Source organism: Ruditapes philippinarum, unplaced genomic scaffold, assembly GCF_026571515.1.
Source record: "Ruditapes philippinarum isolate M1 unplaced genomic scaffold, ASM2657151v2 ctg5979_1_1_1_1, whole genome shotgun sequence".
NCBI classification, from domain to species: domain Eukaryota; kingdom Metazoa; phylum Mollusca; class Bivalvia; order Venerida; family Veneridae; genus Ruditapes; species Ruditapes philippinarum.
The window spans coordinates 1-55,516 of NW_026865104.1; the positions used below are offsets into that span (position 1 = coordinate 1).

General features: G+C 31.9%; 2 protein-coding genes across 2 annotated transcripts; both read right to left on the reverse strand.

The window, feature by feature from the left end:
* Positions 1 to 21,403: 21,403 nt before the first annotated feature.
* Positions 21,404 to 34,220, reverse strand: LOC132727826 (uncharacterized). The gene is made up of 6 exons (XM_060713412.1): positions 33,881 to 34,220; positions 23,752 to 23,877; positions 23,087 to 23,147; positions 22,702 to 22,769; positions 22,374 to 22,398; positions 21,404 to 22,055 (listed from the first exon to the last, which is right to left on the reverse strand). The coding sequence occupies exons 1-6, from the start codon at positions 34,209 to 34,211 to the stop codon at positions 21,980 to 21,982; spliced, it is 687 nt and encodes a 228-aa protein (XP_060569395.1). The 5' UTR covers positions 34,212 to 34,220; the 3' UTR covers positions 21,404 to 21,979.
* A 343-nt stretch (positions 34,221 to 34,563) lies between these two features.
* On the reverse strand, positions 34,564 to 50,337 carry LOC132727825 (uncharacterized). The gene is made up of 6 exons (XM_060713411.1): positions 50,325 to 50,337; positions 48,406 to 48,636; positions 40,236 to 40,550; positions 37,172 to 37,483; positions 35,064 to 35,363; positions 34,564 to 34,886 (listed from the first exon to the last, which is right to left on the reverse strand). The coding sequence occupies exons 1-6, from the start codon at positions 50,335 to 50,337 to the stop codon at positions 34,564 to 34,566; spliced, it is 1,494 nt and encodes a 497-aa protein (XP_060569394.1).
* Between the last annotated feature and the right edge of the window lie 5,179 nt (positions 50,338 to 55,516).

Here is a 55,516-nt window from a genome sequence, read left to right on the forward strand (position 1 = left end):
CTCCCATTTTGACTAAAAACGATTGTTGAATTCAGTTACTTTCCGTATTCAATGGATGATTCTAAAGTTGTCTTTCCTAAATAATTGAACCGTTCCTGGACGGTGGTATATATATACAACTATCAAGATTTGATCATTTATATATGGTGTGTGCTAAGCTAATCAGAATTGGGAATTTGATACCCTATGATAACAAAATGGATGACAAAAGACCTCCAACAATTGCGCCGTTGGAACAGCAGTCTGCCATGTTTTTTGCTGTTTTTTTTGGCAGGTTACCTGTATATATAATTGAATAATTACCTTCATGTACGAGGCTCAAAACCTGTTTGTAGACTCCTGTAGGGTAAACAGTAACCGGAGTACATCTGTTAAAGGAAGAACATTTACTCTATTGTTCAGGAAGAAGTCAATTTGACGACAAAATTTGGAATACCTGGCTGAATTCTAGCATTTATTTAAGGAAATGCTAATACTTGTGTAATAGCAACGTTTGATAACCTATACAAGACACTGCAAATGACGTCGTTTTTCATAGATGATATAAAGTAAATCTTACCTGTAGAATTTAGGCGTTTTTCCCTGATGACAACAAACAAAACCGCTAAGACAATGATACCGACCACAAGTACACATGCACTAAGTAGGACTTTTCCGAAGCTTGGCCAGTATTTTTCTGTTTATCATTGTATTTATTGCCTTTATCGGCTTTTTCTTTATAGATATGAAAATTTTCCTTATGATTAGCTAATGCCTTACTGAGAATATTTAGCATGAATTTCATTTTTCTGTTTATCATTGTATTTATTGTCTTTATCGGTTTTTTTCTATAGACCCTTTTGGGGGATACGGTGGACATTTCCGATACGATGAAGTATATTTATAAAGGGATATAATTATCTTAATCCTTTGTCTTGTAAGATAGATAGATTGAAATTGCCAACATTTTGTTTAATTTAATAAGATATTATATAAAAAAGTATGGTAAAATGAATAATAAGTATTATTGTTGACCATAATAAGGTAAACGATTTGTTTTATTACTAGACCATATGGATGTGTAACTTACTGATCAAGTTTACAATTTCGTTTGATTCTAAAAAATGAAAATTGCTGCACCGTGTTTTACTAGGCAATTAAATCGTACTAACTTGACAATACCAAATATCAATGTCTCTGCTAATATACAGTACCCAAGAGATATTTTGAGTTTCAAAAATGTAAGTATTCTGTAGTTTCGACAAACGGCTGCGTAATAATAAATTGCAAGATATTGATTGATTAATATTATTTTGATTTAAGCATAACTAAGACAAGGAAAAACAATCATATAAATCTTATTTAGTTTCAAAGAAATAATCAGGCATACAAAGTTAAAATTCTTTTGAATATACATAACTATAAGAGTACTATTTGTGTCGGCTGAAATAGGTCTCAATTTTTCTTGAAATGTACAACAACGCAGAGCCTACCTGGCCTATTAATTGTATAACTACGCATTTTGAACTGAAATCGTGCATTATTCGATAACAATACACTCATACTAATTATCTATTTCCTTAAATGTTAAGTATTACACTTCCTTCTTTTATCATCTTCAAACATATTTATAATGAAATTGAATTGATTTAAGATTTAGAGATAACTATATATTTAGTTCAATTGTGTAGGAAGCTACAATTTTATAGACATGATATCGAATCTGTTTGTAATACCTCAAAGTAATGAACAATGAGTACAAAGATTCTTGCCCAAGGAAACAACGCCTTGCAGTTGACATGGTTTGAACCAACATGACTAGCAATCATTTAAGTCACTTAATATTATAGTGTTTGTTAGTACGTCAGTTTTCATAGGGACAATAATTTCAAGCAAATAACCGACTGAACTTCTGAAATGAACTTGATCAGCTTCCAAAATAGGAGCTGATCATTATAAAAGGAACTCAACTGAGGTAAAAAGAAAACAAACTGGAAAACATTAAATTTGAAAATCTTACCTAGATAAACTGTGGCACTAAAAATAGAAAGTTATGCTTAAGATAATAAAGAACAATACTTAGAAATTCATTGAAAATCGTTTGATAAGTTTTTTGCAGTCCTGCAAAGCTTTTCAATTTTGGGTCAGTCCTTATAATAAGAATAATTATTCCAAAAAAATGTAGTGAGTTAATGAATTGAAATTTTGCAAACATGTTATTGGGTTAGTCTCACACCACATGGTACATGTTGAAAATTTCTTTTCCAGTTCAGTCGTATGAAAAACCTCAATAAAGTCCCTTTAACATCAAATATATCGAGGTGAAAATTTGAAGTTGGTAGAGTCTATCTCAATACAAGTGCAACAGGTTATTTCTCTTGGTTACAGTTGGTTAAGGATGAAATGTCAAGTTTGAATTTAAATGATAAAAACAGTTTTATCATTTAAGTAGTAACATGTTTTTTAGGGTCTGGATGTCTAGCTTTGTGGGAAACCTATAACTGACATAGGGGATAATTTAATTTCCATTATGTGAATACTAGTAGATCCCGAGGATCAATGAAAATAAAACTTGCTCATACATGTAAAATACAGAAAACCTCGAACGGCTCAGTTTGTAACTTGATTGAATAAAAATAAATTGAATATATCTTAATTTTAAGAATATAAATTAAGTTAAATAAATGAAATCTCTTAACAAATTGATGATCTCAAACAATGATAATTTGTAAACCTTAATAAGGAAGTTCAATTTGCAGATGTTTTTTAGATTGCATTCTTTTTTGCCCTCGGCAAATTTTATGTTCAAATAACCATTTGATACAAAAAGATCAAAACAATCTGCTCAGTGTTCAACAAACAACCTTTATTAATTATGTTTAGTTAATTAAATAGTTTAAAGGGTATAAAACACAATATGGAACTTTTTAGATGTTAAGTCAGTTGTGATTAGGAACATCTTTTATAGGCCCTTGATAAAACATATTCCTTTTTTTTGTTTTGTTTTATGTTGAAACAGCACTATCAAGATCAATATGACAGCTTCCTGCTTTACTGGTTGATGGAAACTCAAATGCCCTTCTGTGTATTATTTCAGGTATAAGCTGGCATCTGAGAAGAGCCATCAATGTTCCGTAAGGTAGCTGGATAGCTTTTTCACATGAAATAATCATTTGTTCTTGGCAGAATTCGAACGGGCAAATACTTTGTCAAGTTTAAGTCAACAACCATAATCAATTTGCCACGGACATCCAATGAAATATTTTAAACATTGACATAACAATAAAACATTGCTACTACTTAAGATAACTTAAGTACATCATATGTTAAATTAAAATAATATATATATAAATTCTTAACATGTCTTCTGTACAAGTATTAGCATTTACCTTGCAAGTGATAATGGAACATTAAAATATATTATTCAATATTTGTTAACTGAAATTCATTATTGAAAATTGTGAAATCATTGTGCAATAATGTTTTTATTATTATTGAATAGGTAACAGACCAATTTTCAAGAATTTCTTTTCTGAGTTAGTTATGAAGACTTCCCTTATTATTCTATTTTTGCCTAAAAGGTGTTGCACTTTACATTATAATTATCTAAATGGCCATTTCACAGCCAATCAGTATAGACTGAGCACTTAAGATAATGCACAAAAGATGGAAATAAATATTTACATGTCATATATAACATAAAGATATTACATCAATAAAACAAATAACGTCATGGAAACGATGCGTTTCTGCAATCTTTATTCAAATATACTTTATTGATTCTCATTTCATGAGCATATTAGACCTGAAATAGATATCATTTTCTCATACGAAAACTAAAGGAGATATCAATTTTTCATATAAGAACTGAGATAGATCTCAATTGTTCTTGAATTCTAGTACAACAACGCAGAGCCTACCTGGCCTATTAATTGTATAACTACGTATTTTGAACTGAAATCATGCATTATTCTATAACAATGCACTCATACTAATTATCTATTTCCTTAAATTTCAAGTATAGTTACACTTCTTTCTGTTATCAACTACAAACATATTTACAATGAAATTGAATTAATCTAAGATTTAGAGATAACTATATATTTAGTTCAATTGTGTAGGAAGCTACAACTTTATATACATGATATCGAATCTGTTTGTAATATCTCACAGTACTGAACAATAAGTACAAAGATTCTTGCCCAAGGAAACAACAGCTTGCAGTCGACAGGGTTTGAACCCACATGACTAGCAATCATTCAAACCGCTTAATATTATACTGTTTGTCAATGCGTCAGTTTTCATAGGGACAAAAATGTTAAAGCTTCTACTCTCAAGAAAACAACCTATGAACTTCTGAAATGAACTTCCAATTTAGGAGCTGATCATTATTAAAGGAACTCCCCTGAACTGAGGTCCAAAAAACTGGGAACATAAAATTTGAAGATCAGCTGTGGCACATAAAACAAAAATTATGCCTAAGATGATTAAGAAATATACTCAGAAATACATTGAAAATCATTTGATGAGTTATTCTTAGTCCTGTTTGAGTGGAAAGCGTTGCAAAGTTTTTCAATTTTGTTCATTCGTAATAGTAAGAATAATTATTCCGAAAAAATGTAGAGAGTTAATGAATTGATATTTTGCCCACATGTTTTTGGTCTAGTCCTTCACTAAATGAAACATCTTGAAAAAACATTTTCCAGTTCCGTCGTGTGGAAAAACCTCAATGAAGTCCCTTAAATGTTAGATATATCGAGGTGAACATATGAAGCTGGTAGAATCTATCATAATACAAGTGCAACAGGTTATCACTTTTGGTTACAGTTGGTTAAGGATAAAATGTCAAGTTTTAATGTCAATGATGAAACAGTTTTACCCTTTAAGAAGTAAAAATGTTTAGGTTCTGAATGTCCAGCTTTGTCGGAAACCTGAAACTGACATAGGGGATAATTGAATTTCCAGTTTGTGAATACTAGTAGATCCCGACGATCAATGAAAATTAAACTTGCTTATACATATAAAATACAGAAAACCCCGAACGGCTCAGTTTGTAACTTGATTGAATAAAATAATATGTTCAATATATCTAGATTTTAAGAAACTTAATTGAGTTTTATAAAATAAGTTCTGAACAAATACATGATTTAAAACAATGATAATTTGTAAACCTCAAAAAGAAAGTTCAATTTGCAGCTTTTTTATTGCAATCTATGTTGCCCTCGCCAAAGTTTATGTTCAAATCACCACTTGATACAAAAAGATATTCCATATTGTTTTAACTGATATTCATTATTGGAGAATGTGAAATCATTGTGCAATAATTTTGTTTTTTTCTTGATTATTGAATAGGTAACATACCTATTTTCAAGAATTTGTTTCTGAGTTACTTATGAAGTCTTCACTAATTATTTAGTCAAATATAATAACAAAGAATGTGATGAAATGGAGCAAAAATATTGCTTAGTCTGAACAATAATACAAAACATAATTATGACATTAAGAAAAAATGCTCGCAATAGAAGTGTGAGGTAATAGATAAAAATCAATATATGCAACGCACAATATTTTGTGATAAGGTCAAAATTCTGCAAAATCTTCACTCCTGACTTACAAACAAGATATCAGCTGTCAATATAAATGACCAATTTCGATACAGAAGTCATTTGAAATGATAAAAGTATATCCACAAGAAATTAGTCATGATGAAAGATAATACATGTATTTTCATTTCCCTTTGAAACTTGATTGAAACAGGATCTGCCACTTAAAATAATCAACAAATCTTCAATAATCAACAGTTACTGCACGTAAAGTAAAATGACTCACAAATAGATTAGAAATGAAATATTGAGACACATTAAATATTATCCAGATTCTGTTATAATATACTTTGGAAATAAAAAATTGTTGGGTTTTCCACCCAAGCTAAATCTGGGGGACAAACAAACTTTTATTACAGTTACTTTCTTCGCAAATAGGCACAGCAAACTGACTTATCTTTAAATTGTACTACTTGTGCCCGTAAAGCTATTACAGTAAACTTATGTTTCCTACCGGCTGACTGGCTTGGAAAAACCAACATTTGCCCATACTGGATATAGTCCGATTAAAGTAAAATTTAACGTCAAACAAATTGCAACACAAGCTTTTTTTACATTTTAGTTTGTTATACACATCATAAAAAACAGGTAAAAACCCTAAAAAAATCTAACCTTGGCAAACCAGTAAAAAAAGCAATTCAAATTTTGCATTTGTTTCGAGTTTTTATATGGCTCTGCATGTACACCATACACAGAGTTTTATACTGTAACCGGTGTCGAGGTAAACAAAAGTTATGAGGCCGCGCGATTTAAATACATCAAAATTAACACATTTACTACTTGGAGTTGGATTTAGAAGCTGTTGTGCAAAGTATGTATACATTTTCATATTATATTTACTTGTTTTTACAACTTTTAGCCTCGTACATGCCCAAATATCAAATCCAATGAATGAATTGTAATAGGTTTTCGCGTGTATAGAAATCAGCGTTTGTCGTTTAAAACAGTAAAGATTTTTCAATTTTCATGAGATATAAATAATCATTATCCTATATATTAACATTCCCTTTGATAAAAAGATGTTTATAAAGTAGGAAAAATAAAAATAAACAAATTTAAATTTATCCTGGGTAGCTTCAAAATGTAACTACGGAAACGTGTTTGGGTAAACAATGCACGAAATCTAGAATAAATTGTTATTAATTTTAGAATCATAAATGCATGATATTTATTAACAGATTATTAGTTTTTAGTATAAAAATGTCATTGTGTATGATAGCTACTATGTTTTCATTTAAATAACATTTGGAAGATAAGAATTGAAACGTAATACTGAGCGTGATACGAGTATATTATTTTTTTTACATACTAGTGATATATGAGATGTCAGGGGAGTAAAAAAACAGATACAGAATTTACAATGATTATGTAATTTCAAAATTGTGATTCCAAAAAAGGGAGAAAAATTATTTTACAGTCACAGTAAGCCGTTCAAATTGTTGTTGAGCTTCAAGGTTTAACCAGAGACATAGACAACATGCTATCTGTGTCTCTGGTTTAACTTAATTGTGCTACAAATATTGATGAGGAGCTATATTCGGAGTTAACTGTTGCTTTGCCAGTGGTAATAGATCCCCATTTTGTTGATTTTGATCTAAAAATAACTTAATTATCAGGTGGAATGAATTGACCTTTACAAAACATCTTTTCATTGGTCTAAATTTATTTATGCGTCATATTGACATGAGAACAATTTTTTATTGGTCGTTTATATCATTGGCGGTAAAATAGTTTCTTTCTTTTCTCCTTGACAATATTTGTCATTCTGTATAAGTTGACCATTAGGATCACATGTTGTTTAAAATTGAAAATTTGATCTGATTTACAGAACTTTGTTCAGTTGTTACTGAGTTTTTATTTTATTTATGGACTGGTGTGGTTTCATTCACCAGAAACAGTTTATACATTAACTGAGAGGATTTTACTTTTGTTCGTCTTCGTAATATCACGAAAATATTTTTGTGGACTTTTGTGGGTTTTTTTTACAAACTTTTACAAAGTTATTAGCCATAACTTTGATTGTAATGGCGTCCAAGGAGCCAGACCAGGTTAAAAAGAAGCATCAGAGAGGTAAGAGAGTTGACTACCGCCAATTACATGAGTTCGGAGCCGACTTACAGGAGTCCTTCTGGACTCAAGAGCATATAGACGACATGCAGTTGTTTTCAGAAGCGGCCAGAGAAGATTCTGTACAGAAGGAAGAGAAAGATGAGGACTACAAAGACGAAGAAAACATTCTTCAGATGAAGAAGGAATTGTCACTTTTACAGCAGGAAGAGAAGAAATTGAAAGGACAGATGTCAGAGACTGAGGTATTGAAACGGCAAATAGCAATTAAGAAAAAAGACGTTGAAAAATTGAGAGGTGAGGTTCGTTCTAAACGTGATGTTAAACCAGACACTGATGTTGAAACTAAGCAAGTTTCAATGAATGATTTAAGGAAAAATAAAAAATTACGTCAAAGAGTGAAATCCAAAATTCACAAAATTGGTCTAGATGAATTTAATACGGATTCTGATTCGGAGTCCAATTCTGAATTTTTTGATCAGGTTATGTCAAAAAATTGTTTAAACTCTTCAGACAGTTCTGATGATGTTAAAAGTTCTAAAAACAAAGCAAAATCTGGAATTTTAGCTAAAGCCGGAGATAAAGTTGTAAACAGACAACAATATCTTCAGTCAGGTCTCCGTTTTGAGTATGTTACAGGTTCTGTAAATTTTGAGCAGTTAGGATTAAATTTGTTTCTTGCTGGAGAGCTGGAAACTATTTCCAGTTCATCCATTGACAATTCTGAGCGTGTAGCCAGAATCGCTTTATTAAAAAAGTTAATGTATTTATGTTCTTCTTATGACTTTGTTGTTGTCAAAAGTTTGTACGCTGCCGTTTTAAGAGAAATAGAATTAGGTCACATTGAATGGGATGATTCTTTTCAGTATGTTGAAACTTCTGTTCTCTGTAGTCATATTGTTAAAAAAGGAATTGTCAAGCATAATATTAGTAGAGTGGAAAAGAGTAAATCAGACAATGTTGAAAAAGTATGGTTTTGTAGCCATTATCAGAGAAATAATGGCATGCAAAAGTCACCACACATAAATGTTATCAAAGGAATAGCTAGATTGTCCCAACATATTTGTGCTTCTTGTTGGGTTCAAGATAGAGTTAAATTAGAGCATCCTGAATGTTCTATCTCTTGTCCACATGCTTCCAATTGACTTGTGGATAAATATGAGCAGTTAAAAAGAAATCTGAATTCTAATGAGAATGTTGTGAATTTGTTTCTTCCAAAATTTTGTATGAAACAGCATAATGATGACTTTCTCTGTAAGAACATAAACAGTTGTATTTGTAGTCATTCTTTAAAATGTAATATTTGTGCTGTAACAAAAAAGAGCAATTTGTCTATTATTGATAAAGTTGTTATTCATGAAAAAGTTTGTCAATCAGGGTTGTTTAATTATGAAGGTTGCAAAATACCGGTTAATGATAAAATAAATACAGATTTTATAAAGCGTATGTAAGGTTCAGATAATAAAGATTTAAATGTGTGTGAATTTTTGAAATACGGTTTTCCTATTGGTACTGAAAATAAAAGTTTAAATTTTGAACAACTTGATATTTGGAAATACCAAAATCATTCAGGAGCTAATGATTATAGTAATGAAATAAATAAATATTTGGAGAAGGAAAGTACTTCTTCATGTATTCTAGGTCTTTTTAAAAAGAATCCATTTTCTTCTAGATTAAAAATTTCTCCATTGAATTCAGTACCCCAAAAAGATAATGATGAAAGGAGGTTTATTTTAGATTTAAGTATGCCTAAAGTTCAAGCTGTTAATGATTTTATTGATAAAAATATGTATTTAGGTGATAATGTTAATTTAGTATTTCCAAAAATAGATGATTTAGTTCACTTAGTTAAAGTCAAAGGTCAAGGATGTTTATTATTTAAGAAAGATTTACGTAAGGCTTATAGACAAATTAGTATTTGTCCTAGTAATTATAACTTAGTTGCTTTTTGTTGGAAAAAACATATTTTTTAGACACAGTTTTGAGTATGGGGTTAAGATCTGCTGCTCATATATGTCAAAGAGTGACCAATGCTATTGCCTTTATTATGTACAAATTAGGTGTATGTGTGCTTAACTATCTTGATGATTTAGCTGGCGTTGAAGCTAGGGCTAAAGCTCCTTTTGCTTATAATTGTTTGGGCCAATTTTTAAAAGAATGTGGCTTAGTTGAGTCTTTTGACAAAGCTTGTCCACATTCAGAGATTATGATATTTTTAGGTGTTCTTTTTAATACTAAAACTATGACTATTGAAGTAACTCCAGAACGTTTAATTGAAATTAAAAATTTGATTCATTTATGGCTTGATAAAAAGGAAGCAAATTTAAGGGAGATACAATCTCTTATTGGTAAGTTAAATTTTGTGGCTTCTTGTGTAAGATCTAGCAGGATTTTTGTTAGCAGACTAATAAACTGGCTTAAAGAATTATATAATTATCAACCACATGTTTATGTTACTATTCCGTCTGAAGTTAAAAAAGATATTCTCTGGTGGAATAATTTTTTACAATTATATAATGGAGTTTCCATTATGTTATATGAAGACTGGCCGAATCCCGACGCCATTTTATCTACTGACTCGTGTTTTGTCGGTTTAGGTGGATTTTTTAAAGGAAATATTTCCATTCTGTTTTTCCTGAAATCATTTTGAATAGAAACCTTTCTATATCTGTTTTAGAACTATTTGGTATTATAATTGCATTAAAACTTTGGTCGTCAGAATTTTAAGGTAACAGAATTGTTGTTAATTGTGACAATGAAGCAGTCTGTACAATACTTAATTCTGGTAGAGCTAAATGTTCTTTGTTACACGAAGGGTTAAGAGAGATCTGTTTTCTAACTGCTAGTGCTCAATGTGAACAAAGAGCTGTTCATTTATCTAGCAAAGAGAATCGTATATCAGATTGTTTGTCAGGTTGGTATCAAAATGATAAATTTCGAGAAGAATTTCTTGATTTGACAAAGGAATTTCACTTAGAACATTATGAAGTAAAAAATCAAGACTTCAATTTTGTTAATACCTGGTGAATTCATTGTTATTTTGTTTTATTTGCAGACCTTCAATTGAAGTCTCTCAAGTCTGATTTGAGGTTATCAAATATTTCAGCATATGCTGAAGGCAGTAGAAAAAACTTAAAGATTCAGTGGGATCTTTCATGTTATTTTGCTTGTACTTTGATTTTGTGGTATTTACCTGCTTCTACACACACAATTCAGTTGTATTCACAATTTCTTAGTCGTTCATTCAAATATGTAGCTAGTATTCGTAATTACCTTAGTGGTGTTAGAACTATTCATCAGTTATTGGGATATGATTTAACGGAAATGAATAATTTTTTGATTAATTTCACTCTTCGTGGAATTTCACGACTGAAATGTCATTCTGTTAGGCAAGCTGAACCAATAACTCCTTTGATACTGTATAGAATGCATGATTCTTTAGATTTCAATGATCCAGAAAATTCTGTTTATTGGTGCTTATTTCTTTTTGCCTTTTTTCTTTTAGCACGTAAATCAAACTTAGTTCCCACAACTCTTAAGGATTTAAGTAATAATAAATGTTTGTTACGATCTGATGTTTCCCACTTTAATGATAATCTGATTGTTACTTTGAATTGGACTAAAACTATTCAGTTTGGAGAACATGTGTTACAAACTCCTTTATTAAGATTGCCTGGCTCTTGTTTATGTAGAGTTTCCGCTTATAATAATATGTTAAAAGTTGTGCCTGGAACATCATCAGATGCTTTATTTATTTTACAAAATGGTAAACCTATTACTTATTATATATAACATAATAAGCTACGGTTAATTTTGAACAATCTTGGAATGGATTCATCTTTATATTATTCTCATTCATTTAAACGTGGTTTAGCTACTTTAGCTTTTAAAAATAATGTCTCATCAGATGAGATTCAAATTCTTGGCGATTGGCGTTCTGATAATTATAAACGTTATATTTCTCTTTCAATTCATGATAAAGTGAAGATTATCGAAGATGTTTCTCATGCCTTTTATATATGATTTAGATCTGCGATATATCGACTTTATAGATTGTTTTTATGTGTTTCAGAAAATGTAAAGCATCCACCACTTCGTAAATGCACTATCGTGTCGGATTCTATGGCCAAAAATGTTTTCGGTATTTGGGACACGCATGTTATAGCCTTTCCGGGAATTAACATTTCTAGATTAAGTTATAGAATATCACAGGGTCATGTTGACTTGAGGTCCGATTACATTTTATAACATGTTGGTACTAATGACGTGACTGGTTCACATACTGTAGGTGAAATTTTATCTTATTTCAATGATCTAATTTCTAATGTAGGCGCTTAAGAGAATTTTTTATTAATACAATTTCACATTTAAAATAAAAGATTGTGGTAGTGCTTTACATTGTGTTGAAAACCTGTTTATGTAATTTAAAGAATAACTTGCAACAAGAGATTTTTGTTTATTTTAGTATTTCAAATATAATAATTGTATATTTATCTCTTCAAAGACAGTATTTTAAAAGTCTATTGTCTTGGGTTTTCATTGATAATAGCTTTATAATGTTATTGTTCTTGTCTTTGCCTTGGACATATTATTTTCCAGGATAGGCTTCTTCTTACAAAATGGCTATGGCCACTTTGAAGATTGTTCTATTAAGGAGATGATAAAGTTAGTCTCTTAGTGAAATGTTTTTTGTTGTATTTTGTGTTACATATGCTTTGTTTCTTTGTATGGCCTTGGGTTTGGCTTAATGGAGAATATTATATTTGAATGATTATAATTGTATTTGCAAGTTGAATAACAGAGCATTTTGATTTGATGACTTATGAAAGTCACACATTGATAATTTGATTATATGTGCTTTGTGAATTTGATATGTGATTCAAGTGATCCATGGTACACGTATACATAAATACATTCTTTAACCTGAACTTTGCTTTTGTCTTTTATAAATGAAAACTGATAATTTTGTTTATTTTGATCTAAAAATAACTTAATTATCAGGTGGAATGATTTGACCTTTACAAACATCTTTTCATTGGTCTAAATTTATTTATGCATCATATTGGCATAACAATTTTTTATTGGTCATTTATATTATTGGCGGTAAAATATTTTCTTTCTTTTCTCCTTGACAATATTTGTCATTCTGTATAAATTGACCATTAGGATCACATGTTGTTTAAAATTGAAATTTCCCACCCTACAGTACCCACCCTTTAAACATTTAGATACTTTTTTTATATGAATGAATAAAAGAATTTGGATATTGGTTTATTCATTGACGTATTTCAGTGTTTAAACTGCAACATGTGTTGTATGTACTGTAAGTTGAGTGACATTTATGTTGTTATGGTAGAGCTCTATTATGTTGTTGATGTCTTTGCCTGAGACTCATTGAATCTCAGGAAAGGCTAAATCTTGCAAGCTGGTAACGGCCAGTCTTGAAGATTATACTACTAAGGAGATGTTATGACAATCTCTTAGTAGGTCTTTATGGAGAATATTATATTTGAATGATTATAATTGTATTTGCAAGTTGAATAACAGAGCATTTTGATTTGATGACTTATGAAAGTCACACATTGATAATTTGATTATATGTGCTTTGTGAATTTGATATGTGATTCAAGTGATCCATGGTACACGTATACATAAATACATTCTTTAACCTGAACTTTGCTTTTGTCTTTTATAAATAAAAAATTTATAATTTTGAGTGTTAAATTCGTTGTACAATTTTACAAACACATGAGATAAGATACTTTCAATACAAACGTAATAAATCAGAGATGTTTGTGCTAATATGGATATCTGTATGTCCATCTACACCGACTGTCTTTCTGTTTAAAAACATGTCTATCTGCCTTTCTGTCCGTCTGGCTCTGTTTTTTGTCTTTACCAAAAAATAAAATTTGATAGTTGTAAAACTTGATTCTGAGATACGGTTAACATCTGCCTATCTTTAATAGGGTTTGTCTATCTGTTTATTTTCCTTTCCTTATGCTGTCCGTCCTATATTTATGAAAACTACAGCATATGGTCTGTGAATCATATTGAAAGTATTGGCCTAAACGAACAGATAACTCATTTATATGAAGTGATTGATAAATAGTTCGAGAGCTTTTTTTGATAAGCCAAAAATGAAAGCCCTGTCATACCTACCAGAACGTGTTCACAGGGGAAATGCCTCCTTTTATTTAATTCTGTTTCCCTCGTCAATTACAGTTACAGATGTAATTTAAATATCTGGTAAAAAAAGTGATCCCTCAGATGCATTTAAAAGCAAATTTACATGAAAATTGCAGAGCCTGTTTGAGTCTGTATATGACGGATAATGAAAAAGTGCAACATCCCTCATGCCCCCTAGCACCGGATTGAGCAGTACTAAATTCTCAACACTTAAAAGTGCTGGATTTAATGATCCCAAAAGACCAGAAAAATATAACAAGTATGGGGCAACTTTTTACGGCTGCCACACAGCACTTCACATCTGCTGTTGTGATGTATAAATATCTGGTAAAAAAAGTGATCCCTCGGAAGCATAAAAAACGGCAAATTTACTGAAAATTGCTGGCAAGGTTTGATTGAGTCTGTGATCATGAAAGCTGTATTTGACATTGAACATACCTTCCGATTTATAGTGCATCCAATTTTATGAATTTTTCTGAAGAGGACTCCACTTTTTGGGTAAAATTTATTTCTTTATTTTTATATGATGAATAGCATTATTCTTTTAAGACCAGACAATGTTTTTTTGTAATCTATTTTTTTAATTCCATTTTAGATGACTGGATGTAAAGCCGAAATTATAGAAAAGAGTATTGTTATCATTACGACGAGAAGAGAAAACTGCAAGAGACCATAATATGAATAGAAGTTCAGAAACAAGAAAAAAATGTTGCACGTATATTTATTTAAGACAATAACTGTCTAAGTTGCAGAAAGAACATAAACTTCGTGGCGATGTTGTCAGTTAAGTTGAAACCTTCGCATTTCATGTTTAAATCAAGTCTTTGTGTAAAACAAGACACTTTAAGCGTGAAGTAAGGTCCTAGGAAGAATCAAAGGCGTAAATGGCCTCCTGACAGCTAAAATATGTTACCACCATTGTTGTAACAGTAACAATCATTTCAAGACGTTCTTTTCATGAAAAGTGCAAAAACACGACTTGGAAATCTAGTGAAAAGACCATCGAAAACAGCAGGATAAGACTTTTTAACCACTATGCAAAGTTATTGAAAGGATAACATTTTTTTATAAATGTGCCTAGGTGTAGTCGAACTAATGAGCATTATGAGAGACACAGAGATATGGAGATCACTTTTAAATATCTCATTATATAATAAGGAAGAAAACATAAATAGGTTAAACAAGATGTGATGGCATTCAATTTCAAAGGTGAAATATTTTTTAAAGCAACCTAAATGATACATGACATAAAATTTACATTTTGTACATATAAAATTCTAATTTTGAACCATTACTAAAGACATAACTACAGCTCATTTTAAGCATTATTCTTCACTAACTTAGTTGGACAATACTGGCGATGATAAATGAAGTTATTTCTACTAAATCATGTTAAAAGTGATAGTTTGCATAACATTTATGGGTAATATTTGAATGGCTGAGACTTTTGTAACGTACAAATATGTTAAATGGCACAGCAAAAGACTAAATAACGAGTTACTTTCAGAAATTGAGTATATTACCAGGTGCATTGTTTGTTCCAGACCTACAGATTTTAGGAAAAATAACTAAGTTTGTTTTCTTTATTTTCATAAATTTTTCAAAAATAGTTAAAAAATGCTAGAATAATGTCAATGTAATTGATGAAACTTATGTTACATCCTGCTTTTAAAATGTCTTACGTGATTATGTTTCTTTATTTATATAAGCTTATGTGATATAAATATAATTTGAACCTCTTTTCAATTGTAAATATTAGGTATTTTTAAGATAATGCAATTTGAACGTTTTGCATTATTATTATGGGTGGGTGGGGTAATAATCTTGTGTGTCATAAGTGAATAGATAATAAAAAAAGAGGCCAAACCTGTTATTATTCAGTGCAAATTCTATTTTTATGAACACCAAATACATGATGGCTAAAAAACTACCAATCTATAACAGAGAAAGACAAGACAGTCGCCACATATTAAACATATTTCAATATTATATTACGATTTTTATCCCTGGACAGGTACTCGTAATTTACCTGCCATAAGTCAAGTTTCCGAAGGGATATTTTTTTAGGGTTTTACTACAAGGTCCATGCATATATATTGATTGCAAAATACTAAAGAAAGCTTCTGTTGCAATTTGTTTGATGTGAAGCTGCATATACTCATAACTTTAGTGGCCTAATAAGATAAAAACTATTGAGAGATCAATACTGTTATTAAAAGAATAATTGATTTAACTGTGAACATTATCATATTTTCTTTTATTAATAGACATTGTCACACAGTTCGGATATTCATTTTGTAATCAAATAATCTGATAACTAAAATCAGACAGATTAGGATCATGTAACGATCAATGCATGTTTCTACTTCTTTAGGTATAGTGTTTAAAACACTGGAAAAATGAGCTGCAGACATCGTTGCAGGACTCAAAGCGGTTACCTATTTGTTTAAGATTAAAGTGAACTGCCGACAGTGTTACCGGATTCGAAGCGGCGACCTCTCATTTATTTTGTAATATATGGGTTGCGTCACTTAACACATGGAGCTAAATCAGAGCTGTATGAGGAATGAAGTTCATGTATAGTTTCAATAGTTCTGTCCCAAAGATAAGAAAGAACCGCAACTGTTTACATGGTTTATCGATAGATGTGCGGCCATGAAGGAGCTTAATTCCACGCACGCAGATACGTCGATGGACTCTAGTATAGTAACCAGCAACTTCTGATAACAATTTTGTGCCAATGAACAGGAATCTAGCAATCTATACCTGGGAATCAGCAATAGTGCTGTACTTCGAAGTACGTGTTTAACGGGCTATTTTGAAACTTCTATCGTTTCCACTGATCCCCACCTTGTTTTTAATCTATAGCCCATTGAAATAAGACCACGGAAGATTGATGCGTTTTTGTTAAGCATTTATGTCAATTTTTCGCTTAACTGACATTAATGACTATGTGTTAATATCACCGGTCTAATAGATATATTAATGACAACGAAAAAAATAAAATCAAAGAAATTAGATTTTATATAGAAAGGACTGACAAACTATTATTGTAGCATCAACTTATTATCATATACATGTGTAACAATATCACATATAAAATCACAGAGCTATATTATAATGTAGAGGAAGCAATGACGTCATTCATTAAACAAAATATCAAAATAATATAATAATAAAATCTTTATTTATAGAAGGTAACATACAAAGTTTAAATAGTAAAGAGTATTCTTGCTTTCTGTACGGCCTTCTAATTTAATAATAAAAAAGAATAAAATGTAGATCAATACAAAATCTAAAATACAATTTGTGTACAAACATAAAAGTAATATATTCTTGAATGTAAAGGTTAGACATTTTCATTCATTCATCTGTCTGACACTAATATTTTAATCATGGTTATCATAGATGATTTCAAAATAATTAAGATAATAAGCAATAGGTTATTTGTTCCAAACTTTGATACTGAAATAAGAAAAAGAAACATTTAAATAATAATTATAAAGTATACTTTTCAGAACAAGATCCTAATGAACGATTGAGCGTAAATAATGTAATTTATTGACAAGGATTTAAAATCGTGCTAGATCACATGTTTGCGAGATTTTCCGAGACAGAGATTTTACCGAGACTTATATAATTTTGTATACATGTTATATAAATATTCTTATGATAATAAAAAAGAAGTTTCCAAAAGGTATTAAAACGTAATACAGATTAGGAAGATGTAAATTATTCTTTGTATTGGATTAAATGTTTACAGATTCTGTTATGTAAAACAAGATGGCGGAAATTAATCAACTCCAAGTGAAATTCAAACAAAGGATTGTGGGTCAAAATTTGAAAATTTCCTATTTTTAGAGCTTCTTAACCTTCTGTTATAAAAGTCTCTGTTAAAACATATATTACATGTAAATAAGAATAACACAATGACATAATTAACAAAATCAAGTAAAAGGTTAAAAAAAGGGTTACAAATACAAATTGTGAGCAAGCAATTATGTTCACATAAATATTCAATGAAGAAACAAGTAGAACTATCGTGTTGATTCCCTGTTAGAATTTAAGTAGTTTTGCTTAATATATATAAATAAAATCATATAATCACATAATGAACAATTAAACTTCTATATATACTTTAACTGAATTTGCCTTAAAATTTTTGGACAGCTTATTTAATCTTAAATGGTTTAATTTTGCCAGACTCAAGGCAAGCCAAACTGTCCGGATGTATAAGCTTGCTTGGATCTAGGCGAGCCAGAATGCCGGATGAACATGCTTGCTTGGCTTTAAGCAAGTCAGAATGCGAGGATGTTCAGCATTGCCAGGCTCTAGGCATGTCAGACTGTCTCGAAGTACAAGCTTGCTTGGTTCTAGGCAAGTTAGACTGCCTGGATGTACAAGCTTGCTTGGCTCTATGCAAATCTGGAAACAAATCTGATCCCTCGGAATCATTAATCACAACAAAATTACAAGAGAACTGCAGACTCGGTTTGATTGAAGCTGTACATGAGGGATAATGAATATGTGCAACATCCCTCCCGCCCCCTAGCACTGGTTTGAGCGGTACTCAATTCGCAACAATTAATAGTGCTGGCATCAATGATCCCGAAAGACCAGAAAAATATAACAACACTGAAGTGAAGTACGGGGCAACTTTTTACAGCTGCCACACAGCACTTGACACCTGCTGTTGTGAAGCAAGTCAGATTGGCCGGATGCACAAGCTTGTCTGGCTCTAGGCATTTCAGACTGGCCGGATGTACAAGCTTGTCAGGCCCTTGGCAAGTCAGTCTATCCGGATGTACGAGCTTGCTTGGCTCTAAGCAAGTCAGAGTGCTCGAATGTACAAGATTGCCTGACTCAAGACATGTCAGACTGCCCGGATGTACCAGCTTGCTTGGCTCTATGCAAGTCAGACTGCACGGATGTACAAGCTTTCATGGCTCTAGGCAAGTCAGAATGTCCGGATGCACTAGCTTGCTTGGCTCAAATCAAGTAAGTCTGTTCGGATGTACAAACTTGCTTGGCTCTAGGCAAGTCAGACTGCCGGAATGTACAAGCTTGCCTGGTACTATGCATGTAAGACTGCCCGGTTGTACAAGCTTTCATGGCTTAAGGCATGTCCGAATGTCCAGATGAACAAGCTTGCCAGGCTCTAGGCAAGTCAGAATGCCCGGATGTACAAGTTTGTCAGGCGTTATGCAAGTCACATTGCCCGGATGTACAAGCTTGCCAGGCTCTAGGCAAGTCAGACTGCCCGGATATACAAGCTTGCTTGACTCTAAGGAGTCCGACAATGTCAAAATGAACAAGCTTGCTAGGCCCTAGGCAAGGCAGACATTATTTGGATGTATAGACTCTTGACAATTCAGACTGTCCGGATGAACAATGTTGCCCGAGTCTAGGCAAGTCAGAATGCCCTATGTACAAGATTATCTGGCTCTAGACAAGTCAAATGCCCAGCTGTACAAGCGTGCCAGTCTCTAGGCAGGTCACTTCTCGATTTAGCAGTTAAACATTAAATAATATTTTGAAATAAATAAAAAAAACATAATTTCTTAGTCTATTAAATTTCAAAAATGATTTTTTCTTCATAAGAACCTTTTATGCATCTATATATAAAATATGTATGCTAAAAAGACTTTAAAAAACTAATAAATAAGTATTATTACTAACGTTAACTGGTCTACAAGTATACATATTTTATAATAATTTCAAATATTGATAAAAACAGTAGCAATGTATCATTTAGAAAATAATATGAAATATTTCAAGATAAAAAAATGTTGATAAGATATCTAAATGGTTTGATATGAACATTTATATGATATGTATAATATTTAATCTAAATCAATTCATCAACTGCTACACTGTATTTATAGCTATGTAATATTGGATCGTGTGTCTCACATTTACCAACAACACTCATATATAAATATATAATTTTTCATGGTTTGTTGTCATGTATGATACCAATTATCTATTTACTAACCTTTCTTTATAAACCAATTCACTTAAAGTAATGCATAATACAACAACAAATAGTACAAAACATACAAAAGTGGCTGTTTATTTGAATGGAGCAGTTCGTTATCACATGCAAGTTTGACTTAATTGTATTAAAATTAGGAATCTGTTAAAGGAACAGAAATAACTTTGATATTGTCTTAAAAAAATAACTTCGGGCAAAAACATTTCAAACGTTTTTTTTCTGAATTTCTTAAGGGCCAGGAACCCGAAAACAAACTAATAAATTATGGTGATTTTTCATGGTTTGTTGTCATGTATGATACCAATTATCTATTGTATCACACACCTTCGATTATGAACCAATTTACTTAATGAAATACATGGTGAAGCAAAAAATAATAGTATAAAACATACAAAAGTGGGCTGTTTATTTGAATGGAGCAGCTCGTTATCACATGCAAGTTTCACTAAATTGTATCAAAATTGATGAATCTGTTTAAGGAACAAAAATGACTTTGCTTTATTCTTTAAAAAATAACTTTGAGCAAAAAAACATTACAAACGGTTTATTCTAAATTTCCCAAGAACCAGAAACCTGAAAATAAACTTGTAGATTATGAATCCCTTTAGGATTCACAATGTTCTCATCCTGATTCACTACATATGTATCCACTATAATTGAAATCGAACAAAGCAATTTAATATTAAATTTTCCTTGTTGCTGGAATTCTTTCTGACTTATGAAGGTAGAATTTTTAGGAATAGTTATAACTCAATATATGGCGTACAAAGTAAATTTAGTAAGAACAATACCGGTTACCCGCAGCACTTGTTCCAAAAACTAACACGTCTTAATATATACAAATATTAAAAAGAATCACTACATACTAATACAATATTGAACGTATAACTCTTAACTCTAAGGGTTTTACAAGTATGATAGTTTATGAGTCTTCGGTCTTTATCCACATGAAAATTTAAGCACAGGTACATTCATATCTTACCAACAAGTTCTATAGAAGTTTCATACGGATGAATAAACAGGTGAACGAACAACAATATAATCATTCTGACATATACACAGGTAATTATTGAATACAAATGTTTCGTGTCTTATTTAAAGAACATGAAAGATACTTATTGTTACAGTAACAAAATATCACTAGAATTAAACAAACGCACACACTTTAGCAAAATTAACAAAGGATAATATAAGCTTGGTTCGTAATCATCTATCTGAAATAAACATTTGTCAATATTTTTTTTTTGATATAACACATATTTAACCTTTACAAGTGTGAAGCAAAGATGCAAAAAATGTATAAAAATTCAATTAAAAAATGTTGAATAATTTCAGTAGCAAAATATATGCCCGAAAAAACTAGTCCTTAAAACAGTTTTTTTCCAAAAGACATGTTCTATATATATATACCTTAAAATGAATTAAGCAAACCCAGGAAATTTAAAACTGTTTTTGATTGAAATCACTGTCTTCACGACTGATCACGACTTAATTGAGCTAAGAAATATTGATTTGATAAGTAGCGATATCAATATTAAGTAATCAAAAACCAGTAAACTTATGAGTTGAGTTGTATGTTAACCAAATAATTGAAGCTTAAGCAAATGTGGTCGTTTTTTTGTACAACAATTGTAAGAGTTTATGAAGAGTTTACAAAATAATTACTGGTAGATATGTTTGGTAAATGACATTTTGTAGCCGAATTTTTAGTAGCGTGTGTAGCTGCCACGTGCCCGGATGATAGTCTCAGTCCTTCCTCTCATAATACCAGTAAGGCGTCTAATGCGATTTTGAAGTAAATGTTGCCATTCTTTGTGCAGAGCTTGTTCCAGCTGTTTCAGGTTGACTATAGGTGGTTCATACCATTGCCCAAAAACATTTAAGATTTCAGCTGTAGTCATGTCAAAATTGAAGCAACATGCCGGGTGTGCTTAACTTATTTCCAGGTGTATACATAACAGAATACATAGCCCTTTTCATCTATTACATAATTTCATCTTATATCTTTATGTACAGTGAGACTATTTGTTTAACGATATCTTTCATTAATTTTCTTTTATTAAAATAACAGAATTACAAATATTACAAACAATCCTTCTATAAAGTTCAACGTTCAAGGCGAATCTCTCAAGTAGGTTCTTTAGATTTATCGGCTTTGTTTTAGTTCTGTATATGTGTGATATTTCTCTGCTTCCTGATTCAGGCTCTCATACTGTGATTCGCTGAAAATAGACATATGAATGGACATATAATAATGAACAATTAAAAACATAAAGAAAAAGTTACAAACAATAAGTACTGAAAATGTAGATCTAATAACACTTAAACTCATGATTATGTCGAACATTCAGTTTAAAGTCTTTGGTCAACAATCTGTGCTCTAAAGACAATTCCCCGAAAGAAGATATCTAAGCATTAAGTTTATGAAGATCATTGCATTAAAAGATCAATAATATCAAACTTGATGTTAATGGATATTTTATGTTAAAGCTATCTGAGAAATAACTAAATATTTGTGTAAATATCTATGATTTCCATACCTGTTTGGTTGTTCTCCGGAGCTGACTGAAACAGAATTTTGAAAAAGAAACGACTGTTAGTTAATATTGTGACGAAAAACATTTTAATGTTTTAATAGCAATTATACTATGTATACATCATAAACAAATACATGTCAGACTTTATATAAGAAAATATCAAAATACTTTAGTTAAAAATGTTATGATCGAATATATGTGTTTTACAATGCTACACGATCTATATTAAACATATTCAGTTGTAATATTATTATACCAAACCGAATGATTATAGATTAAATATATGTTAAATAAATAATGACATGAAATAAATAATTGAAATTAAACATACCTTCAAGAGAATCATAAGTTCGCCTGATTTCAGTATCTGTTCTGTTTTGAAGTTGCTCGTAGGTGTCCCTAGTAGAAATGATTTTCAAAATACAAGTAAAATTTCAATGTCAAATTTATCAATGTAAGCGTTGTCGTCAAAGAACGAATGAGATTGATGGATGATAAGCAGCAACAAGGCCTCTCCATAGTTTGCTCATTTTTATTTTGAACTGATTTTTCATAAAATTATGACATATAATAAAATCGTGATTTTCGATTTTTTGATATATAAAATCATGTTATGTATCTTAATTTTGATAGTATGATGGCAAAGTTGTTGGAAAGAAACGAAATACGCATGTAATTTTATAACAAGACATACAATGAAAACATTCGTAACTTACAGAGCAGTTGGTGGTTCATTTAATTCTGTTTCATGAGAAACTGTCGGCTGTGTTTTCGAGCCTGTGTTATCAGATAGCATAATAAAGCATTTGAAATACTAGGCTGTTACTGCGTATTAAGTTAAATAAACTGATGAACGTTCAAAATAAATACGCATGCAAAAAAGATCGTTCATAACATACATAAGAGAACAAACTTTATAAGATCTGTTTGATAAAAGTAGAATTGTAATCATTTAAAATGGTAAAAAGTTCATAGAATAACATAACATCTTGTTTTCAATTATTTGTTTTACATAATAACAAATTTCAGCTGTTTGTGGTATATGGTTCTACATAATTTTTGCAAAAGTAATCATTATAAAGTAAATCAATTGGTAAAGATACATAATTTATAGAAATCACCACATATTTTCTTCTGTCAACTGCCAAATGTAATTGTTTCATTACTGACTTATTTCAAAGAAAAACAACAAACAACCAAACGGAAGGAAACTTGTCCGTAAATAAAACCGCACTTCTCTTAAAAGATCTAAATTAATGCAGTGTTCAAAAACGGTTTTATGTGTTATCGATAACAATAAATCTATTTAAAAATGTGCTTATAAATCATATCTAATAGCAATTGTTCTATAAATGACAAACAATCGATGTTATTACAATACCTGTTTTAATTCTTTTTCTAGTAAGAATAAACACGGTACAAATCGCACCAATAAGAATTCCAACAGCTAATACAGCAATAACGGATCCAATAACAGCTCCTAAACCTACACCTGTTTCGTTTGTGGCTGTAATCACAAAAAAGATCAATGCCCTATATAATCTTCAACTTAGCAACATTCGTATTAAATTGACCCATTGCATGCCATTATTTACTTAATATAGATATATAGATATCCCTGATATAGACCTGTTTTGACGGCTTTTTCTCCCCCCCTCCCCCTTTTTTGAGGCCTCAAACAGTGAACAAATGCCCTATTTAGGCCGCAAATACTGTTTTTCGTTTGAGAAATATTGTTTAAAAAAGTGATCACTTTTGCAGCGCCGCCCCCATCCAAATGTTACATCAGGGGGTTACCAGAAGGGGAATGTTCCCCCTTCTTTTGGGGTATTTGAAGGGGGCGGTAGTCCCCTTCATCGCCAAGAAAATTGTGGACATATGACATACTTAAAATAGCCTCGGGTCGATCTTAGGGTAACTAGTAACCTACACTGAAAAGCCTTTTACTCCATCTCAATTCACTGAGAAGTTGCAGCACTTTGAAATCAGTTTTGATGGAAAAAACAATGCAAAGTAGTGATTTTGGCAATTTTGAGACTTCCCCCGTTGCCATGGTAACATGAAATTTAAGATTGAGCATGCGAATACAGAGGCTATGGTCCAGTCAACAGTTTCATCAGTATAATAGCATTTTTCATAGCAGTTTGAACTTGTTACAGGAGGCTTTTCAATGAAAACGGCCATTTTTCGCAATATGCTCATGGGGTTTAAGGTTAAGGAAGTTTTTTTTCTGTTTCGCTAAACAAAAATCTTAGGGTGGTTATTACTCATAATTTGACATTTCATTTAGCACAAATTTGGACGAAAATATATTCAGACACCACGCCCCTCAGTTCCAATGCAGTTGGCAGTAATTCTAACCTATTTGAATACTTTGCAATGCGGAGGTAATGCAATAGGGGTATACTGCCTTAAGTTCACGTGGCAAGCAAGAGCTTTAAAAATGAAAGGTAAGCATTATAATGGTTGAAACTGCAGTTAAAACACAACACATGAACAATTCAACTTGTTGATATTTTGATATTTTTGTCTTCTTATTTCACACGTGATTTCTTCAAAATTTACACTTACAAAGTATCATATATATATAGTCAGTCTAATAAGGTAAAATTCGTGACAATTAAAAGTGAAAGCCAGGTTTTCACTTCATAATAAATATACGACAGTTGCCCCGAAATTTTACATAATATTTCGTATATATCATATGAAAAAATAAATATTCATAGCGATTTCATCAAATCTTTACATCATACCTAAAGTAATGCAATAAATTTCTACTTTATATAAACAATTTCATACCTTAAAGATATGGGTTTACAAAAAAATGATGCGTCGGAAGCATAAGTCAGAATGAAATTACATGAAATTGCAGACTTAGTTTAATTGAGTCTGTACATAAGGGATAATGAAAACTTACAACATCCCTCGTATCAAATTACGCAATAATGAGGTAGCACGAGACGTTATTTCGAACTTGATTTCAAGAAATTTGCACTCGACAAGCATGCTGTAATATCATCATTGGTGCTATAATTCATCCTATCATCGATCAATAGCTCAGGCATCACATCACCTGGTCTATTAACTTATAAAGAATACCTGTCAATATTCTATGCGCAGAACTTTAACTTACTCTTCATTTTTATCACAAACCCGTGCCGCTTTTGCGATTCCGTAAAAATGGTATTGCCCAGTCGTGCATATATTTTGACTTGACGTCATTTGAGTTATTCAAACATAGCGTCAAGACGCGCTAAATTGACAGACAGACAGACAACTTTATTACACTCAGGTATATCAAAGTATACAACATGAGGTTTAACAATATTTTGTAGCGATATTAGTGTCCGGTATAAAAAGCAGGTCTATAACATGAATAATACAATAATTATACAATAGGTATATATAAGTATTCATCCGATTGTGGGGGAACTCAGATGCTCCTCTGCACACATAAACCATTCTCACATGCATATAATTATATTGTTTACCATCACTGATTATAGAGAAAAAAATACTGCTCAAATATGACATGTTAGGAAAAAAACAACAGTAGAGAAAAACATTCGCCGCTGCATTCTAAGTAGTAAATCTAAAATAAAAGTAAGAGCTCTTGAAAATCGTCCATTCGCATAATAACGCCGTGTTCACAATGAATTTTCTAGTCGGTCATTGTGATTTTTACAAAAGTAGTTCTTCACTGCTTAGAGGAAGGTAAATAAAGTTTACCTTGAAATTTTAACATTATTATGCGTACAAATTTACACAACTTCATTAGAGTATGTTCATTTTTACATGATAGAATATATATTTAAAAAAGTAGGAAGTTTCAACTAAGTTGGGGATGTACAGATTTCTTTCAGAATTAAAAAATTGACAGCTTAATAAATAATGTTGCTCAGAACCTATTTCTCTAGAGTTGCAGATCTTGCAAATGTTATTTATTGTGTTATCACGAGACCATCGCGCTGTGTCTATTGGAAGGCGGTTATTACAAGTTCTAAATTTGAATAGTGTAATGTAATCTTTTTTTGAAGAATATTAAAATATCTCTCATATTCTAGCGCATGTTTAAATGAATTATAAATTCTCCCTTTATTTGAATTTTGTAGTAGACTTGCCAAATGTTACTTATATTGGTCTATTAGAGTTTGCTTGACAGTAATGTGCAAGTTTTTATTGATATTGAATTGTTGATTTAGCCAAATATCAGGTCTTCCAATTTGCGTCAATATTTCTTTTATTTTATTAGTCCATTTAAAATTAGTGTTTGTTTGGTTAAGCATGTAGTAATAGACTTTAGAGGATAGGAAGATAGTTTGTTTTCTTTATCAAGAAGCAAACGTATCCAGAAGGATATCATTTTTGTATAAACGTTTATATAAATTAGGTATCGGCCCAGTTCTCCATGTAGCATATACTTAGGTGTGCTTTTCCGTGCATAAGTTAAGCGTCTTAGGAAGGTGTTGTGTACTTTTTCTAACAGATCAAGATTTTCATAACCGAATATTTCAGATCCATATGTTAAGATAGGAACAATAGTATTATCAAATAATTTCATAGCAAGTTCCCGGGGTAAGTCGGCATTGTTTAATTTTGTAAATAAAAGATACATTGCTTTATTAGCTTGTTGGCTGATGCGTTGTCTGGCTTTAAGGAAAGATCCGGTCGCTGGAAAAGTTAAGCCTAGATAGTGATAACTGTCGGTATTTTTCAGATTTGTTCTCCTAAGGTAAAATTATAGTTATTACGATTTCTACATCCGAATATTATGACTTTTGTTTTATTCCCTGCGGTCTGGTTTAACTTTTGAGGCATGGAGGAGCACATGACCTGTTTTCGGTACATGGAGGAGCATGTGATCTGTAAACCGTACATGATTGGTTAATTGACCTTTTCGAAAACCAAGCTAAATACCGTTTGCCGGTACGTTACGGATTTACCTGTAGAGAATTAGTCCGAATTAACAAAAAACTATTACGTGATATTTCTAATTTTCTATAATTATTTTACCGTTTAAGGTGGAAAAACTTGAATGATGTGTTTAAGAATTATCAATGTTTCTTTAATATCTATCTCAAAATTTACAAACAATAAATTGTTTATACTGAAAATCTACAAAATTAAAATATTCGTAGTGGAATCTGACATAATAAATAGAGATATTTTCTGCGTAAACTCGTGTGTTTACTTTATTTATTTTTTGCTCGGAATTATTCATAAAATGGTAGGCCTATTTAAAATCATTTTCTTAAAAAGAAATAATTGTTTTATGTTCGACCTTCTCCGATCTTCAACGGTCACCAGTTTCCAAAGACCTTTTATATTGATCGTTTATTAAATTGTCAACTATGTTCCTGATACAAACGTTTATTTATCCCCCACCCCAAATAATGTTGAAAATAGTTAAATGAAATATCTTTATATCATTAAAATGTTCACCGCAGGAAACCATTTTACTTGTTATAATGTTAGCGTGATACTCTAGACCCTTTTACAATTAGATTTTTCTAAAGTAGCGAATGTTGCATTTCGCGCATGCGCATACTGCGTAGGGAATAAACGCAATAACGATGACTAAAATTTACCATATTTAAAGGCTTTAATAGACGTTATTTCAAATTATATCACCCGGAAAACAGTAATTTTGGGACTACTTAAAGCAATAAGTACTTCAAAGTTAATTGTATCTATAATAGATATACTCAACTATGTGAGAATAATATTTCAAGAAAAATACGCATGTACAAAACATATCTTTAGTCAACTTTTCAATCAAAAAATTAAATTGAAACAGTAGGGTGTTAAGGATTAACTTTTATTACCTCTGTGTTACATAACATTGCACAATTTGTATTGTGCACTTCCTTTGAATAAGTGGATTGGCAAAGCGGATTGACACGTGGTCGATTGTTTATTTCACGCTAGTTTACAATATCATTTAACCGAGACGTTTTATACCATGACATAGTTAATCACGCACAATTATGAAAATCGGCATTTAAGTAACTTTTACATATACCAGTCTCATCAATGTTTATTGATTTTGTGAAGTGACAAATAGTTTGACGAGTATTTACATGTGTTAAAAGAAATCGGATGATAATTTGTGTGTTATTTCACTACCTACTAACCATCTAAATTTCTCAATATTTTTAAAAATTATTTATATATATCTATGCGTCTTAAGAATTTTCTGTTTGGCATTAATCGGATAAAGGATAAAATCAGGTGAAACTTTAACTGCATTACCACGTGTTCTCCCTTTTTTCGGAATAACATTTAAGCTCAATTTCATATATTACTAAAATTTCTTTAGTTTTTGTATGAACTATTTCTATAACAATTATGAAGTCCACTTTATTTACTAAAATATATATTTCCCACATTTTTTTACAATAATGTAAATGGCAATTCGTAAAGGGGATATCTTAAACAACCATCTGTTTCATGCCTTTTTATAGGGCAAACCTGGCCACAACGCTATAAAGGCATCTTTTATGTTTGTGTTAAGAGCTTTTCCATATAATATTTTACTATTTACCTAAAACTAACTCTGAATTGTCTAAGAATCATTATTTTTCTATATGAGCGCTGCACTTTTTGTCCTACGCAGATTGCGTATGCACGAGAAAATATTACTTCCGATTTACTTAAATGCAAAGGAACAGCGTCGTAAAAAGGTTTATAGTCGTGTCAATGACACATTACAAGATTTCGATTGTTGAAATAAAAATTCATAACATTTTATAACGTTTATTTCATACAATTTTCCATGTGGTTAGATATTTCGAAAATTAATACAAATATTCTTCTCAAAAATACAAAGTCTGCTGTTTAAAATTGATAATTTGGCTTTTATACGAACTTAAAGGACAACCTTTGTATGTGTAAAAAACCTACATGGACAGATAGAACAATGTTTATCATTTTCTGTTTTTAACTGTTGTACTCATATTATCGCCTATTTCTTTATTATCGAATATATGTTCTATAGTTTGTAGGTTGAGCTACTTTTGTGAGCACTCGAGAATACATTTTTTTTCTTGTTTTTTTTTTCAATTTTGTAACTCTTTATAATTCGGATATGAACACAGTTGAAAATATATTTTAAGTAGCAGAAGCTTCATATATCATTTTACCCTATGACATAAGTGATCATTTTTACTACTTTATCCTTGCAAATAGTTAAGATAATTAAGCGTAGCGTGCTGAAAGAGCAAAGATGTGTATGGTGTCAATGTTTAAAAAAACAGATATTTTTTCAAATAACTAAAGTTTTCACTTTACTATTACAAGATCTAAAGGCATTAAAAATCAAACAAAGACATGTACATCAAATAGTGATATTGTTATTGTCCAATCTTTAACACAGGCGAGCAAACACGCACGTCCGCGTGCACTCATGCACACTTACGGACAGAGAGAGAGGCCTCGAATAAAACGTTATCTAAACCTATAGGTGCGCTATTGTTACTAGGTTAAGCGACTATTTCTAGGTCTCAAGAATACAAACGATTTGTGTTATTGCATTTTTAAAACTTATTTCCATTCAAATTTGAGCTCGGTAGCAAATATTTTTAAGTTACAAAAATTCATATGTCAGTTTACCCTTTGATAAAGGTGCCTATTTTAACATTTTTTTCCTTGTAATTTAGTTAATTGAGCGCGCTCTTAGAGCACAACTGTGTATGATGCAAAGAATTAAAATGAAAGGCATCAAAGCAACCTCGAGTGATTCGCGGAATATCATGGTCGTTTGAAGAAGTTTATTGATTGTACAATAAAAATTAACACGTTTTGTTAAAGAAAATCGTCCGATTTTTAACCTGCGCCGGTTTGCAAAATTTCGATTGTTAAAATAAAATTTATAGAAGAAACTTATGGATATTTTTCAGTCAATCTGCTGTTTTGTTACATATTTGATAGTAAATGCAAATATATTTCTCGAAAATACAAATACAGCCGTTTAATGTTTATGTTTTGGCTTTTATACGCACTCAATGAACAACCTTTGTACGCATACTAATTCACATGGACACATAGAGCAATGTTGGACATTTTTATCTGTTGTACTCATATAATCAACTGTGTCTCTACCATCTAGGTTAGCTGTAATTTAAAATAAAGAACATACAACAGAAGAAGAGGGTTGTCCAAATATTTTGTGACAATATATTTTAAAAGCTAAATAAAATACATGTAGTTGCAAATTTGATATTTAATGTGATATAAATACATATAATGGACACATTTTCACAAATTTACATAGAAAAATATCGACAAACAACATCAATATGCTATAAATACCATGGCAACTGTTTAAATCGCGGTGCACGTCAAACGTCAAAGACGGTGTTTAATCCATATTAAACGCCTTTCTTAAATACTCTCCATACCATTCAACGTATAAACTGTGCAGTTTTACTCATTAATCGTCACTTACGGACTGATACTATGTGGTTGTTAGTCTCTGTTGAATGTTTTGGAAGGCATACACTAATATCTTGCTATCAGCGAGCTTCCGGGCTCGCTACACCTGCTTTAGCTGCGGGAAATAGACGACGGAGATTGGTCTTCTTATTCGTCCTTGCCATTTGTTTGCTTTCTGTTGTACAGGGCTCTGGTTCCGTTCATTGGCGCCCGCGCCGAAGCTCGACGCCCTTTATGGAATTAAATCAGATTTTGTGAAAGGGCAATTGCAACTTCTTGGGCCTTTTCGTCTGCCATTATAGCCGATCATTCCGATTGGTATGAAGTAAAATGAAATGTCGCAATATGTACAATGAATAGCGAACTGGAGAATTTCGGATTGCAAACAAATTCAAATGAAATTATCTTATCCGTCAATCAATCACGCTCTTCAGATCTTTTATTAATCATGTGGGTTATAATGTACGTTACTGCTGTAACTATCAATCAAATAATGACCTTAACACTGTGAAAGACCGAAAATCTATTTATAGAAGTAGTTTTAGTTTAACGAAACGGTCATTCGTGTCGCGCTATGGTTATAAATAACGAACTGAAGAATTTTGCAGAAATTATTCAAACAATTAATTGTACCCTTTATAAATTTACAGAAACAATTTAAGAAGGCTATTTTTACAAATTATTATTTCATATATTTATCATTTTGACATGTTTTTTCCGTAGGTCTCTCCGGTTTTCTTTTTTACGGTCCTGATTGCACTTATGACATTTTTACCGTGAATATTTAAATAGATCTATAGAGAATAGTTCATAGCTATAAAAATCGCTTATATTTTGACGATGTTCGACAGTTAACAGGTCTGGCAGTAATATACTATAAAACCTATTTGCTGTTCAAGTCTCTTTAAGTAACTGTTCTATATTTTGTTTGAAGGCAATTGATTTTATGGTAGTTTGAGTGGAACGTTCATTTTCCGAATATTGTGACATTTTAACAACAAAAAATTTCGTCTGCAATTTTAACATTAGTTGTTACGGGTTTATTGATAGGAATGTAAACACACTGGTGGGTTAGACGAGGTTAATTCAATACAATAGTAAATTGACCTCCAAATAAATGGCTTTGTTCAATTTGACTACTATTTTGTATGTTCAAAAGAAAATACCACATGAACTTGAAATTCTATAAAATAACTATATATATTATTGTTAATATCCAATAATACCCATCTATGTAATATATAGATAAACTTATACCATGTAGGGGTATATTTTGGATATTTTAGACCTGAATATTTTGGATATTCTCGTTAATATTGATAGAATTTCATGTTCCTTTGGGAAAAAATGCAATATTCTAATGTCTAGCATGGCTACCAAAGTTCGTGATGAACAACGTCTTTTGTCTGCCCATTCATAAATGATATACAATTCGGGTAAAAACCAAGTAACCATCGAAAAGTTTATAAGAATATCTGGTCAACAGATGTCTACAAGTTCATCTTCACTTGCTGCATTTCTTGATTGGACGCCCTTTGATGCTTTGCATCATTGCGTTTATTTTATCATTTGCAATCAAATGCTCGGGATATGTTCTTTAACTGTTCTATCCGGTACATAAGTTGAATTTGTTTAACAGGTGTTATTCCGAAATACCCACGAAACACCTGACTACTGTTTGCTTCGCCGCAAAGTCTTCGAACGTCGCCATTTCAACTTTCTTAATTTCTATGAGATATTTTTTTCGTATCTCGGTCGTTTCTTAAATGATTTAATTGAAATTATCTACGATGATGCAGCATGACAGCAGAGGAAGTCAACGTGATATTGTGAAGACACTACAATATACGTGATTTATTTAAGCCTATTCATAATAAAATACAAACTATTTTACGTGCGCAGGGAACTCAAACCAATTTCGTTATTATTGATTTTTTTAAGTAACAAGAGTAGATATTTTGTAAATGATTTGTTGCAATAATAAACTTATACGTTATATGTACGGGCGTTAAAAATGAGCCGTTTGTAAGATTTGTCACGGACTTTTGGGACAACCCTCGTATATTAAAGGACATATTATACTTATGTATGTACTATCTTTTGGTGCTTTGCAATATAGTGATTATGTCACTTGACCATGTTTGTGGTTATTGTTCGTCATATATATTTGTTGAAAAAAATATAAAAGTTTCCATTTTACTTTTACAAAAATTATGTTAAGTATTAAATATAGACTTGTGCACGTCAACGCGTATGCTTGCACACGGACGGACAAGAAGAGAAAGGGAGAGGCTTAGAATATCTCCAGATTACAAACCCTTGTTTTGAACTTTCAATATTTGTAACTACATGTAATTTTCATTCAAATTTGAACACAGTAGCAAATACTATTAAGTAACAGTAGGTTCATATGTCAATTTATCCGTTGACAAAGGTGATATTTTTACGTTGGGTTTAAATAAAAATGTTCAAGGTCAAAGTCAAATCACACTCCTTACATTATTATATGCTGATAATGAATAACAAGAATCAAAATATTCCAAGTACAGGCTACAATATGCACATTATATACATATAATATATTTATCTGCTTAAAAGCCAAATTGTATTCACGCATATTTATGGCACATTATGCCTTATATTTTTTTCCTTCTTAAGAAAAGGTAAACATTAGTTATATAACACCCAGATTTATTGCACTCCATAACTGGAGGGTCTGAAATCTGATTCAATAATATATCATGTCTGTCATAATTAAAAGTTGGTACATATCGAAATATTTATCTTGATGATAAGCGTATATGTGCAGATACAGATACAAACCTAAACGCAACAACAAATAAATCAGAAAAAAATACTTACATTACTTTTCCATGAAACAAAGTATCCCAAGAGTGATATTTTACATTCCAAGTGTATGTTTGGAAATAAATATAATGCTAAAAATGAAGTATTGACTTACAAGTTGAATCTATTTTTCGTCTTAAAAGAGACAGTGTTTATGATATTTCAGGTATCTATCTAAATATTAATTGTAATATTTATCAACAGAATTAACGAAATGTTTAGAAACTTACAAGGCAGAAGTATTTTGACAGTGTCTGTAAGGTCAACAGGAAACTCGTCACACTCAACTTTACACGTTACATCTTTACCATTGTCTTCTTCACTGACATTCAAGTTTACTTCATACACAGAATTCCACGCACCATGGGGTAGACTTATGTTCTCTGAAGACCTTTCTGATCCGATGATACCTCTTGGAGCTTTAAACTGAACGTTGCAGACAGGATTCGAGCCATACACAGTGCAAGTAGCATACATTTGACTGTCTTTATCAACTTTGACTTCTAACGTCAGATCTGTGGGAGGAACTAAACAAAACAAGACACTAAACATAAATACCATGTACTGTTATTGAAACAATTTTCATTTAATACAATATAATTTTCATGCTACAGGCTGAAAATAAAAGTTTCTTTTTTCAGAAGATATTTGTTTGTTTTTCTTAAGAAAGTACATATTTTTTATAAAAATCATCACTTGTTAACATCAGTATGAAATAACAGTAAAAACTCGCAAATGAGACCACTGAAGATACTTCGCAAATCTGGTCTTAATAGCGTTTTGGTCCCATAAATTAGTTTGGTCACACAGAAAACCATGTATTACAAGTGAAAAAAATCTAAAATAGAGGGGCAGTTAGTAGACTATGAATGAAATAGGATAAACGGTAGTACACACAATATTTTAAAGAATTCTAATAGAAAAAAAAAAACTTACAAAGATAGTTAACTTGTTTTGGTGGTGAACAGTCCCGCACAATTTTGTACCATTCGTTATATCGACAGCACGCGATGTTTTCTTTGTTCCATTCTTTCTTGAATTGGGTCAAAGTGATAATGTTGGTATTTAAAGATGTAGTCGAATTATAATTATGCGAATTTGCAGACGATACTTCTAAACCGGAAATACTAAAATACACATTCGGATTGGGTCTTCCATCATCCAACGTACATGTGATGTTAACAGCTTCTTCATCTCTTAGGATTTCCGGCACCGAAAAATGAAAATTTGGTGGTTCTGTAAATATATAAATACAGTTAAAATAAAACTTAAACATCAAAAGAATAAGATGTATTAGATTAAATAGATCAATTCACATAAATACAAAGATTGTTACATTTGGTATTGTAATGAAGTGTAATAATATCCAAACATACCGTTTTAAAAACACATTAATTAGCATTATATACTTACTTATAACAAACATCTGAGCAGTAGCACTTAAAGGTGACGACAATGCAACGTTCGTGACTGAAAATGTCACATTTTCCATATGATGGTGGTCCTTAACCAGGAACAATACCATATAGGTTGTTAAATTTAACACTTGAGGGGGATATGTCTCATTTCCTATTGTCATGGCAACGGTTAGAGGAGAAGTGCCACCGTGTATCTCACAGGCAAGTTCGAACATGTCATTATCCTCACAAACAATACAGTCCCTGCAATTTTCTATGTCTTGTAATCCAACTATTACAGGCGTACTTGGTGGTTCTAAAAATATGTAAATGAATTGTTTACTGCAGAAAAATTGTTACCGGTATTTCTCTGTTTATTTCTTTAGTTTTTGTTTGAAATTTTTATTTTACATCGCATTGATATCTTTTACAAAAATCATAAATATACAACAAGGCAGACTGAAGGACAGCTAAATCCCCTTCCGCAGTGAACATGGTGTGTACTTCTTGACCTTTTACCAGCCACGACCTTGATGTTATATCATGCATATCACAAGCACATAGTTTCATGATGGTGATTACTGGTGCAATTTTATTTTAAGTCTTCCATAAAGTAAAAACAAATATGGAGAACATATAACCTTGACATTGGTGGTAGCAACAAGGATGTTGGACTCTGCAGATTCTGTCATGGTGGCGATCATTTGTGCCAAGTAATTTTAAAACCTTTGAATTGTCATGTTATGGAACGGACATGAAAAATAGATGTTTTATACATTGGATCTTTGAGTGTGACCCTGACCTTCAGGATTGTGACTTGATTATTGTGTTCTACCATGGTGTCATAATGGTGCTCATTTCTGCCAGGTTATCTAAAACATTGCAGCGGTTTAAATGTTATGGACATACACATATATGTAAACTTTCTAGCATTTGACCTGTAAGTGAGAACTTGACCTTGGGTGTAGCAATTCAATTATTGCGCTCTGCACATCGTGTCATAAAAGTTATTCGTGCCAAGATATTAAAAAACTTTTCAACGGTATTAAAGTTATGGAGCGGACACGAATTGTACACCTTTTAACACTTGACCTTTAAGTATGACCTTGACATTTGTGATAAAAATTTAATTATTGCGCTCTGCATATTGTCTCAAAATGGTGATCACTTGTGCCAAGCTGTTTAAAAAGAACAAAGGTTTAAAAGTTTTGGAGGGGATAAGAAATGTACACGTTTATACATTTGACCTTTAAGTGTGACATTGACCCTAGGGGTGGCAACCCAATTATTGCGTTCTGCACATCGTCTTATTATGGTGCTTACTTGTTTAGTAGCTTAAAAGTTATGGATCGGACACGAAATGTAGACTTTTATTATTAAATGAAAACTTTTAAACATTTTACCTTCAAGTGTGACCTGACCTTTGATCTACCAACCCAATTATTGTGCTCTGCACATCCTTTAATTATGTTGATAACTTGTGCCATGTTATTTCAGAAAAATTTTAGTAGTTTAAAAGTTACGGAGCGGAAACGAAATGTAGATTTTTATTATTGAATAAGGAAATTTTAAGATTTGACCTTTAAGTTAGACCTTGACCTTGGGGATACCAACCCTATTTTTGAGCTTTGCACATCGTCTTATTATGGTGATTTCTTGTGCCAAGTTATTTCAAACAATTGTCAGTGATTTAAAAGTTATGGAGCGGATACGAAAGTGTTACGTACCGACAGACGGACGGACAGGAAGGACAGACGGACTGACAGACGGAGGCCATTTCTAAAATCAGCTACGCGGGAAGGGATTAAAATGTAATTTATGCGAGCAACAGATTCGTGCACATTTAAAATGAAACACACAAACTGGTATGATGTATGACTCACTGTTACCCTTTTGTCTACTTGATTTTGTAGTTTCTAAAATATACCAAATGTCCCATAATTGAAAAACGTTGTAACGCTTTTCAATCAAGTCAGATTAAGAGTAGCATAGAAAACTATTTTCATTTATTTCTGAGTTAATTTTTCTTAACTTAACTTCTATGTAAAATGTTCAAAAAAAAAAAATACATGAGATGTTTTGTTTTCAGTGGAGATCCAAAGAAGTTTAGAAACACAAACCAACCTGTTAATTTCAACAGTATTGCGTTTGTGTATAGTAACCTCGGGCCGCAATGAACACTGTATCTCCCATTCATAGAAACACTGAACATATATATTGTCAACACATATTTTTGATTTTGCCCCATTGTCTCTTCGTAACTGCCATCAGCCAATATTAAGGTTTCTGATTTCTTGTCGTCAGTGTGTACCCAGCTTCGTTCGAAACTACCATTATTTTCCATCACATAATTTGACGGGTAATATTCTATTTCTACGGTCCCATTCTTAGTCAAATTCTCAGATCTGAGGTACACTAGTCCACAATTTCCTGTACCTGGAAAATATGTTAAGGTAATTAATTTCATTTGTTTGATTTAGTTACATGTTAATTTTGGCTTTAGTAACTAAAAAGTTGTTTTATAGGTTTGTCATATGGGCACGAACGTGCACCTGATTTGTACTACCAATGCCCATAAGCTAGGTGTATATCTTCCTCATATTAAAGATTCCAATGTACCTGTCGATATTGGCGGGTAAGTGGTTTGAAGTCAACAACCTTAGCCAATCAGCTATGGACACATTTAAAAAGATAAAACGCTTATTGATCGAAGAACCGATTCGGTTTTTCACTAAAGTGTTTAGAAATTCCAGTTAATTTCAATTCATTCAGAACCTACACTGATAAAATGGAATGTATTCATATTACCTACAATAATAATATCTGTCTTGTATCATAGTTTGGGGCCCTTTCTGTTGAAAAAGTGTCAGAGTTAAATCGTAAACATATACATGCACAGTGCGGTAACTGGAGTGCAGGTATCAGTTACCCGCACTCCAGATAATGGCCGTTGATTTGTTTATTTTTGCTGGGGTTTACTTATTGTGACGGCAGAGAAAGTGAAAGGGGCAGAAATATCATATTCAAATGCTCGTTCATTCGTTAATTTTTTCAGGGGTTTTATATTATGATAACAGGGAACGTGCTGTCATGTTTGACTATGATACAAAAGAGAAAGAACACCAAAACACTCGGCAATCTGATTTATACTCGAGGGCTACGCCCCCTCGTACAAATCAGATAGCCTCGTGTTTTGGTAGTCTTTTTATTACGTATTTTGCGGTTCGGAAAGGAATATCCGTCCCGAGGCGACCCGCCCATTGGGCGGTCACGAGGCTTGCCGAGTTACCGCCCATGGGCGGGTGACCGAGTGACAGATATTCCGATCCGAACTGCAAACATATGTCAGATATTTTTTCTTGCATATTCTACCATATTCCATTATACTTTAAATTCTTTATCTTTATTTTCAATGAAAATTAATATCATTACAACCGTAACTACTTTCTTACAACAGCGTAACAACTTCATTCATAACGGTAGAATGACGTCATCCTTATCGTGCCATTTTACAGCACGCGACTCAGCTGGGACCCCCCATGCCAGATGAAATTTCCGGCATGGGTAAAACTCACGGAAACGCCAGTCTGATATGCAAGAATAAATCAGATCAGAGATGATCAGATGAGTCTCAGTCAACAATAAATAAAATATAGGAAAAAGGAAGCAAATAGAACCACCGCCGCGAAGCGGCCTGGAATTTGGCTTGCCCGGCTATAGACTACATGTGTATATTTAAAAGAAAAGAAAATAAAAACAATTAAAGACTATATAGAATTCTTTGCCTATTAATGAAATTTTTAGTGACTAGTAGGGCACCACCATTTTCAATGTAACTCAAAGATAATTGGCGGGGTATTCCGATAACGAACAATCGCAACTTTTCGAATTAACAATAATCTTCGAGTATTCCGTGTGTAAACGGGTGAAATACGAATGACACCATAAAACGGAAAAATGAACGATTTTTGAACCGACTTCTCCGTTCATATGCTTTGCCTTATTTCATATTACGGGGAAGTCAAAGCTTTGACTTGTCCGGCTATAGACTACAATCGATATTAAAAAGATAATAAAATTTGAAAATAAATAAAAACAATGAATTCTTTACCTATCAGTGTAATGTACAATATCATTTCTTGTTTGGCGGCGTAACGCAATGATAAACGGCAAGTATATATTCCGATATTGGACTAATCGGAACTATTCGACTTACAAGGTAACAATAAAAGATGATGAGTTCTGATTAAAAAACGGATGCATAGACTTGTGTCCTGCGCACGATAGGACAAGAAATAAAATGCAAGCAGTGCATAAAATATCGAATGGCACTTTTGGAAACTGTAAAAATGGAATATAACGATTTTTTTATCTGAAGCGGGTCCGGTCTTGGGCTTGCTTGACTATAGACGTGTATATTTAAAAGGAAATCGAATAAAAATAATTAAAAAATATATAGATTTCTATACCTTTCATTGAAATATTCAGTATTATTTCAGATGGTCGCCTCAATTTCTAATGTAAGTCATGGTAAACGCCGGGTCATTCCGATTACGGAACAACTCGCAACTTCTCGGTAAAAGAAAATCGCCGAGGTGTTCCGATTGAAAACGGAAGCGGTGCAATAAATAAATAAAATAGTAAATAAATAACAAATGAACGATTTGTTATCTTCCCCGTTCATAAAGGCTTTGCCTTCTTTCATATTAAGCATTGACTAGAACTTGAGTTACAATGATAAACATTATAAGTTACGTTAAAGTATGCATTTTTATAAATCACCGCGTTTAAATAAGATAAAATCATCAACTCTGAGTGTAGTTAAACAATAATGACGGACGGAATATTTGGAATCACTTCGAAGATAAGATGATAACCAAAAATTCTTACATTATTCAACGGTGAATAATACTTGCGTTTACGAATTCCAAGAAAGATTTGATTGGTATATTGACAAGTCTAAGCTTGTTATTAAAACATAAGATCTTTTCGCGTCATAAGAAGCACCTAATTTCATATAATTTCAGGAGACTCGAGCGTCTTTCTGCAAGATTTGGTTTATTGTCAATTGGGTTTCATTTCACCTATATGTGCCAATACCCTGTGTTCTTACTCGGTTACAAAACATACTTTGAAGAGACTATAATATCATATTATAGTGATTATTATATAAATTGTTACATCATACCTTCAAGCGTAAGTGTTCCAGCTTTCATCCAGCAATGTGATGTTTCATTATAATAATGAATACGATAAAATCCCTCGTCATTGTTTGTTTCACTGTCTGTTAATACCAGGAAGTAAATCATATTTTTCTCATACTGTATAAACTTGTTGTTTAAAGGGAGCGTTTTCCATTGATCTGTTCCATTCATGCTGCGCTGCCATTCTAGAATTGCATTTGGATCATACGTGTCGGGAGTAAAAGAAAATGTGACATTCCTTCCTAGTATTGTGGGTTTGTCAATACTCAATTGACCACACTTACTCAAACCATCATCACCTGTTAAATAGTTCTATCATCAATAAAAACATTCACACTTTCTCTTACTGAATTAATGTCTTGTTAATATGATCATTACATTAAACCAATATTCTAATTAGTCACCACTTACTTTTTCGAACGTCTTCGCTATATCAACCTATATTTTCTTGAAATCCTTTATATCAGAAACAGTCATTTTCAATTATTCTGATATTTTACCTTGTCATATCGGCGGATATTTGATTTGTTTGTAACAGCACGGATAGGGACTTAATTACTAAAATATGACAATATCCCTATTGTCCTCATAAATTTGTTTCATTTACCATTTTCTTTAGTCATGCAAAGTTTAAAAACAACACTGTATTTAAATAAAGCTTTCAATAGAAAATCAATTTTAGGCGCAAAGAAATTGTGATGACCACCATTGCTTCCATGTTCACATATTGAAAATTTCTTCTAATTTAATCTTTAATAATTATTAAAATTATCGTCACATTGATGTAAGCAACATTTCCTGGCAATGCAAGTGAAAGAAAAAGCAACATTTCCTGGCAATGCAAGTGAATGAAAATGCCTTTCGTATATGTGTCACGCACGGTTGTTTTTAGTTTAATAGAAATAAAATAATTCAGAATAATATGTAAAAAAACCATTGGTTAACATTGCTAAGACTTTACTACGAAAGCTTATCACGGCCTCCTCTTATCATTAAGTTTCATGTCATGTCAACTTGTTTTTTCGACCAAAAACAGCCCATGAAGACTTAATGATTAAAACGTAACACGTAGAAAATTTTAATTATTGCGAAAAAACTATTTTTAAATAACGTGAACTTTTTTGTAATGTGTGTAACATATTTGCGTCTTACTAATTGTTTTACGGAAGCTTTAAACGGCCGCCTGTTAGGAGAAATTTCTCGTTTGTATCTCTTGTTTTTAGACGTTTAGACCAAAAAGTTCTCATTAAGTCGTACAGAAAAAGGCGTTTCAAGTAAAAAATATTTGGTTTAAACATATTTATTCAACAAAAAATAATTTACAATAACACAGTTCATGGCATTATCATACACAACGATTAGTTGAAGCAAAAGACATTCACATAATAGTTAAGTATTTAACAATGTAATATATGTAAGAGCAAACAGTAAAAAGGAGGAAAAAGGAAAAAAAATGATTGAAGACTAAAGCAACTCACAAAAAAGTACAAATAGACAAACACCTATTTTAGTATTTTATTCGTTTTAGAATTTTATAAAAAGAAGCAAAATAATATCTTATTTGATTGCTTACAGCTGTATATTAGCAGATACGCACAATAGATATACACTGAATATTTAAAGAGAAAAAAAGATATTAGAAAAAGGAAGGAAGAAATGCATGAACAATGATGGAACTTAAACGAGGAACTATGATACATAATCTAGTAAATGTCAAATAATATTATGTTAAGACATCTCTGGTCTTAAGTACGCTAAAATCGTTTTGTATCTCGGATATATTTTTGAACTGATTTAAAGATTGATACATTAGAATCATAAGGTAAAGTTGTGGAACCAGTAAGAATGACATTGATGGAAGGATAACAAAATTGAGATATATTATTTATTTATTCAGGTCTTAGGTTTGTATACTTAGGGCATTCAAGAAAATAGTGATAAGCATTTTCTCTCGCACTACATTCACACAAAGGAGAGTCGGTAATGTTCTTATCAAATAAATCGGCAGAAAGAGAGCTGCAGTTAGTACGTAATCTTGTGTGAAAAATTTGTAATTTACGCTCACCGCATAGAAAATCGGCAGGTACTTCTGGCATATCAATATTTAGAAGTCGCTTAAATAATGTTAACGTTGTAGCAGGTTGTGTTTGAGGTGGAAGAGAGTTGAAATCCCTAATAACAGAAGATAAGAATGATTTATAGTAAAATTCTGTATTTGTACGGATATATTGTGTGTCTTTCACGTTCTTGAGAGGGTAACCGTGCTCACTGCCAATCGACGGAGGGACGAGATCAGAAAGATAATGTGGTGTAAGGTTGTTTTTCATTTTAAAAAATAGAATAAGTTTATGTTTGTGTCTCCTTTTTTCTAGGGATTCCCAGCCAATTTTATTCATAAGTTTATCGATTGATACAAGCTTAGTTGTTCCAGTAATTATTCTAGCGGCTTCTTGTTGAATTTGTTCGAGGTCCTTTTTATCACTTTGTGTACAATTATCAAAAAGCACATCTCCATATTCTAAAACCGGTTTTATGAAAGATTGATAAATTATGTCTAATGATTTCCTATCAAGTTGGAATTTTAATTTTTTCATAACATGTATTTTTTTCCAAGCTTTATTTGTGATATATTCAATATGAGTGGACCATCTTAAATCATAAACGAAAGTAATTCCAAAGTGTTTATGAATGCGTACTTCTTTTATTTGTGTGCCATGCATAAAGATAGGAGGATGGATTACACTTTGGTTTGTTTTTCGTGTTATTATTAGTGATTCTGTTTTAAAGTGACTGCTTCAACTATCCTTAATTCAGATCTGGAAAGGATAACTTCTTGGGCCGAACAATGGTTGGTAAAATTTAATCCCATTAAAACAGAATCAAAGGCCTGTGCAAACAGATTATATAAATATGTTAATTGGTTGACAGTGGAGTTTCCGGGAACAAAACCAGATTGAAGAGATGTAATAATATTATTATCACGCAGAAAATTAAATGTGTGGTTAAATACGATTCTTTCAAAGACTTTGTTGACAGTACTTATGAGAGATATATTTGCCGGTAGTTATGAACAAGAGAAGGATCACCCGATCTGAAAAGAGGTGAAACATTTGCTTCTTTCCATACGTCTGGAACTTGAGAATAGATAAATACAGAATCCCTAAAGAAAGCCCAACACGACAAAATTGAAATTGTTGCAGGCTCGGTTTGATTGAGCCTCTTCATGGACGGTACTGGAAAGTGCAAGTTATCGTCCACGCCCCCTAGCACCGGCTTAAGCAGAATTCAACATTTAAACATGAAATAGTAAAATTTTGAATTTAGAAACATCCACAGATGTGAGAAACCTGAATAGAATAGTTAAATAGAGAACTTGATCGTAATTTCCTTTATCAAAGATCCAAACATAACGATAGAAGCAAAGTCGCTTTGGTTTTTTTCAAGTTAAGTAAACAGTATATGGGATAGTGATACCTAACATCCCGCTGAAGAAAAGGATCGCCAACGCCGCTCATATGGATGAGATTTTGCTAGAAGTAAAAATAAGGTCAATTACTGATGAAGACGACTCAGTAAATTGAGTAGGTGAGTCAATTATCTGATGCAAAGACAATTGACAACATATATCTTTAATTTTCTTACAGGAGGTAGTGTGTGCAGCGTTAAGATTAAAGTCACCCATTACTAAGATGTTTTCAATTCCAGTATCGATAGCTAAATGCAAAGAGTCTAGTATCAAGGCATGACGGGCGTTGTCTATGTTTTGGGGTCTATAATAAACTCCAAAAAGTATATGCTTATTTGAAAAAAGAATTTCGATCCAAATACATTCGGTGAAGTTTATTTCTAGATCACGACGTCTTTCGTAGTGAATATAATCCTTAACATAAACTATTACACCGCCATGGTTATCGGCACGATCTTTCTTTTCGGGATTAGCAACAGGTCTGATGATTGAATATGTTGGCCGAGCCATGTTTCTGAAAATGAGAGGATATCAAAATCCTTGAGTTCCGAATAAATGGTATCAAGTTTTTGAACAATGCTTTGGACGTTGTAATGGACAAACGAAAGGTTCCGGGAAAGATCAATATATTCATTGTCTGAGGAGACAGATGATACTGGTGAAGTACTAAGGACATCGGAATAAGGTCCTGGGTTTTTATGAACATCACCCGACAGAAGAATTATAGTACAAATGTTCCAGGTTGGAACGGACAAGAAAAGCAAATGATTGAACAGAGAATATTGAACGAAAAGACTAAGTTGAAATATTGTTTCATACTAGGTGGATGTTTGCGACGAGAGAGAGGCAAAGATATACTTTTTGATATCAAGTCATGATCACAGATGCACAATCTTATGCCAAGAGGAATATAGTTGAGGTAAGTAAATGAGAATAAAAACTGTTGTAAGGCGAAACACTCTCTCCGTTGTTGGCACTGGCCGCTTAATTTGGTTCATGTAATTTCTAATAACAGAAATAGAAATTTAATAGCCACAAACAAGAGAGAAAGAATAACAGGTATATGGAAAAACAAAATCCAGCATCTTATAAGATCCTCGTATAATGTTGTGTTCATCATTGAGAGTAAACGAAGGGAAAAAGTACTAAAAATGGAAACATATGGTATTGAGATGTTGATTGGAAGTATCAATAGGTGCTAGGTAAAATTGCTTAAAAATACTATGAAATTGTAAGTGTATGCAGAAATGTTAGCTGTATTTAAATTAAGGTCGAAATTATATGCTACATGAGAAGTGAAGTATAACAATTTATAGCATCCCTTGTAAAAAAATCAATACACTATTTACATGCATTTACGCAATTTATAACAACAATATTGTAAATTGCACAGTGAAAAATGCACACAACACCCCACGATGGTTGAGATATAAACGTAGTTACATATAAATACATACACATACGCACACATACCTACATATATACACAAGCATACATATACACATATATATCTATTTATTTACAAACGATACATGTACATTGCGCACAAGCTGAAACAATTTATAACATCCCTGTTTTGCGTTACAAACACAAATCATGAAAACATAGTTACATGCACTTACATAGTGTGTAACGACAATAATTTGTACTGTGTACAATACTGTGTTGAGAAAATCAGTGAGCTTAATACAAAATACAAGGGTTATTATGAAAATGCAAGTCAGAAAAAATGGATTAAGATTGAGTTTATTGAGAAAATAATCTTCTGAATGATGTAGCACTTATTCATTATCCCTCATGTACAGACTCAATCAAACCGAATTTTCATGTAATTTTGTTGTGATTAATGCTTCCGAGGAATCACTTGGTTTCCAGAGTTTTATACTTCACAACAGCAGGTGTCAGGTACCGTGTGGCATCTGTAAAAAATTGCCCCGTTCTTCACTTCAATGTTGTCATATTTATTTAGTCCTTCGGGATAATTGATGCCAGCACTACGTGTTGTGAATTGAGTACCGCTCAAGCCGGTGCCAAGGAGCGTGAGGTTTGTAGCACTTATTCATTATCCCTCATGTACAGACTCAATCAAACCGAGTCTGCAATTTTCATGCTATTATGTTTCACTTCATGCTTTCAGGGGATCTCTTTGTTTCCAGATTTCCTATCGTAAAACTGCCAGATGGGTGTAAATGTTGAAGGTAGGAAGAACTAATGTTCAAGATGATCTCCACCCTGGGCGGCCAATTTCCGCTACCTCTGAAAGACATCAGCACTGTCAACACCATAGGTGATTAAGCTGCAAGATATACCAAGGAAGAAATAAATGACACGTCGGTTCTAAGTGCATCATATGGAAAGTTTGTGCCCGTGGGATATTGCATTTGTCTTCCATAACTGTTCACTATCACCATCATCGATTCGAAAATTTGTAAAAACACATACATATGATAGATATCAAATGACTTGATGCTTTCAAAAATATTTAGAGTAATATAAATCTTATCAAACCCCGATTGTTAAATAAGAAAATACTGTTAAACAGACATCAAACTTCCTGATTATAAATATGATTTTGATGATAAAGAACCCTTTTATGATGGATGTAATGATACAACCTATTTTGATGATCGAAAAACTGGTGATACAAACGATGATACAGATGATTGTTCAAAATGATGATAATGATGATGATGATGATGATTATAATGATGAGGAGGATGATGATGATGATGGTAATGATAATGATGTTGATGATGATAATAAATATAATGATAATTAACTTTTGATGATAATGATGGATAATGAAAATGTATTTTGACGATGGAAGTAATAATATAAGTGCTGATGATTATCTAGGTAAGTTAAGTGATAATGAGTTTGATGATGATGATCATGGTTTTAATGATGACGTTTGACTTGGTATTTTTAAATGAAGGACGTAATGATCATTTCAATGATGACGATGAACGAGGTGATGAATAATTTGATGATGGCAGACGTTATGAGTATGTGATTATGATTTTGATAATGATGGTTGTCATCATCATGATAAAGATTGCAATAATGATTGTGACTGTTATTATATTGTGATGATTTAGGAGTTTTAAATTATGATTTTGAAGATGACAAGGATAAAGGTGGTGACAATTAAAAAGTGATGATGTTGATAATGATTATGATGATGACGATGATGATGATGATAATGGTGATGAGTTTGATGATTATGGGCATGATTATGAGTTTGACCATCACGATGTTGATGACGATTGAGGTGATAATTGTTATAACCTTTGATTGTGAAATTAATGATGATCTAAGCTGACGGCGTTGTTTATCTATAACCAGTTATATAACGCCTCCATTGTTAATGTTGTAGTTTAACTAGGATGCGCGATTATCGGTTAAAGAAAAAGCCAGTTGTGACTGCTATCAGAAGGCAGTGATTCTCAGGATAAGTACTCTTGGTTATTTTTAACAGGTCATGGAACTCACGAAACCTAGGGGAATATTGGAATATTTTTGAATCACAGAGAAGAGCAGATAATAAGCAATATATTGTCATAGACACTGTTTTGAAGAAAGGAAAGTGAACATATGTTACAATAAGAAGCGTCTGAGCATCGGCATTTTATCTTTTTAAGTCAAGAACTCTCACTAGTACGACGTTAATTAGTCATTTCTGGCTACTAAAATACTTGTTGACAATATCATGTTAAAATCCCCACGTTTTAGTTATGTGGGAGGTACAAAATGTTTGGTGGCTAATTTACGCAATGTCGTGTTTTCGCTTGTTTGCCACGAAAATGCGAAAACACGAATGGACGACAAACTGAAAGTTGACTTTGTCGTTTCTTTGTGTTTTTACTTTTTCGGATTTTCGACACAAAAAAGCGAAAATACTACCAAGAAAGGTATCAAAACGACACGTAAAATCGCTCGATTATCTGTCGTATTTTTGCTTTTCACATTGTTCTGTTTTCGTATATCCACACTATTGTATTTTAACTTTTTCGGACTGTTGTGTTTTCGCTTTTTCGCATTGTTGTATTTTTACATTTTCATATTTTTGCCTTTTCGTCTGTAGCAACCAAGCTTCATATATGATTAACAATGAATTAACAATTATCCACAAGGCAGAAAATACGAATATGCAAAAAGCAAAATCACAACAATGTGAAAAATTCAAAATGCAACAATGCCAAAATCGAAAAATACGACGGATGAAAGGGAAAACAGTCACAGTTTAAAGTGTCCTATTGTCGCTCTTTCGTGTCGTAAAAAAGAAAAAGAAAAAGCGAAAAATATTAGTGTTTTCGCATTTTTGGAGGGAAAGACCCTAAAACACGACATGGCGTAATTTAGCCACCATACAATCTAGCTAGAATGAATAAGTTTGAACCAAAACTATCAACATATACTATTTAATTGATGATATCTCAAATAGCACAGTCCAATAACAACATTTTTATCTGAAAACTGGCTTGTCTACTTTCCTTGAAATGTAAAATTACTTTACATATATTACTTTAAATTACATAGACATGCTAAGTTGCTTGTTACATCTTTACTAATTAAATGGAAAATCCGTCATGCACTTTTTTCTGGATAACACTCTAAATCACACAGAACATTTTCATACCACATCACTAAACATTATTTTGTATTAAAACATGTATAGTTTTGCTCACCACATTTACTGATACCACAAACCCGCCAAGACATAGAAGATGTTATAAAACACCAAGGTGTGTGAAAATAATTTGGAGCACGACAGAAATTAGCTGCATCAGAGATAGAAGCATCTGCAAAGTTGTTATAATTAAACTGATCCCATCGTAAACATGGTATTCCAGTAGCAGTCGTCTGTTGATGGCCGTCGTATTCCGGAGCGTTTGTGGTATAACAGTCTAGCACTACACCTAGTAAGTAAAATAATTAAAAGGTACTAAAAGATATTTATGCCCTAACCAGCAAAGACACGTTGATTATGCTTGCTGTTTCTACGGAAAGAAAAACCGGTATAATGAAGGAAAGTGACCCTCATAGAATTATGAACCTCTCGGTCTATACTTTTAAAGAATACTGACTCCCCCATTCATTATAATTATTATGACCGCTGGTCAATGTATAATGACCAACCCACACGAAGAAAAATGATCCTCGTGAACAAAGGTGACCCCGTTTCAATAGAGACTACTTGTCAAATGTTTTCATTTTCAAATATAATAGAATGTAATGACGAGTTGCTAAAAAGGAATGAAGGAAGAAGTAATCCGATTATTTCATGGCGTAATAAATTTCTTATCTGATTACTTTATTTCAAATTCAGCAGCTGTAATTGGAACGATTTTCCATATGATTTTTTTCTCGTTTGGTTTTGCACTGTATTTGTTGAATTTACTGTAGAAGCATGAAACAAATTTATTTCTAGACGTTAATTTGTACGTCTTCTAATGCACCAAAAGCAACAAAAAAGTTCAATGAAATTAGGGTTATATATTATACAGGAGAGGCGGATTAAATATTTTAATCCAAGTAAGTATTTAATGAGAAACGGTTTTCGAGTGGTCAGCGTTTGTGTTTCTAAACCAAGGGGTTGGAGCCATTAAAAGTTCACAACTATGTTTCTTCATTGAAACATAAACATTGTGAGTTACTGTGTCGGGTGGGGGCTGCGTTCATTGAACGCCGCCTTTTCTTGTCGATCTTGTTTATCATATATTATTTGATAAAACGAACTTCAGATTGGTTCAAATATAGTTCCAGTTTTATTGTAAATGAAAATGTAAATATGTTGCAAGTGATCTTTTTTCTCTCGCAATCTAAGCTTTATCTAGGCATTGTGTCTTAACTTTATATCTGAGACTAGGTACTTATTTTTCAGCAGTAATTAAGTATGGATACATAGAAAAGGGATCGCTGTTCTATGGCATTAGGACATGATTGTCAGTATTGCGACCAGAACAGTAGCTTCCAGCTTTCAGTAGTTAGTTTGATAAAGATAATCAATTTGAGGTCAATGAAAGGGGGCGGTGGAGTATTATACTTTTGACGGAGTCAGTAATTTATAGGAAAGTGGTAATATTTTCAATAGTGGCCGGGGGAGGGATCATCGTTCCTTGGTGTGACTTCACTTCGTTACACCTGTCATGTTGTTGCAATATTAAAGGAATTTCAAGGAGGTTCGAAAGCCTAACACTATAAAATTTGAATTTCTAAAATAGATCAGCTGGGATAATTCATTAATAAATAATTTAAGAAAAAAAATGAAATTCGTATTTATGTGCTATTCTTAGCACAATTTTAGTGAAATGCGTTGCAACGGTTTTCAATTTTGGGCCATGTTTTCACAGAAAGAATAATCATTTTGGAAAAACGGAGTGTGCAGATGATTTTAAACTTTGTACGCAAGTTATAAGTCTAGACCTACATCAAAATTTAATAAAACATTAATCTAGAAAATCATTCAGCCCCGACAAAACTCCGAAGCAACATAAAATCTATTCAATGATAAAAACATAGGCGTAACGTTATGTTATAGCAGCAAAGTATTCTGTATAAGATACATTAAAAATTACGCGACAAATAAAACAAAACCAAAACCTACCTTTCCCTGTCATGATCACTGATGATAATATAACCGAAAACAGTGAACAGATATTCCTTGACATTTCATATATAGTATCCAAATTATTATTTATTAAGATAAAATACACAATTTCAAAAGATAAAAATTAATAATTGCTGTGACTTTTAATTTTACTAATGATTTTGATAAATTAGTGTTTATGATAACATGTAGTGAAAAGAATCGTGGGTTACATCTAATTGTTTTTCAAGTGTATGACATCCGGCCCAAACATTCGACTTCTAGTACTCCAGCCAACACCATACATATCACATTATATCTGTTGTTTCCCCCGGAATTATCATCAAACGCACCTAACGTTTAAACTTCCTCAATTATTATTTAGTATTAATAGTTTTTAATTTAAGTAGCAATTTTAGATCAGATAGGTCTAATGGTTACAGATGATATTGAACTGTTGGGAGGTGGTACAAAAGATTGAATGATTAAAATGTTAATGTTACTCACAAATAAACTTGATTGTCTTATAAATCAACTTAAAATGTAATAATTACAGTTTATTTGCCACTGACATTTCTTAATATTACAAGAATTTACTAACACCCCAGTTACACAGAGCCATCGGTGATTGATCGGTAGTTTTTTTAGCCAAATTATGGAGTGAACCGATGACAACGTATTTAACACCGATATCACCTATTGGTCACCTGTTTTCCACCTATCAACTGCTATTGTGGAAAGATAAGTTTCATCGGTGACAAATTACCGATTGGGATTTTTAAACACGTTTAAAATTCTCGATCGGTGAAAATATTTTAAAAATAACCGACGGCAACCTATATCACGAGATATGCAAGCTCTTAATCACCGATATCGCCGATCGGACAAAGATAACCAAATATGAATCACCGGCCATATCTGACGGAAAGTGTTTAACCACTGATGACTAGCTATCAAACACCGATTAATCAGCGTTACGCCCGATTAAGCTCCGATTTACAAACGATAAAACCCAAAAGTATTTCAGCATTTAATCATCGGCCCATTCCCGTTTGAGTTTGCTTTCTGTCACCGATGGCCGTTTACACAGAAAACCAGAAATAAAATCACGCATGACAACCGATCATAACAGCGAGTAAATTTAAAATTATATGACCGATTGGGGACCGACCGTCAGTGTAACTGGCCCCGTATACTTTATACAGATCTATGTAGATATACATAAAACCTAACCTTTGAAAAGAAAATTAGCATAGCTCAGATGAAATGATTTCTTCAAAACTCTAATAAAGAATGAGATGAAAATTCCATTAAAATCAGTAATTAAATAAATCATTTCAAATCACAAAAAACTAAAGTAATATACCCGTATTGTTGGCACAAAGATTGTACTGCCAAAGAAACTGGTATATATTTAAGGTTTAAATGTAAGAAAATTTGATTTTTACAGAACCGTTTATCTTACATTTTATTTTGGTTAACTATAAAGAATAATCTAAAATAAATATTGGCCCACAGAACAACAACAACATTTTCAGTAGCAATCATCTATCATGATACATATAGAATAAATGCCAACAATGTATGAGTGACATTTGAACATCAGTTTTATTTTTTTTTTAACTAATTCTCTATAAACTACTGTTGAAAATACAGGAAATCATTATAGGTCAACCATAACATGTTGAAAATAATACTATCATTTGCGTAAAAGGTGTTGCACAATTTAAACAAGAGGGCCCAGGGGGCCCTGTATCGCTGACCTGAGAAATAGGTCAAAAGATCAAGTTTGAAAATTTGCAAAATTTGAAAACAAGGGACAGCTAAATATGAAAAAAATGTGTACACTGTCACCAAAGAAATGTTTGTGTAAAATTATTTCAAAACTGAACCAGTGGTTAAGATGTTGTTTAGATGTTTTTGTTTGCTAATTTTAACTCTGGCAGCCATTTTTTAAACTAAACAGTTCAGCGTGTTACTAAGTGAGAGGTGAGCTAATAAAAAGATGATAGAAAAAGAGAGGGAAAACAAACATTTGACCTGGCTGGGAATTGAACTGTCGAACTTTATTCCATGGAGATGGGCCAATTTTGACTCTAAGGGTTTTATTTCAACAAACATGGTAGACATACCGTAGAACACTTTTCATACCAAATATCTAAGCTTTAGGTCTTTAGGAATTTCACAAGGAGATTTTTTTCAGTTTTTACTATATACATGTATATATAATACATACATATACTGATAGAGCTTCATGCAAGAAACATCTCTTCAATGTTTCAACAAATTTTGCCATGTGGTTAAGAAGAAGAAGTTGTTGACGCACGCCTGGACGCACAGACGATGGACGACGGACAAAGGATCATCACAAAAGCTCACCTTGAGGACATTGTCCTCAGGTGAGCTAATAAACTATATATTAAATCCTAATAGCCATTTCACAGCCAGTCAGTGTAGACGATTGAGCACTCAAGATAATGCACAGAATATGGAAATAAAAATTTACATGTCATATATAACATAAAGATAATGTATAATATCAATAAACCAAATGACATCATGAAAACTATGCTTCCGTGCAATTTTTTTTCAACATACTTTATTGATTCTCATTTAATGAGCATATTAGACAGGAAATATATATCATTGTTTCATACGAAAACTAAACGAGATATCATTTTTTCATATAAGAACTGAAATATATCTCAATTTTTCTTGAATTGTAGTACAACAACTCAGAGCCTACCTGGCCTATTAATGGTATAACTACACAGTTTGAACTGAAATTGTGCATTATTCTATAACAACACACTCATACTGATTATCTATTTCCTTAAATTTTAAGTATTACACTTCCTTCTTTTATCATCTTCAAACATATTTACAATGAAATTGAATTAATCTAAGATTTAGAGATAACTATATATTTAGTGCAATTGTGTAGGAAGCTATAAGTTTATAGACATGATCTCGAATCTGTTTGTAATACCTAACAGTACTGAGCAATGAGTACAAAGATTCTTACCCAAGGAAACAACAGCATACAGTGAACCCACATTCCTAGCAAACATTTAGGTCACTTTATATCATAGTGTTTGTCAGTGCGTCAGTTTTATAGGGAAATTAATTTCAAGCAAATAACCTACTGAACTTCTGAAATGAACTTAATCAGCTTCCAAAATAGGAACTGATCATTATTAAAGGAACTCAACTGAAGTAAAAAAAAAACCCGGAAAACATAACATTTGAAGTCCTTACCTTGATCAACTGTGGCACTAAAACAAAAAAAAGTTATGCTTAAGATAATAAAGAACAAAACTTAGAAATACATTGAAAATCGTTTGATAAGTTTTGCTTAGTCCTGCAAAGCTTTTCAATTTTGGGTAAGTCCTTATTATAAGAATAATTATTCCGAAAAAAATATATTGAGTTAATAAATTGAAATTTTGCAAGCATGTTATTAGGCTAGTCCTACACCAAATGGTACATCTTGAAAATTTATTTTCCAGTTCAGTCGTGTGAAAAACCTCAGTGAAGTCCCTTTAACATCACATATATCGAGGTGAAAATTTGAAGTTGGTAGAGTCTATCTCAATACAAGTTAACCATGTTATCACTTTTGGTCACAGTTGGTTAAGGATAAAATTTTAATATCAATGATAAAAACATTTTATCATTAAAGTAGTAACATGTTTTTTAGGGTCTGGATGTCCAGCTATGTGGGAAACCTATAACTGACATAGGGGATGATTTAATTTCCAGTAGGTTAAGGATAAAATATCAAGTTTTAATGTCAATGATGAAACAGTTTTATCATTTAAGAAGTAACAATTTTTTAGGTTTTGAATGTCCAGCTTTTTGGGAAACCTGTAACTGACAAAGGGGATAATTGAATTTCCATTATGTAAATACTAGTAGATTCCGAGGATCCATAAAAATAAAACTTGCTCATACATATAAAATACAGAAGAAAAAAAAACAAACGGCTCAGTTTGTAACCTGATTGAATCAAAAAATATATTCAATATGTCTAAATTTTAAGAAACTAAATTAAGTTAAATGAAATAATCTCTTTTCAAATTCATGATTTAAAACAATGATAATTTATAAACCTTAATAAGGAAGTTAAATGTATATGTTATTTTAGATTGCAATCTATTTTATCCTCGGCAAATTTAATGTTCAAATCACCACTTTCAAAAAGATCAAAACAATCTGATCAGTGTTCAACAAACATCTCTTATCATTTATGTTTAATAAATAAAAAATAGAAAGTTTAAAAAGTATAGTCACAATATGGAAATTTTAAGATGCAAAGTCAGTTTTGTACAGGTACATCTTTTTTAGGCAACTAATTAAATATATTTTTTGTTTGGTTTTAAGTTGAAACAACAATATAAAGGTCAATATGGCATTTTTTTGCTTTACTGGTATATGAAAACATACCTTAAATGCCCTTCTAATGATGAAAACATTGAATATATTATTCTATATTTTTAAATGAGATTCATAATTGGAAAATGTGAAATATTTGTGCATTAATTTTGTTTTTCGTTGATTATTGGATAGGTAACAGACCAATTTTCAAGAATTTCTTTCTGAGTTACGTATGGAGACTTCCCTTTTTATTTAGATAAAATAACAAAGAATGTCATGAAATGGAGCAAAAATATTGCTTAGTCTCAACAATAATACAAAACATTATTATGACATTTCGAATAGAAGTGTGAGGTACTTAATTATGCAACACACAATATTTTTGATAAGGCCGAAATTATGCAAAGTCACTCATTACTTACTTACAATATTTCAACTGTCGATATAAATGACCAATCTCGATACAAAGTCATTTGAAATGGTAAAAATATATCAACAAGAAATTAGTCCTTATGAACGATAATACATGTATTTTCACTTCCCTTTGAAACTTGATTACAATAATTACAACAGGATCTGTCACTAAAATAATCTACAAATCTTCAATAATCAACAGTTACTGCACGTAAAGGAAAATGACTCACAAGTAGATTAGAAATGAAATATTGAGAAACATAAAATATTATCCAGATCCTGTTATAATATACTTTGGAAGTAAAGATATGTTGAGCTTACCACCCCGGATAAATCTTGGGGACAAACAAACTTTTATTATAGTTACAGTTTCGACAATAAGCATCACAGGTTCACTTATAGTTTGTAAAATTGTAAAA

Coding starts and splice junctions, on each gene's coding strand:
- LOC132727826 (XM_060713412.1), bottom strand. CDS start 34,211: ATGGTATTTATGTTTAGTGTCTTGTTTTGTTTAGTTCCTCCCACAGAT. Junction 22,770..23,086: donor AATGAACCACCAACTGCTCT/GTAAGTTACGAA, acceptor CATTTCTACTAG/GGACACCTACGAGCAACTTC. Junction 22,399..22,701: donor AACTTATGATTCTCTTGAAG/GTATGTTTAATT, acceptor ATTCTGTTTCAG/TCAGCTCCGGAGAACAACCA.
- LOC132727825 (XM_060713411.1), bottom strand. Junction 40,551..48,405: donor TTGTGGTATCAGTAAATGTG/GTGAGCAAAACT, acceptor ACTATTTAACAG/GTGATGATGGTTTGAGTAAG. Junction 35,364..37,171: donor AATACTGTTGAAATTAACAG/GTTGGTTTGTGT, acceptor ACATATTTTTAG/AACCACCAAGTACGCCTGTA.